Source organism: Myxocyprinus asiaticus, chromosome 44 (genome assembly GCF_019703515.2).
Source record: "Myxocyprinus asiaticus isolate MX2 ecotype Aquarium Trade chromosome 44, UBuf_Myxa_2, whole genome shotgun sequence".
Taxonomy (NCBI): Eukaryota; Metazoa; Chordata; class Actinopteri; order Cypriniformes; family Catostomidae; genus Myxocyprinus; species Myxocyprinus asiaticus.
In genome coordinates, this window is record NC_059387.1 from 24,622,951 (window position 1) to 24,679,474 (window position 56,524).

General features: G+C 37.2%; 3 protein-coding genes across 8 annotated transcripts in view; 1 reads left to right on the forward strand and 2 right to left on the reverse strand.

Annotated features, from left to right (window-relative positions):
- Positions 1 to 7,970: 7,970 nt before the first annotated feature.
- LOC127434357 (palmitoyltransferase ZDHHC20-B-like) lies at positions 7,971 to 22,293 on the reverse strand. The gene is made up of 13 exons (XM_051687041.1): positions 21,769 to 22,293; positions 21,052 to 21,078; positions 20,569 to 20,663; positions 20,193 to 20,313; positions 19,780 to 19,849; positions 19,657 to 19,689; positions 17,992 to 18,112; positions 15,469 to 15,601; positions 14,944 to 15,070; positions 11,308 to 11,400; positions 11,098 to 11,213; positions 10,963 to 11,010; positions 7,971 to 10,886 (listed from the first exon to the last, which is right to left on the reverse strand). The coding sequence occupies exons 1-12, from the start codon at positions 21,935 to 21,937 to the stop codon at positions 10,967 to 10,969; spliced, it is 1,149 nt and encodes a 382-aa protein (XP_051543001.1). The 5' UTR covers positions 21,938 to 22,293; the 3' UTR covers positions 7,971 to 10,886; positions 10,963 to 10,966.
- Positions 22,294 to 22,424: 131 nt separating this feature from the next.
- On the reverse strand, positions 22,425 to 40,521 carry LOC127434349 (nucleoporin p58/p45-like). 5 transcript variants are annotated; one of them, XM_051687017.1, is made up of 15 exons: positions 40,163 to 40,521; positions 39,673 to 39,830; positions 38,912 to 38,947; positions 38,521 to 38,796; positions 31,854 to 32,016; positions 31,700 to 31,765; positions 31,441 to 31,615; positions 31,007 to 31,086; positions 30,711 to 30,829; positions 30,539 to 30,621; positions 30,028 to 30,229; positions 26,347 to 26,430; positions 23,701 to 23,796; positions 22,993 to 23,202; positions 22,425 to 22,829 (listed from the first exon to the last, which is right to left on the reverse strand). In XM_051687017.1, the coding sequence occupies exons 1-14, from the start codon at positions 40,240 to 40,242 to the stop codon at positions 23,033 to 23,035; spliced, it is 1,788 nt and encodes a 595-aa protein (XP_051542977.1). In that variant the 5' UTR covers positions 40,243 to 40,521; the 3' UTR covers positions 22,425 to 22,829; positions 22,993 to 23,032. The 5 variants fall into 5 exon arrangements, with proteins under 5 accessions (XP_051542977.1, XP_051542976.1, XP_051542980.1 ...); XM_051687016.1 differs by having other exon boundaries at positions 22,425 to 23,202; XM_051687020.1 differs by lacking the exon at positions 40,163 to 40,521 and adding an exon at positions 39,107 to 39,143 and having other exon boundaries at positions 22,425 to 23,202; positions 39,673 to 39,802.
- Positions 40,522 to 53,263: 12,742 nt separating this feature from the next.
- Positions 53,264 to 56,524, forward strand: part of LOC127434347 (myotubularin-related protein 6-like) — a 19,421-nt gene continuing 16,160 nt past the window's right edge. The window contains exons 1-2 of one of the 2 annotated variants that reach the window (XM_051687011.1): positions 53,264 to 53,477; positions 55,181 to 55,300. In XM_051687011.1, coding sequence (XP_051542971.1) covers positions 53,454 to 53,477; positions 55,181 to 55,300 — 144 coding nt within the window. In that variant the 5' untranslated portion in view covers positions 53,264 to 53,453. Of the gene's footprint in view, positions 53,478 to 55,180; positions 55,301 to 56,067; positions 56,503 to 56,524 lie in introns of those variants that run through there. The other variant, XM_051687012.1, reaches the window with a different exon arrangement.

The following is a 56,524-nucleotide window of genomic DNA, read 5'->3' on the forward strand; positions in this document are numbered from 1 at the left end:
TTATTATGCATTCGGTCTCAGACATTTGGCTCATCGGTCGCTTCCACCTGAGAGAGCCCCTCCCTGGTTTTGTACTGAATAGGAAGTTCTTGCCCCATTTCGCCATTGCAAAGTTACTCTCCATTATCTCGCATTTACATGGACAAAAGTGTCCAGAGTGTTTAATTCAAACATTTATTTAAATGTTGCTTCGAGCATATGGCTGAACCCAAATTTATGTATTAATAAGTCCCCTTTCTGCTGGACAGAGTGGATTGTTAGGGAGGTTAATACGCTTGATGACCTATATGAGAGTGGAGTGTTGAGATCCTTTGAAAATATGGTTCAACATTTTGGGATTCCCAGGTCTCAATTCTTTGGGTATTTACAACTGCGCCACCTGTCCTGTACTATTTTTGGGAGTAGCATATACCCCCCTAAAGCGGCAGATACTCTGAGAGTGGTGATTACTGCTTTTGGAAAAGGTCATGAGGCATCAGTGTATTACTCCCTGCTAATTCAGAGTCTGGGGGACGGAGCTTTAATTTCTACCAAGAGATTATGGGAGAAAGATTTAAACTTGGTATTGGAGGAGGGAGTGTGGGCTAGGATTCTAAAAAATGTCAAGTCTACATCTAGAGATGCAAGGGTGCACCTTATGCAATTTAAGATTTTACATTGATTCTGTTGGACCCCCTCTAGATTGTATAGGCTTGGTCTTAAAGACACACTCACCTTCTGGCGATGCCAATCAGAAGATGGGGACACAACCCAGGTTTTTTGGTGGTGTGTTAAGATCCAAGAATTTTGGTTGAGGGTTCAGAGTTTTATGTGTGACATATTGGGCACTCAAATTTAATTTTGCCCCAGACTCTGTATTTTAGGCGATGGGGCGGTCATTAATATAGAGGATAAATGCATAAAAAATTGGGTCCTAGACAGTGTTATGATCGGCAGACAGCTCATCCTTAGGGGGTGGAAGTCGGTTGGAGCGCCCTCATTTCATGTCAGGGTGGGGTTGGGGATTAGGAGGGGGAAAGGGAATAATGGGGGTTAAAAGTTGATTCTGTGTATATATGATTTGCTTTTCTGTTTCATTTGTTAGAATCAATAAAAAGTGTTAATCAGGGGGAAAAAAAGGTTGGGAGGGGAAGGAGGACACAGGAAACTTAGGACTTCAACTCAAAGGTTTTTCATGATAACATTCTTTAGATCATAGTTCAACACAAGTCTCTTTCTGACTGGTAGATTTCTCTCCCCTCGTCTCTGGCGTGGTCCGTTTTTATCGCTCTCCCCAGTGCTTACTGCAATCAGAAACAGGTGTTAGACATTATAGCGCTCAGGTGTGTGCACCCTTACCGCTTTCTCTCTCTCCGGACGAACTCTCGACCACGCCCCCGCCACCACAACATGTTATGTTAGAATATGTTTATGTTATAAGCCCAGACAGAATCTGTGTGCGCAGAAAACTCAGCAGAATTTAGGGGTCTGCACGGGCCTTAAAATGAAACCCGTACCGGAGACTGTGTGGCCCGACTTACCCGGCCCGAATGATACTGTCAGATTTTAAGCCCGAACACGAAATCGCTTACTATCTAATTTCTTCTCCTAGCAAGTACTGTTGCAATAGGCTGTATTTTATGTAAGTATATAGGCAACATTTGTAACAGTACTGAAACAGTAAACATACACAGTTTTAACAAGGCACGGCAGCCCCTTAGTACACTAGAGCACAAGAGAAAAAAATTGCCTTATCGTTTATGTGCTGAAACTTCACCTGGTGCAGAACAATCTGGAATAATATGAAACAATGCAGCAATCCCCTCTATGCGGCCTGAACTTGTTTAGAATGTTGAATCTTTGTGACAACTGTGCTAAAAACAATCTAGACGCAGTGCAAAGAATAAAACAGCGCAGGTGTCTAAAAGTATTTTTTAACTTGACATGGTGTTTAAAATGTGCCGGTCCTGCACGAGACACTGAAGAAAAAGTGAGACGTGGTGCAAATGTCAAAGACATTCATCCAGCATGTGTTTAAACAATGGGGAAACAGAACAGACGCGTGCAAAAACACATTAGGTGTGAATGGCCCCTAACTCGTCCGTTCGCACGTGTCTGTGAGTGAGAGCGCGTGCGCGAAACAAGTTTGGTAAGCCTGTTTATTTTTTCATTAATTACAAACCCGAACCCGAAGTCCTACTTGAAAAACTGACCCGAACCCGGCCCGAAACCTGTCAGGTGTTTGGGCCGGGCCCGGGTCTGGTTTACATTTCTTAAATGTTCTACAAATTCCCCATCACTTGCATGTTGTTTATGAAATAGTTTGGCTAATTGTGTGATGCTTTTAGCAACCATTAAGAGTACAGTACTCTCAGGTTCATTTAACACATTTTACCATGTTTAAATCCCATCCACAAAATTCTCAAAATGTTTTCCCAAAAAATCTGCTGGGAAACAGCCAAAAATGTTTACAGATTCCGGGCCTAAGCTTTCCTATCTTTGGACTATTTTGAAGGTTACAAAATCTATGAATTTGGGTTGGGAACTGAAGGGTTTTCACAATGTTTACTTCGTGCACGTCCTGTGCTGCTGAGAGAAGATGCCTCAAGATTCTTCAGAACATGCAAATATGTGTGTGTGTGTGTGTGTGTGTGTTTGATATCATACTTTAATTCATATTATGTTAAGGCTAAAAGGCCATAGTATTTTTTTCAGGGGCAGAAAACAAAAGCTGTTGTTCCCAGAGCAAAAACTTTTTAGAGATTGGTTTGCCAGCTTTAAAAAATGATGAACCAGTGAAAAAAGCAACAAAAGTGTTGTGTGAAAAATATGCTTAAGCATTTAAAGCCATTGCTAATGAGTTCTTGTGATATGCTGAATAAAATAATTTGTATGTTGTTTTGTCTGTTGTTTTCCGAATAATACTAATAAAAAAGAATCAATGAGTGGTGGTGTATTTTTTAATTAGTATTGTAAACTATTTTCCAAAATGTTGCTACAGGCATACAGTTTTAATTTTATAGCATAACCTTTATGTAAGTTTTTTTGTTTGTTTGTTTTTTTGGGGCAACTGCTGCAAAAATTTCACTATTTCAGTGATTTTGAAGTATTATGCAGACAAATCTCAATAAGATAATTAGTTTTTTGCAGATTGTATTTTTTAAATGAAGAATGACACCATGCAAAATACAGTTAACTTACATTTAAAGAAAGAACATTTTGACTGTTTATTAATGTATTTGAAGAAAAAAACAGAAAAATTGACAGATTTTTTTGCAACACTTCTGACAGTTCACACAATGTAAACCTGGGCTTTTGCTAAGTAAAATGTAATGTTTTTTTGTTTGTTTTTTTTTTATTTTTTAATATATTTACAGTATCTTAGATATACAGTTTTTTTTTTTTTTGTAATAACAATAGTAATTATCTGTAATTAAGCTTTTCTTTGTCATTCTTTTAATGATAATTATTCTGTTTTAGAGGTGAATGACTCTATTATAAAAAATCATAGATGTTAAAAGTAAAAGATTTAATGGAATGATAAGGAGATTTCTTGTAGAATTACAGTAATAGATGTTAATTATGGTAAAGCTAATTACTGTTTATATATTTTACAGTTTATCTATGTTTTTAATCAGACAGTACTTTTCCGTTTTTCAACAGACATTTTCCGGCACTCCAGCTGCCAGAAAATTACAGTTTTTTTTTTTTTTTTTTTTTTTTACATTGAATTCTTCAGTTGTTTTGGCAATTTCAAGCATTGTATAGCCTTCATTACTCTAAAGAATGATTGACTGACGAGTTTCTAGGGAAAGCTGTTTCTTTTTTGCCCTTTTTGACCTAATATTGACCTTAAGACATGCCAGTCTATTGATGGCTGCAGGAAATGGGGCCCATCTAGATCTGATCAAAAATGATTTTTTTCAAATAGTGATGGTGCTGTTTTTTTACATCAGTAATGTCCTGACTATACTTTGTGATCAGCTGAATGCCACTTTGGTGAATTAAAGTACCAATTTCCTTCCGAAACAGCAAAATCTGTACATTATTCCAAACTTTTGGCTGCCAATATACTGTATATACAGGTGCATCTCAATAAATTAGAATGTCGTGGAAAAGTTCATTTATTTCAGTAATTCAACTCAAATTGTGAAACTCGTGTATTAAATAAATTCAGTGCACACAGACTGAAGTAGTTTAAGTCTTTGGTTCTTTTAATTGTGATGATTTTGGCTCACATTTAACAAAAACCCACCAATTCACTATCTCAAAAAATTAGAATACATCATAAGACCAATAAAAAAACCATTTTCAGTGAATTGTTGGCCTTCTGGAAAGTATGTTCATTTACTGTATATGTACTCAATACTTGGTAGGGGCTCCTTTTGCTTTAATTACTGCCTCAATTCGGTGTGGCATGGAGGTGATCAGTTTGTGGCACTGCTGAGGTGGTATGGAAGCCCAGGTTTCTTTGACAGTGGCCTTCAGCTCATCTGCATTTTTTGGTCTCTTGTTTCTCATTTTCCTCTTGACAATACCCCATAGATTCTCTATGGGGTTCAGGTCTGGTGAGTTTGCTGGCCAGTCAAGTACACCAACACCATGGTCATTTAACCAACTTTTGGTGCTTTTGGCAGTGTGGGCAGATGCTAAATCCTGCTGAAAAATGAAATCAGCATCTTTAAAAAGCTAGTCAGCAGAAGGAAGCCTGAAGTGCTCCAAAATGTCTTGGTAAACGGGTGCAGTGACTTTGGTTTTCAGAAAACACAATGGACCAACACCAGCAGATGACATTGCACCCCAAATCATCACAGACTGTGGAAACTTAACACTGGACTTCAAGCAACTTGGGCTATGAGCTTCTCCACCCTTCCTCCAGACTCTAGGACCTTGGTTTCCAAATGAAATACAAAACTTGCTCTCATCTGAAAAGAGGACTTTGGAACACTGGGCAACAGTCCAGTTTTTCTTCTCCTTAGCCCAGGTAAGACGCCTCTGACGTTGTCTGTGGTTCAGCAGTGGCTTAACAAGAGGAATACGACAACTGTAGCCAAATTCCTTGACACGTCTGTGTGTGATGGCTCTTGATGCCTTGACCCCAGCCTCAGTCCATTCCTTGTGAAGTTCACCCAAATTCTTGAATCGATTTTGCTTGACAATTCTCATAAGGCTGTGGTTCTCTCGGTTGGTTGTGCATCTTTTTCTTCCACACTTTTTCCTTCCACTCAGCTTTCTGTTAACATGCTTGGATACAGCACTCTGTGAACAGCCAGCTTCTTTGGCAATGAATGTTTGTGGCTTACCCTCCTTGTGAAGGGTGTCAATGATTGTCTTCTGGACAACTGTCAGATCAGCAGTCTTCCCTATGATTGTGTAGCCTAGTGAACCAAACTGAGAGACCATTTTGAAGGCTCAGGAAACCTTTGCAGGTGTTTTGAGTTGATTAGCTGATTGTCATGTCACAATATTCTAATTTTTTGAGATAGTGAATTGGTGGGTTTTTGTTAAATGTGAGCCAAAATCATCACAATTAAAAGAACCAAAGACTTAAACTACTTCAGTCTGTGTGCACTGAATTTATTTAATACACGAGTTTCACAATTTGAGTTGAATTACTGAAATAAATGAACTTTTCCACGACATTCTAATTTATTGAGATGCACCTGTATATATATATATATATATATATATATATATATATATATATATATATATATATATATATATATATATATATATATACAGTATAAATTCAGTACTGTGCAAAGGCACTTGTGAAAAGTGTTGCATAGTGAGGATGTCTTCAAACATAATGGCATAAATAGTTTTCATATATCAATTAACATCATACAAAGTCCAGTAAACATAAAAAAGCTAAATCAGTATTTGCTGTGACCACCTTTGCCTTTAAAACAGCACAAATTCTTCTAGGTACACCTGGACACAGTTTTTCTTAGTTGTTGGCAGATAGGATGTTCCAAGCTTCTTGGAGAATTCACCACCGGTCTTCTATCTATTTAGGCTGTCTCAATTGCTTCTGTCTCTGTAATCCTAGACTGACTCAATGTTCAGTGGTGGGCACTGTGGGGGCAATGCCATCTCATGCAGAGCACCCTGTTCTTCTATTCTAATCTTTTCTATTTGCAAAAGTAATGGTTGGGAGTCTAAAATGTATTTTTCCTGTTGACAAATGTTTTTGTGAAACATCTTAAGTGCCTAAAACTTTTGCACACTACTGTATATATATATATATATATATATATATATATATATATATATATATACACACACTACCGGTCAAAAGTTTTGAAACACTCAAAAAAGTTTTTTTTTTTTTTTTACATTTTAGAATAATAGTAAAGTCATTAAAACTATGGAATAACATAAATGGAACTATGGGAATTATGTTGTGACTAAACAAAATCCAAATTAAATCAAAACTGTGTTATTTTTTAGCATCTTCAAAGTAGTCACCCTTTACCTAGAATTTGCAGACATGTACTCTTGACATTTTCTCAACCAACTTATTGAGGTATCACCCTGGGATGCTTTTTAAACAGTATTGAAGGAGTTCCCATCTATGTTGGGCACTTATTGGCCGCTTTTCTTTATTATTTGGTCCAAGTCATCAATTTCCAAAACTTTTTATTTATTTATTTTTTTTATTACATTTTAGTTTTATAATGAAATAAATTAATATGGTGGCACAATTATATTTTTGTCTACAAAACTAATTTCAAACATTTAAGCATATGCCTTCAGATCAAAAGATTTTTAAGATCATGAGAAACAGTTTAGTCAAGTGTTTCAAAACATTTGACCGGTAGTGTATATATATATATAGTTTTATTTCTGTTTTGATGGGGTAGTTACCATTATTTTATTGTAGTACCTGTATTTTGGGGTGAAATAGGATGCCAAAAAGTCGTGTGGACATCCCACCTGTCCCCAGTTTAAATGATGTTATAAATGACATATAAATATGACGTTGTATATTCTGAAATAGTGGGAGAATACACTTGGACGGAAATGCCTTGTTGGTGAGAGAGGTCAACAGAGTGGTTCGAACTGAAAAGTCTACGGTAACTCAGATAACCACTCTGTTGGTTGGCACTGTTTTGGCGGCATGAGGGGGACCTACACAGTATTAGGCAGGTGGTTTTAATGTTGCGGCTGATCAATGTATATATTGAAGTTTTCGCATTTCAATTTCATAACAAAATTCCATTAAATTAAATTGAATCATCCAAAATATTTTAAGTTGTATTATTTTAATTTTGTTATGAAATTTAAGTGCATAAATCTAAAAAAAATAAATAAATAAAAAAAATTGTCAAAAATATTTTTTGAGTGCAGAAAGTTTCTTACACTGTTTGAAGACAGACAGACAGACAGATAGAGATGCTGATTAGTTAATTTGTCATTTCCCTTCCAGTGAAATGATTCATGTATCTTTTGGCTGGTGATCCTCATATTCAGCTTCCACAGAAGTTGATCTGCCTCATCCTGCTATTAGAGGGAGATCACTCTGGTAATGCCTACATTTCTTTCCACATACTTACCCATATTGTTGAAATCACCTGGGATATATCCAAGTTGGTGTTAAGACTTGAACTTAATTGCTCTAATTGTGAATTCACAAAATTAGAGGTCATATGTGAGTTTCTTGTTCCGTTTCTAGTTAATCTTACTACATGCACTCAGAAAAAATATTGTGATTTTAAGAAACAAATTTGAACTGTAACTGGGAGGGTTTGAGATGCAAACCCCTACAGATCAAAGTTCACCAAAGACTGACAATAAATGTATACATGTTTACAAAGTAATGTGAAAGGAGAGTATATTTAACATGGCAAACTTGTGATATGCAAGAGTTGAATGGCCTCAATGCTAATGAGCTGGACAGCTCTTGAAACTGTGTGCATGCATATACAATGTTGTATATGCAGAAAGACTGAAGAGTGGGCAGGACTTTATAAAAGGACATTTATTGTTACATGTTACATATAGGCATACATTATTCACAAAATATCCATGATAAAATTAAAAAATATGTCATTCTTTGTACATTATCTGTAACATACATATTTTAAAAGATGTAATTAAAAACAAAATGATATCCTCCAAGTTTGCACATCAGTAGATCAAACATGTAACTGTTCTTGACATGTATTTAAACACAAGTTCTTCAGTTTTTTTATTTGGATGGTAACCGAAAACTAAAAATAAGAAGGAAAAAATAAAATAAAAAGTCAGCAACAGTTCCTCTATAATAATTTAATTATGGCTTCATATGTACTTTTGCTTTATTAAAAATAAAAGACAAAAATTAATAAAAAGACTATAAATAAAAGAATGGTTTTAATGCTATGCTTTGAGGCAGAACAAAGATGCACCAATTTTCAATTCATATAAGAAGGCATTTCAAAAGAGCATTATGTATCACAGGGACCTTACCAAGACAAAAACCAGCTAGACTAGAAAAAGCTGTAACTTGCTGCAATCTTCGTAACCAGCAGCAAGAAGAGATTAGAGTGTGCTAACAAAGTTGATGTATTAAATACATGTTTTACAAACTCAAAGTAAATTCAATAATTAAGATTTTCTCAGCACTGAAACATCACAAATGTCTGCTTAAAGGGATAGGTCACTCAAAATAAAAATGTTGTCATCATTTATTCACCCTCATGTCATTCTAAATCCAACTGACTTTCATTCTTCCATGGAGCACAAAAAGAGAAGTTAGTCAAAATGTTAACCTCAGTCACCATTCACATAGTAGCAACTTTTTTCTCTGAACAATGAAAGTGAATAGTGATTGAGGCATTCAAGTCAAGTTGTCATTTTTATTTGTATAGCACCTTTTACAACACACATCATTTCAAAGCAGCTTTACAGAAAACCATGCATTAACAGAAAATTAAACTGTAATATCTATAATGTCTTAAGAGTCATCATTGTATAGTTTGATCAAATAAGATTGTGAATTGTGTTTAAAAATAAGTAATTAAATAATAATTGTATTTAGAATCCCTGTGAGCAAGCCGAAGGTGACTGTGGCAAGGAACACAAAACTCCATAAGATGTTGGTTAATGGAGAAAAATAATCTTGGGAGAAGCCAGGCTCACTGTGGGGCCAGTTCCCCTCTGGCTAACATCATGAATATAATGCTAATATTCTATATGTATGGTGCAAGTCATGGTATAAAATTATTAAACAAAGTGTTAAGGGTTTGACTCACATTGAGCATGAATTTTTATTATTGGATGAGGTATCACCCTCTCACTCCACTCTGGTAATACTTAAATCTTACCAGTTTCCCAGAAATCTTAATCCAGTTTCATGTGGGGAGATGTCATATCCTCTTTTTAATGTTGTATTTACCTGTTTTACAGGTAATTTGACACTTTACCAGTTGACACTGATTTTTATAAAGTTCAACAGCAAATCCATCAAACACTCTACAAAAGCAACACACTGGTGCCTGCTTGCATGCATCTCTTGATTTGTCAAGGCAGCTCTTCTATACTTCAGATAACAAACAAGCACACAAGGCAGCAATCACTGCGGTTCACTTCGTAACGCATAGATACACATCTGGATCTCCAAACATCATTTACACAAGCTCACGCAACAGTCACGGCTGACGGGCACAATTATTTAACACCGTGATCCAGGCTGGACCAAAAGTAATCACTTTTACTGCTTTACCAAAGCACTTGCTAAATAAAAAAAAAAATTAAAAAAAGGATATTCTGAATTTAAACAATCCAAAAACAGCTATAAACAACATTTATGTATAGAAATATAAAGACAAACACAATGCATTGAGAAATTAGATGAATATATAGTCTGATGATACAATACCAAAGATGACTGACTCTGCTGCGATACTGTATTTATACTGTCATGTAAGTGCCACCAGTTCTAATACTGCAGGAGGAACCTACAGAGATTAGTGGGCTTTACACCACAGCAGTTTCATTTGGTTTCCAAGGTAATACTTGCCACACTGTGACAGCAGAGAGGTATTACTAACATTTTGTAAACACAGAGCTATGGTATTAAGCCCTTTATTTGGCATATGTTAGGTGGCCAACATGTGCACAACATTTCACACCAGAATCATCTCAGAACAATGAAAAAATAATAAAAACATAAGTCACCATACAAGTGGAGCAGCTTAAGAATACACAAGGATTGTTTCAGTCTTCTGTGGGCGTCCAATGCCTTATCACACTCTGTTGCACTTTGCGAACTTGTCTGTTTATATCTTTAATAAAGAATTGAATGGAGTTTTAAAAAGGGAAACTCTTTAAAAAGTGTGAATGCACCATCTTGTGCTCTGCAATGTTCTTTAACCCTTTAACTGAACCTATCAACACTTATTCTGTGGCACAAAGGATTCCAGTCCAGCTCAGTTAGACCTTTCACTTTGTACAGATCCAGAACAGAGCCGGTGTTTTGTCTGTTTTTCCATTGCCCTCCACGTAAACAGCAGTTGGTGCAAGACCTTGGCAGCTGCATTGGGTTGACTGAGGAGCAGCACTGGTGCATTTCTTAAACACATAGGGGAGAGTTAAAAAAAAATTCTATCTGTCTCAATTTTCATGCATTGTTGAGAAGTCTTGTAGATCTGTGTAGACCTGAGCAATGAAACAGTTTGCTGTGCAAAAAATGGATGCAAGTACAGCTGCTACAGCTGAATGGGGACTGAGAGTAATTTTACAGACTGTAATGGAGTGATTTGGGTCTTTCCACAAGCAATTGACGTAGGAAAGTGTTAAGGAGCATTCCGAGAAAAGAGCTGTTTAAGGCATCAGTTTTGATGATTGTGATTCTCCTCAACAGTCCCCAGTACTGGGAGTCAAAGGCACGGAGGACTCACCCCTGCCCAGCTTGAGTCCTAGGGAAGGAAATGAGATCAGCAAGTGCATACATATTCCAATGCCAATCCACCAGTCAGGATAAAATGATCTTACCTGGCTATGACTCGCTCTCAATGGAGATAGTGATGGCCTCACTTTTATCTGAAAAGCAAGATGAAGGTTAATTCTTAGAGGTTTTTAACTTTCACCTGCTTTACTGGAGCACAGTGATGCAATTTCGAAGCATACCTGACTTTAAGACATCTATCTCTTTGTGATCTTCTTCACAGTGGTAATCGTTGCCGAGCAGATGGTTTTGTGATTCACTTAAAGGGTTGCATTCCTCATCAGAACTATCTACAGCACTGAAGGGATGAACCACACAGAGTTACAACTATGATAGAAGTTGGATTGTACAAACATTGCCCCCTAATGGTGATAGATGAAATGGCAGCTCACCCTTTAGCCAAGCCATCAGGCTGGAGACATTCAATAGGCTGCTCTGGATCACTAGTGACCAAAGGTGTAGAAAAAGAGAGACCATCTCCCTGACTTTAACAGATAAACAAAAATTAGTTTCCTTTCAATTTATTTTTTCTAAGGCTGTTGATTCAACGTGTTAATTCAGTGTGATTAAAAAAAAAAAAAAAAACTTTTTACCCAATTTATCAAGCCCCCTGACCGTACGTGAATTCCACAATGAGGGATTTTCCTACCAAAGGAGCCATTCTAGCTTGAATTACCACCTTCATGTTTTTGCGAGTACCAGTCAGCATGGGGCAGTCAGCGCAATTCCAGCTGTACAGGTAACACAATTTTGCAGGCAACAAACTAATGGTTTTAGGACTTGGAAAAAATATCGTAATTTGAACAATCTTGATATTGATTCTTAAATCCCAAGAACGATCTTTTATTCTATGCTCAACCCTCTACTACAATGAGAGAAAATCACTTGCATTTGCAACCAAATTTAGTGCCAAGTGACTAAAAATGTCTGATTCGCCACTGGCTGGTAAATCTTCAGATTTCACTCACCAGTGATTGTGTAGTATAGTGGTGAAGAAGTTCAGCACCATGCTGAGAGTGGTTAGACTCATTCCGTGTGTGCCCAAAGACGAGATCCAAAATAAGATGATGAATCCATTTATTGAATAATGTCTCTTTTAATACCCTTTCTGTTTTTTAGTCAGTTGTTGATCAAAAACAACAAAAATAAACATTTAATTCTAATCACGTATAGCACGGATGAGGTAAAGCCATTCGAGTCCTTCCTCGTTATTAGGCGGTCATTTACAGATGCTCTACAGAAATGCCGGTTTTCTTAAATAGCCTGTTTTTTATCATGTGTTCAACAAATGAATGTCAATACTTTTAAATAGTACAAATTATGCATATAAACAAACATGTAACAAAATATATGCAATATAATATATTTATTAGTGGAATACATGGATTTATTCATTTTAAAAAAGCTAAAATGTGACAAATTACGAAAAACTTTTATGAAAAATATTTTCATAATTTACCTAGATAGAATGTCCCTTGTATAATTAACAAGACAATTTCTTTAATACATAAGTAAATGTACTTTATAACTGAAATATACCTATATGAACTGATCTGGAACCAAAATCAAATCAAAAACTTGCGAATCGGAATCGAATCTGGAAATCTGTATCAATACCCAAATCTAGACAATTGTTCAAAAACAGCGGCATGGCATACAACAGAATGCAGGGGGCTCCAGACTAGGGCTGGGTGATGTGGGTACAAAAATATATCTTCATATTTTTCAGCCTGTTGACAATATTCGATATCTTGATAATTACGTATGTAATAACTTTTAAGCCATTTCAATATTGATACATGCAAAAATGCCATTAGTTTAATCAGCATGGCAGGTAATTAATTTGATTCAAAGTTTTAATCGATTGACGACCCTAATTTTTCCATTAACATTTTATCTTATTTCGACAAAGCAACATTTACAATAAATTTTAACCACTAAAGTGGTGCTGGCCCATGCAAAATCTGCCACCCAATGTTAGGTTGTTGCAAATGGTTGCCAGGGCATTGTTATGTGGCTGCTAGGGTGTTCACAGTAGTTGCTATGTTGTTGCCATGTTGTTACTAGGATGTTCTGGCTGGCTGCTAGGTGATTGCTTACTGTCCCAAGTCAAACAGGCCTATGCCAAGTCTCTGATATTCGCATCCATAGATATGACTGGGGTCCCTCCTTCAATGTGAGTCTATGGAATTGTTTTGCCCGTTGTATAGGCCTTTTTCACACTTCCACATTCCTCTCTTCCGAAGGTGTCCCTCGCAGGGTAAACTTCCTTCCGGTATCAACAACGGCCATTGAAACGTGACCAAGATCTGCTGAAATCAAAGTCTTCACACAAATTAAATAGTGTGTAAATGTTTGATTTGAGTATTTGCTTAGTTGCCGACACTACAGAGCTCTAATTAGCAGCTTGATTATGGTAAAATAACTTTATGACAACTCTGAGGAAGGCATAACGTGACTGAATCCAGCATATTCAGTGAGAAATTCAAGCTGCTACTTGCTGTAGACTACACCAGTTATAAATAACTTGTGAATTTGCTGTCATCTCATTTTCTGTGTCTGTTTGGGTTGGCTCTGCATTATCGCAAGTGAAAACAGCACGTTATGTGTGGAGAAAATCATCAGCAGCCTGCTCCCCTCGCTGTACAGCTCCAGAATGAGAAGCAGTGCATCTGATCACTCGCACCATAGACCTTTCATAAACAGGGACACTTCTGTCATCTCTCTCTCTGATATTTCATCTCATTCACATGCTTCTGACACCATCATAAAACTGAGTGTGATAAAGTTAATGTTCGAGTCGACATTCGGGATATTCATTAAACACTGTGCTTTTCAAATCATGAAGCCAAACCAACTCAGATATACAGGTACATCTGCCCTTTAATAACACATAGCTCAAATGTCAAAATAAGATTTTTTATTTTTTTTTATTGTAATTTTATCATCCTTATAAATAAAATAATGGAACCATGAAATGTTCTAGAAAAACATCCATTTCGTGACTGTTTCTTTGTGAGAAGTTTTTTTTATTCTTCTCATTTTTAATACTTTGTTGATATATATAGTTAATATTCTTACTCTCTTAAACTGTAATGGCTCTTATGGCTGCTCATCATCATCTTAAAGTCTGTAAACCTGCACTGTAATATTCTATGTAGTGCTCACTGCCCACGTTATGTACACATTATTGTTATAATTAGTATTCAATACATGGTTTATTGCACAGTTCCTAATTTCTGTCTGGTGATATTTTATTGGGATGGCGGGATTAATGTACATTGTATATAATTTATGAAAATATATAAATACATTTTAAATGGAACAAGATGACTTGGTTTCATTACTAAATTTGATTATTTAAACTTTTAAAAACTGCATTTAATATTTTTGGGAGTTTCATACGAGGTTCAGTTAGACATATTGAATTGTATTTGTATTTTTGCATCTGTGCTGGGAGTATATATAGTTTTTTATTATTTATTTTCCGTGATACGGTGATGAGAGGAGGGAAATGGTTGAATGAATATTCCTGTTGAGACTGGAGCTGGCAAAGAAACCATCGCAGCGCTGCATTTCGGCTCAAAACATAAACTCAAAAGAGACTGCGGTCTGAATAGCCGAATCAGTTGGGAAAAGATGAAAAATAATTTCTGTTTATATTATGTTTTGACATGTTGGAAAACAGACCACACAGAAAAGGTTAAGAAGCATAGAGGCAAATGTAAACTAAAGCAATAGCCGCAAACCCATAGTGGAAGTTGCTTTACCCTGCGGTGATGTAGTTTCCGATTCTTGTGAAAAAGGCTAATTGTCTGGCCGGTGGAAATCAGTTAGAACAGCAATAGCACATCCCTCCTTGACAAGCCTCGTGATGTGAGGTATCGTTCGTGCCCATAGCACAAACTGTGCAGGATGAGTTTCCACCACGATTCGTTCAAATCCCAGACCATAAACCAGTAATAATATTAGGGATGCTTGCCTAAGCAGGCACCACTAATACAAAACACTTTACTTTTCAGATTCACCTTGTAAAGACAGGAAGTAGCCAGTACTTTTTCTGGTCCCCAAACACCTGAGCAATGTTCTTGCAAAAGCCTAGGGAGAATCCATTTTTATCCGGGCCGTTTCTGAAGACCGGGGCTCTGAACGCTTCTGGATATAAAGGACAATACACAGATACATGACAAAACAAAGTATAAAATAATTGCACTCAGGAGCTGACTGTGTCCCAAAATGGATTACTCTCCAACAAAATCAGCATCCAGTCTGTTCTCCAAACTAAATTATAGAGGCTGATGGGAAAACAAGCAGGAAATTGCTTCAAAGACTTCTTCAACACATGGACATTTGAATAACCAGTCTGCCAAAATCTGAACAAGGTCTCTTGCACACAGCAAGCCCACTACTGTTGCTATGGTAACTACACTGAGCAAACTCTCTACAAGCATGACTGCTTTGCATTCACAAAGCTTTTGGCTATATTAGAAACATGTATCTATCTAGGCATGTGGAAAACAGTACAGAGAGGCGAGTATGGTCAGGTGTGTTACCTATGGTGGACCTGTTTTTTCCCACAAGCCACAAGTGGTAAGTGAAGAGTGAAAGAATGCTGATGCAGAACATGGCCGCCACGAAAAAGAGAAACAAGACATGGAATTTGGCGTGAGACTCTGGCAGGTCACTCTGAGAGGGGGGAGAGAGAAAGTAGAGCCGTAAGACAAGCATCAACAACGAGCAAGACATGGGCACAACCTGACAGGTACGATAGAGTCACGGGGGTTAAAACGACACAAAAAACAAACAAACAGTGATCTTAACCTAATGCAATAATTCTGACACGCTTACAGAACACAACACGAGAGGGATTACCTTTGGACAATTCTCTGCTGATTTCCTCCGACAAAGCTTAGTGCAAACAGAGACAGACAGTTAGACACAAGGAAAGAACAATGGGAGAGCAGAAGCTTAACAGACACAGAAAGACACAAGCAAGGAGGGACAACAAAGACCACATTTACACCTGGTATTAACATGCGTTTCGGGGGATCCGTTCACAAGTGGTAAGCCCTAAATACAGGTCTAAACGGGGTATAAAATGTTTTGTGATTGGATCACAAAAACCACATACGAAGGTAGACAAAAACGCATGTGACCGCAGAGCATTTGAGGTGTAAATACTAATCCTTCCCGAATGCATCCCAGACAGCAGCGAAGCGCCACCCCTCACCTATCAATCAACTGCTAAAACAAGAGTTTAAACTTTGCCGGTTGTGAGTCAAACTTCACAGATCTTCTTCAGTGTGTCTGATATCAACATGCAGGGACACAGATGAGAAGCACAAACATCTGCATCACAGGTTAATACAGGTAATTCACTAAAATAACATAAATCTGCTACAAATGTGGCATTTGCGCTTGAATTAAATTTCAGCTGCACGTGGGAGAAACAGCATGCCATTTTTTTTGCGCTTTCTTTGTGTTTTCTGACTTTGTTGTGCTTTAATGTCCTGCAGTAACACACTGACATATTGACTGATGTTGTCGTGAAATCAGAGATCCTCCACTCCAAATCCGATCACAAGAGGTCACAGGAGATGCATTTAGTGACCAGGTGCAAACAACGATGTGTCTTGCCTGACCATGTGATCGGATCACCTGATAAGCATCTTTATAACAGGTGTAAAAAGGGGCGATGAGTAAAATGGTGCAGAAGTGGGCTAAAACGAGGATAAAAATAACCATCCGACCAAAAACTTCAAAATAGTGCATTCATATACATGCACAAGACTTTACTGAACTTCTTTGGTATGCCTGATATAAACATGCAGCGACAGACCATGTGACACATGCATATCTGAAGTTCAGTTAAAGGAATAGTTCACCCAAAAATTCTCTCATCATTTACTCACCCTTATGCCATCCCGGATGTGTATGACTTTTTCACCTGCTGAACTCATATGAAGACTTTTTAGAAGAATTCCTCAGCTCTTTTGCTCCATACAATGCAAGTGCCAAAATTCAGCGTTAAAGTAATCCATAAGACAGTCGTTAAATCAATTTCTTCAGAAGCGATATTATAGGTGTGGTTGAGAAACAGGTCTATATTTAAGTCCTTTTTTACTATAAATTATCCTCCCTGCTCAGACAATCTCCACTTCATGTATATCGCCCCCTACTGGGCAGAGAGAAAAATTTCTAGCAAAAAAGGACTTCAATATTGGCCTGTTTCTCACCAACACCTATCATATCACTTCTGAAGATATGGATTAAAACATTGGAGTCATATGGATTACTTTTATGATGTCTTTATGTGCTTTTTGGAGCGTCAAAATGTTGGCACCTATTCACTTGCATTGTATGGACCTACATATTCTTCTAAAAATCATAAATTGTGTTCTGCAGAAAAAATAAAATCATACACACCTGGAATCGCATGAGGGTGTGTAAAAAAATTTGAGAATTTTAATTTTTAGGTGAACTATCCCTTTAATACAGGAACACCACAAAATAACTGAGCATTCTGCTCTAAACATCACATTTGTTATCAAAATTCAAGTATAATTGGGCGAAGTGGTGCACCAATTTTTGCACACTTTTTCTGTTTTGTGCTTTATCAAAATGCAGTAACACACTGACATAGTATGCAGTCATGAAAGCATAGACCCCCATTTTAAATGAATATTACAACCAGATGTACACAACGATGTGTCACGGATCTTAATACCAAGTGTAAACAAGTATTAGAGAATACTGGGCAGCTGAAAAATATAGAACAACATTAACAAAGTAATGAGGGCAGCAGAATGGATAGGTTGGAGTGAGCAGAGGCAGGTAGATGGGAAATACACTGACAGTTATGACACTGAAAGACAAATATGTTCTGTGCATCATTTAGTGCATGGAGGAAATGCAGACAGGAAATCCCTGATTTATAATGGGAGATCACACCTACACATATAACACATAATCACTTACCTTTATGTTACACAATATGGCAGTAAATAGGTTTATGTACAAGGAAGAACTATAAACAAATGAGTATGATGAAAAGGTGATTAGAGGGATCTACTCACTGTCCAGAACTTTATGAAGTATTGGAGGACAGAGGCTGCAATGAATAAGCAGTAAACAAGCGAATACGTCAGGAAAAGAATGAAGAACTTGTAATTGGAGAAACCCACACAGTTATTCACCCTGTAAAAAAGGAAGAAGATGTGAGCATGGTGTTCTATACAGTAAATAAAGTCTAATGTAGATTTTATAGTGTGTAAACCAACATCATAATCCTTATATATATATATATACACATACACTGTATAATCCTTTTTAATATATTATAGAACAGGGGTCTTCAACCTTTTTCAGGCCAAGACCCCTTGGTTGATAGAGAGATGGTGCCGGGAGTCTGGGACGCCATGTTATTAGCATGGCCTAATAATATGGGTATAGTACCACATGAAAGCATTTAAACCAGGGTTAGAAATTAAGGGAGGCTTGGGGCAAAAATGCCACTGAAAGTTACAAAACTGTCCCCATAATTTAAAATGTTGGGGCAAAAAAATACCCTCATAATGAATTCCTTTGTTTTTATGATCTGATACAGGTCTTCATATTCTATTCTGATATAGGTCTTAAAGGAATATTCCGCATTCAATACAAGTTAAGCTCTATCGACAGCATTAGTGGCATAATGTTGATTACCACAAAAATGTATATCGACTCATCCCTCCTTTTCTTTAAAAAAGCAAAAATCTAGGTTACAGTTAAACTCTTACAATGGAAGTGAATGGAGGCCAATTTTTTAACATTAAAATACTCACTTTTTCAAAAGTATTGCCACAAGACGTAAACAATATACGTGTTAACATGACTTCAGTGTGATAAAATCACTTACTAACCTTTTCTGTGTAAAGTTACAGCCAATTTTAAGACTTCGTTGCCATGACGATGTAATGCTGTAAACCCTAATATGACTGTAAAAATTATGATTTAACCAGCTTTACAGCTCAAATAATACATGGGTTTTAACAGAAGAATTAAATGTAAGTGCTTTTATAAAATTATAAGCTTTTCTGCACATTTCTGCCTTTAAATTTTTATTTTTTTTACCTCATTCACTTTCATTGTAAGTGGCTCACAGTAACCCAGATTTTTTATTTTTTTAAAGGAGGGAGGAGTCAAATATAATTTTTTGTTGTAATCAACATTATCCCACAAATGCTGTCGATTGAGCTCAACTTGTATTGAACCCAGAATATTCCTTTAATATTCTATTCTAGGCCTAGTTATCACTGTCATGACTGCCATGTTGCTCGGAACTGCACCCAAGACTTTCACCCACTGTTGCACTTGTGTATATGGTTGTGTGACAATAAAAGTGATTTGATTTGATAGTTATACATTTTATCTGTTGTCACGTTTTTTAATATAGTTAGAAAACAATTGCTCTCATAAAGGCCAAATATGCCCCGATTGCCCCATAATTGTAAAGTTAATTTGTGACACTGATTTACACATTTTGTTATGATGCTTAGACTCCAAAGCCATTAAAATTATTCTTACTGAAGTACAGAGTCATATACTTGTATATTTCAATTTTAGTTAATACTGAACTGAAACTTTCTTGGCTTTGGTTGAGGTTAAATTAATATTGTATTTTTGTTTAATGCATATTTTCATTTTATAACAAAAAATTGAACCTCTTAAACCTCCATGTCAATACCCCATTTTTCACTCACCATGGACAGTGATGATCCATCTTCAGAACACACCTGTTTGTAAGCAAGTAATGAAGTGTGAGATCTTAAGCAATACAATTGTGTAAAAAAAATATATATATATATATGTGGGGAGACACTCACATGTCACATGCAGAACAATGATGACATCTGTCTGGTTTGATCACTTGGCAGCGGTCACAGTAACGGATAGCTATAAAGTGAACATAGCAAAAAATCGAAATCAACTTTTGATTTGATATACATTTTAGAAACTATGAGTTTTTGGATGAGTATTGGGAAAAAAAAGGTCTCTTCATGTATTTCCAAAATGAGATTCATATTTAAAAAAACAATTATGTTTATTAGCACAGGACTAATGACCAGTTTTTTTAACAGGTCAAATTTAATGGACCGTAAACAGGAAATTTGTTCCGACAGATTAAACTTAATCCTGGTTAATAGTAACTCTGTGCATTATTCAAAATTTAAAAAACCTCTCAGTCAATACAGAGACTTAAAATGGCAATCCAGGCCATGAGGGGATGATCTCTAACCTCCAGCCGCAGTGTGGGTATAGAGGGGCAGACTGCTGGCCACTCTCTTCAAGATCTCCTGCTGAGTCTCTGGCCGTTGTTCCTTCTCATACTGCTCCTTCTCAGCTTTGGGTAGACAAAACTGAGAAACACAGTATACAAACTCAACTCCCCATGTGACATATCAGCAGTAGGAAAACAAACTTTTTCCATTCAATAACAATAGTGGGTGAAAATGTTATGCAAACAAATATTTATTCCATGAAAAAAGGACTGTTTTGTATATTTATTATAATGATAATATATCAGCTTTTATTGTATGCATATCACCACTGTGGCATGATACCATGGGCTGTATGCGCAAAACAAATACAAAACTGTTTTATACTTGCTGTACCTCTTTGGAAGGGTTGGCTGGTCTTGTAAAAATTGTTTTCCAGTAAGACCACACAAACATGATGAATGACAGGTGAAAGACAACCAGGTAGATGACTGCAAGGAACAGTGAGAGAGAGAGAGAGAGAGAGAGAGAGAGAGAGAGAGAGTATAGTCATTAAAGAGAAGATATCAAGTGCATAAGCTCACAGAGAAGTCTGCCAGAAACAGTCCAAGTATAAATCTGTCACTCCAAAGCTGTTTACTGAAGCAGTCCGACTGTGCGGGAGGGCCTGCAGTCAGCACAAATTCAGATGGTAAAAAGCCATAATAGCCTCAACTCTGACAACTGTGCCAGTGTTCCTTTTCAAACAAACTGCTATTATTTATCTGGGACCCTTGAAAGAAGAGTTCATTCTTCAAGGTATAATGTACATTAAAGACTTTTGTGGTGTGAGAATTCATGAAGATAAAATTACATAATATTTATAAGTAGTTTACTCACTTTTTTCACCAGTGCTGGGAATGGTGACTGCAGAGGTTGGAGAAACAGAAAAGAGAGATACTTGTGGCACTTCTGTATTGTTATTTGGCAAAATAAGTGTGACATACAAACACATCTCCGTTCAAACGTGCACAAAAACACCAACAGAAAAATGACTGTTTGTCTCACAGAGAGGTAAAGACTTAAATATTATGAAAGCAATTTTCCCCATATATAAAAGGTGCTTTATGCCATTATTTCTTAAATGAAATCAACAACAAAAACAAAATCTAAATATTTCAAAAATCCTAGAGAGTGAATTAAAAAGGGCGAAGCCCTTCTGGACACGACAAAAAACATTTAATAGGTTTCCTACTATAACTTTATAAAAATACTTTTCATAATATATATTTAAAAAATAAAATTAAAAAAAGCCATGTTTTATATCCTAAGTGGCTAAATGTAAACACTAACTTGCATACTGAACAGAAATGAACTGTATACTAAACAAATAGTATACAAATAGGGAATGAGCTTGATGGCAAGCTTTCCTCATTTTGGACATTGTATAACACAACATAAATTACGCACCAACATCACGGGCCTCGCCGTTTTGTTGTTGTTTTTCATATCTAAAATCAATAAGCTAGTTATCCAGATCATTCATTGCTATTTCAGTTCAATGACTTCCTGTCGGCACGTGCCGTACAGGTATTGATAATAATAAAGCGCACTTACATATACACAGCTCCACCACGTAAGCATAATAAGACCAGCACACCACTAAGGCAATAAATATAACCGGTATCCATGCCAGAGCCCTCTGGCAGCATCTCAGTACATTTGTAGGGGCCATCTTTCTTCTTCCTTGACTACAAAAAGACGGGGAGGGATGAAATCCGTCCATTCGTGCCACACCTCCCCGGTCGGCTAGGCCCCGCCTTTGTACAGCCTCTCATTTGCAGTGACAAGTCAGGCTTTGAATCCTACTGCTGCTGAGAGGTTGGCTCATGAATATTAATGACGTTACGTGATATTCTCTCAGGAGGCCTGATTTGCTGAATTGCAGACGTTGTTAACAGCCTGAAGTCTACTGACAAATCATCGAATCGTTTATTAATATCAATTATCTTTCCAGACTTTCATGGTACAATTCGTAATTTTGCACCTAGTTCAGTCCAGACAGCCATCCAGACAGGATTACATAATTGTGTATGGTTGACTTGCTTACAATAGGCTTAAACTACAAAACAAGTCTGACAGGAAACAAAAAAAAAAGAACCAAGGCTCCCAGCCACCCCCGATATTGAAAGGGCCATCTTTATCAAATGCATCTTTTATCAAACACCAATGCCCAAGATTATTTTGTTCAAATAAAAAGTCACAAGACACTATCATGGTCGCTTTCTTTTAATAATAAATGCCTCTTATGTCAAAAAATACTTGTTTGCACATTTTTTTGCTTGAGTATAGAAAAACATTTCACTATTTGGTAATGAAAACAAAAAGACAAACGAATGGGTTATACAAACTTAAGTTGTTTTCATACAGGTTGACATCTGTTTGGTGGAATTTACTTATATGAAACATTTACAATCACAAAGCATGTGAATGAAAATAAAGCTACAAACACACAGGTAAACTCAGTTCATGAATATCTTCAATACCAAGAGCGTCTACATTGACATACCTTCACGGGTTTTCAGTGCAGGACAACATACACTGCATTAGGTCTTATGCAATTCATCTGACACTGGTCGGGTTTTGCTAATACAATCTTTTGTTCTTCCAAGATATCACTGTAGTTGATGGTAAACAAATATAGAGAACATGGCACGGTCAGAAGGGTAAAAGGGAAAACCAAACAGAACATTCTCAAATATCCCTTAATGGCCAAAAAAAGAATATTTATATGTACAGACACACTCACACACACAGATCTGAGACACACATTGTCTTAACCTCGTGATATTTCCTTTTATCCTCATTCCAAAATGCCGTTTTATCTCTTGCCCCTCTTGTTGCCCACTGGGGGCTTTTTGAGCTGTAGCAGTGGCCCACCTGTCCCAAAACCAGGAGTCTGTGTGTTGGAGACACCAAAAGTCAGCCCAGCCGAAGCGTTGATGCCTGGGTTACTAAAGTTGAAGCCTGAAGTGTTGGAAGTTCCAAACCCTGAGAAGAAAAGAGATGTTAAAATGCAGGCGGTAAAAATCTCTTAGATTACCTCAACTTTTGCTGCTACCCAAAAGCATTATTGTGCATAACAATACACAAAACATGCAAATTAAACAATCAAAACGAGCATTTTAAACGCATATGCAGTCCTTGCCCTTAAAAATAAATAATAAATTCTGTCACTATTTACTCACCCTGATGTTGTTCCAAACCTGATGTTAGGTAGAATGTTTTCCTCAGTCACCCTTCACAAAAAGATGCAATGAAAGTGAATGGTGACTGAGGCTAACATTCTACTTAACATCTCCTTTTGTGTTCCAAGGAATTAATAAAATCATCCATGTGTGGAACGAAACGAGAGTGAGTAAATGATGACAGAAGCGCAGTTAAGATAAAATGGAAGAAAAGGGTGATTACAATAGAGGGGGAGGATGTTAGTAATGATTAGTGTTAATGAAAAGCAGGGAAAATGGAGGAGGGTGCTCAAGAACACACCTGCGCTCAGGCTCCCTCCAGATGGCTTGCTAGAGGAAAACCCGAACGACAAACCTCCTGTTGCCACGCCCCCAAACCCAGGGCCGCTACCAAACGCTGCCGAGAGACAGAGGTGGACTTTTAGCTGCTGCTACTAAATATACACCATAGTCAACCTCTCAGTCACAGGGCGGGGGAATGGGGGGCAGGAGTGAGTGATGAGTTACATTTAAGAGAGTCAAATTCATTAAAGAAATAGTTCACCCAAAAATGAAAATTCTCCTGCCATCCTACATGTGTATGTTTTTCTTCCACTGAGCACAAACAAAGATTTTTAGAAGAATATCTCAGCTCTGATGGTCCATACAATGCAAGTGAATAGTGACCAAAATTAAGCTCCAAAAAGCACATAAAGGCAGTATAAAAGTAATCCATAAGACTCCAGTGGTTTAATCCATGTCTTCAGAAGCAATATGATAGGTGTGGGTGAGAAACAGATCAATATTTAAGTTCTTTTTTTTATTTTACTATAAACAGGGTAGCTGCAGAGATTTTAAAATCAAATGTAAGACATTAAGACCTTTTTCAAGACCTGAACAAATAAAATTAATACTGTATTCCCATACCAAAACACAATCTCAAAATAAATAATGTATCACAGACTCTTACTTAAACAGGCAGGGGCACACATTCAACATGGCCATAACATTGCTTATCAGTAACACAGTGTAGTATATATGCAAGTTTAAAATACTCAAGACATGTTTTCCACACATTATATATATATGTCACATAAAAATTGGTTTATGTACCATTACATAAATAAATACAAATTAGAGGATGACCGATATCGATACTGGATGGTTGCTGATACGATAATGTGTTGAAAGGCAATTAATCTGCCAGTAGTTTTTAAAATTGGTAGCCTATATTTAATGTTCTTAGTCTTTCCTTCCTGTGATGGGGAGGGTCAGACAGAGGCTACAAGAGTCCATTTTGAATTAAATTTCAGATGCAGTTTATGGTGGAGCCAAAATACCAAACACCAGAAAAAAAAAAAAAAAAAAAAAAAAAAAAAGATCTGATTCATAGCAGGGAACTTTTATCTTTAAAGGCTGAAATACACTGAGGACTCTTATTTTGAAATGTTTGCGGTTCACTCTTCCAGCTGCTCATTCAAACAGATAAGGGAAATAAAATGTGCACTCCTACAATAATCTACAATGTATTTCAATATAAACAATTAAAAGTAAACATTGTCAAATTTCATCAAAACTATATCATCATCATCAACAGTTGATCATTAGTGATCGCTTAATAAATACATTTCCAATATGGCCTAACGATTGCGAACTGCTCCGCAACAGCTGGAAACACAAGCCTCCGTGTGCTTGGAGAAAATAAAAGTGTGACGTGTTTTCACACTGAAGGACGCAGCACATACATTTAATTTAATCGTATTGTTTTGAAGTTTGATAATCACATTAGGTCATATCACGATTCCTGTCTTTCCGCCCCCAAATTTAAGACCTCTTTAAATGATAATTAAGACTTCTGTTGTATCTTTTAAGACATTTAAGGCTTTTTATGACCTTATATTTTGGAAAACTGAATTTAAGAGATTTTAAGACTTTAAGGATCCGAGGGAACGCTGATAAAACTCTACTTTCAAACAGCCCTTCTAAGTGCTCTTCTGCGCTAAGAGTTCTTCTTTTATTTTTGGCGATCCACATTCTTTGTACATATCCCCACCTACTGGGCATGGAGGAGAATTTATAGTAAAAAAAGGACTTCAATATTGATCCGTTTCTCACCCACACCTATCATATCGCTTCTGAGGACATGGACCAAACCACTGGAGTCGTGGGGATTACTTTTATGCTGCCTTAATGTGCTTTTTGGAGCTGGCCAAAATTCACTTGCATTGTATGGACCTACAGAGTTGAGACATTCTTCTAAAAATCTTTGTGTTAAGCAGAAGAAAGTCATACACATCTGGGATGGCATGAGGGCAAGTAAATGAAAGAATTTTAATTTTTGGGTGACCTATCCCTTTAAGAATAATAATAAAAAAATAAAAAAACTGATCAGAAGAGGTAAAAAAAATTACAGGTTTTAAACAACCTAACCAATGAAAACACTGATCTCTGCATTATTATCTTGTTTTGCCTCATATCTCAGGCCACGGCCACAATAATACGTTTTAGGTTAAAAACCACATTGATTTTGCTATATTTACACCTCTCAACCGCACTGAAACTGAGTTTTCCTCCACCGATTTGACTTTTTCAGTCAGTCAAAAATGTATTAATGTGTACGTGGCCTCAGATGGAAAGTGAAACTGTGTAATTTCTGTGCCACTAGCATCTAGCATCATATTGGCAGTTTTCAAACAGGTTTCCCCAAACACCTGTCCCAAAAAGTCTTCTATTGGTTGGACAAAAAGATAGTCCCACCCCAAACTCATGCCACTGGTTGACCCAATGTTGCAGTGTCAGGTTGATTGGGATGCTCAAACAGAGTACTTTTGGTTTTCTTTATATATAAAGGAGATCAGAGAAAGTACTTTAACATTGAACAATTACACAAATCACCTCAATGATTTAAAGTAACAGCATTAGAGTGCAGAGATAGAAGAAAGAGTAAAGCTATAATCACAGTAAGTACCTCCATGGCTGGATGAGCCCATGCTACTGCCAATACCCGATGAAAATGTAGTGCCAAAACTGGCCCCCAGGGGCGCCTGTGGTCCTGGGATAAAGAAAGAGAGCAGAAGGTCTTACTCTCATGCACACTGTTTCTCACCGAGAACCTTTTCTTATATATTAGATCCACTTTTCAACATGCATTCACGAAAATTGATCTCATGAGAGAATCACATTTTTGAAAGCATATTTGGGACACAGTCCTCATTGACAGTGAGTGGCTTAGTGTATTCTGTTCTGGTTAAATCACCAAGTCTGCAGAAATGTTTTATCAGCATATTCTAAATTATTGCTCATTAGAATGTTGGATGTAGTCCAAAAGAGGAATGCATTATACTGCAATATTAGAAAATGTCACTTGCTGATGTGAATCCCGTGCACTTACATACCAAGGAGCTACACTAATGACTTGTATGTCTAATATCTAATAATGTCCTATGTTTTTCATCCTTGTGTTGGCATACTACGTCATTAAGAGACAAAAATTACCCATTTCCTAAGTTACATCTGCACCGATTAGACTGACCTGCTGCTACTGAATGCGTAAAATGTGCTCCTGTCTCGTTTCCTTTTAGCTGGATAATTTTTTTTATTTGATTAGAGATGTGATATGTAAAGAAATCAGCATCTCAAATATATTGTCTTTTAATCCAATTAATTAAATTCAATGACTTATCAGTCAAAAAGAAACAAAGACAAGGGCTTTTCTTTAAAAACAACTGATTTATTGTCAACGTAAAGCAATTCAAATAACATTAAACATGACAAACAGTATAGGACAACCCGATTCCTAGTAGGTATGGCATTAACACGTTTCAAAAAACGACTCAAAATTAAAGCCAACCTGTGCCAAAAATGCATTTCAAACAATGGTTAGGCTAAATGCTGTTTCTAGTTCAAAGGCACACCATTTTATATGAATCAACAAGCATCATCAAAACAAAAAAACAATCAAATTATAAGTTATATTATAGAATTTACTTATGTTACCATTTGTATATAACCAAAATAAGCCCAATATGTGTTGCAGGAATGGCAACATATACCAAGTTTCAGACATGTCTATCAACAGACATCCTGTACAAGAGCTTTAAGTAACAACACACACACACACACGTCACAACTTTCTAAAAGCGTTTTTTAAAAACTTGACATGCAGTAAGATAATTGTTTGTATAGAAGATTGTAGATTAAAATCAAAATGAAGACTGTGAAATCAGAAATTTGCAATGGTCTGATTATCTGAGAAATGCATGTTGCAGCAAGTGAAAGGCCTGTAATTTTCTCTGGCAAGTCAAAGCAATTTGAAAAAGTGTTACAAAAGGTATTACCACCTCTACAAGGACTCAGACCTTTAAGTTTTGATAGCCAAGAGAAAATGTGAGGAACTGAATCTAAACAGCCATGGCAGAGAAAGATGGATTCGAGGATGAATAGCAGCTTTGAGCGACCAAAAGGCCAAATGATAAAAAATAAAATAAAATAAAAATTGCACTTTTGAACACTGAAATTTGGCACAATACTTCACCGTGGACCCTTATCAGTTCAAGCAACATGTTCCCTCAAACTGACAACTTAAACACTGTAGCCCTTAAACAAACTGAGAATATGAATAACGGCATAATTTGTGTGCAGGATTTTCATCTCTAAGAGAGGTTACTGCAGTGTCTTGGGCTGATTCAAAGAGGAAAGCATTGCTTTAGCTGGACAATGCCTGGAATAATAATCGCACAACTGGTGAGTGTGTGCGAGCATACTGTGCAACTAAATAAGCCATGCCATTGGTTTAGCACACTACATATTTACAGTTAGTTTAATATGCAAAAGCACCCACTATAGCCTAGACATTCTTAGGCAAAAAGGCACAATCATTTTCCATTTAAAAAAAAAAAAAAAATATAGTACTGTAAAAATGATTAACTCCAGAAAACAACAAAATGCCAAACAAACAGAAGTCAATTTTTCAACTGTAATGATTTTGGCTAATGGTCCATTACATTGAAAAAGCCCTTTTGATGTTGACTTATTCCAACGTAAAATCACTAAATCAACAATTTCTGTAACTGATAGAAATATCTGAACATGATGCGTGATTATTAGTCGATGTAGACTGAGAACTCTAAACAAAACTCAAATCTTTATTTAATTCTGTGACAACTCCTGCCATTGGAAGCAGTACATCTAACACTATTTCCCACACCTCCAAACTGCTATTATTGCCAATGTGTCTCCATGGAAACCACGAATGCAACCATGGTTACAGACGGATGGAGGATGTCACCAAAGCAAGGAAACCTTAAATTAAGGACAAATACCCAAACACATATCGTATCATATTCACTGAGACGTGTCTTATGAAAAACAGTAAATAATGTAAACAGCCTCCAAGTCAGTAGCTTACACAATTCCTACAAACCTACACTCGTATCTACACATGCATATGCAAACCCCGTGGAAATCCTGTTATTTTGAATCATCGCAACCACAAAAAGGAAGAAAAAGTAAATGGATTTGGGGGAAAAAACAGTCAGCCATAGTCTTTCGATCCCCGAACCAAAAAGCACCTATGTTGATGGTATTTTTAATGTGAGGGAAAAGCCTGAAAATATCTAATTAATCTTTGCCACATTTCTTTTTCTTTCAAACTGCTGAGAAACAGCCTAAAAAGCTGATGTGCATCATGTTTTAAGACTAAGATGATAGACAATATTCTCAGTATCTTTTTTTTTTTGACTTACGAAAAACTAATAGCAGTTGTGGAGGTGCCCATGCAAAAATCTTAAAAACTCACAATTACACAAAAACAAGCGATGAGCATCCACGATACGGCATCAGTAATAAATGTAACATGTTTAACACGCAGCTTATGAAATTCATTAGCAGTGGGGTGCCAACGAACAAGAAAAATGTCAAAAAAAAAAAAAACACGTTTGTTTGGCACTTAGTCAATCTTAAAAGAAAAATGGGTCACAAAATTGAATCTACTCTACAGAGTGTTTGGCAACTATATGTAGTGATGGCTACATTAGAGCTGTGGAAATGTCAAGTCAAAAGCCAATACGTTCTTTGTGTTAAAACATGTTCCTCTCTTACAAGCCAATTAAAATGGGAGCCAAAATAGAAGGCCACTCCTTCAAAAAACAGCCTTCATCTCCTCCAGAAGACCTCAAGTTCCATCTAATGGAAACCTTGACCTGATTTGGAATGTTCCCTACAAAACTGTCCAGTTAAAAATTCAGCCAAATGCTGATGTTTTTTAATCTCAAGTGAGGAAAAGAGAAGACGCACGGAAGTTGGGAAGGACAGTCAGCATCAAAAACCTCACACTACACGCTATTTGGCAACACATAGTCACATGATTAAACGTTGAAGAACCCTGTTGCTCCATATTACCAAAAGTTAGATAAAGTAGATAGTTTAAAAACTTAAACTAAAAAAAACAAAAAAAACCCTAAAAATAAATAAATAAATAAATAAATAAATAAAGGCATGGCACTGACTGCATTTACGGTTTATTCTTGATTTGTTTGCTCTATCTGCCTCCCTCCATCATTCCCCCCTCCCTCGTTCTTTCTATTGTCACTCTCTTCATCTTTCTATCAGTCTACAGGTCAAGAGGTCTAGAACTTGAAGGCGGTCAGACCTGGAGCCGGTTGCTGCTGCTGTGTGAGAGTGGCAGCCATGGCAACGGCTGCTGCATTGGGAACACTGCCAAAGGGGGCGGGGCCTGTGGTGACGTGCAGAGAGCTCTGCCACTTCTTATTGGCAGCACGCTTCGACTCGAACACGTCAGTGGAGTCCTCCAGAAAGGCTCGTCTGTAGCTCAGGTACTGATGTTTTAGGGTCTACAGAAAAAGAGTGAGGAGGTTATTCTCTTACAAGAGTCATTCTGCTTTAAATAAAACATAAAAATCAAAATTGACACCATTTAATGTCTTAACTGATGCCCCTGGTCATATTGTATATGATTCATCAATGCATGTTTTCTCATACTCTTTCACTTAAAAATGTCACATTACGGAAATTAAATGAATTTCAAATGTCATTTTATGTCGTCTTCAACATGACAATAACAAAAGCTACAATTAAGTTTATAAACTAGTGTTTCTTTACAGATAAGAATGTTGCCCCCGTGAGAAATGTTCTAGACTTACCTTAACATTCTCATGAACTCCCTGCAACTGCGCAGCAAGAGCAACAAAAGTCTGGTAGAGTTTCTGCATGGCCAGGGACAAATCTACACAATAAACCAAATCATAGTCAAGAGAAAAGAAAAGCTAATAAAACATTTCCATTATATGAATGACTCAGGGGGCAAATCAAAACCTTGAGGGGTGATGTGGGAGCCATTGCTCTGGGTGGTCAGATGATTCTCCAGTTCTTCGATCTGCTGGCGGTACTGCTGTAACTGCACCTCAAACTGCTCCACCAGAGCCCGGAAATAACTGAAGTGAGGAGAGACAGTGCATCGAAAGAAAACAACTCACAGTAAGCAACATTTCCTTTTTAAATTGGAATCAAAGAGTAAGAACGCAGAGATTCTGTAACAATGTACATTTAAATCAGAGCTAATGAGTGAAAATGAGCAGGAGAGAGAAATGGGACAACTTAAGTACACTCACTCAGAAGGTGCTGTGTTCTCATGTTGGAGTCCAGGAGGGGTTTTCTGGGTTCGGAGTGCGATATCTGCGTTCTTCAATTCCTGCATGAAGAAAAGAATGGATTGAAAGATTATTGTTGAATAGCAACATACATCTTGGTCTGTTCCTCACACAAAGCTATAGCAAAGCTATAGTTATATGGACCACTTTTATGATATTTTCATGGTGCATTTGCATCTTTTTTTAAGCTTGAAAGCTCCAGCCCCACTGAATTTGCATGGAAAAGAGCAACCAGTGCATTCTTAAAATTTTCTCCTTTTGTGTTCCAAGGAAGAAGGAAAGTCATACGGGTTTGGAACAACTTTAGGTAAGTAAATTAATTTTCATTTTTGGGTGGAATTTAGGCATGTTCAACAGAACTGTTTGTCTGTTGGAATGACCTGACTTTTTCTAACCTGAGAAGTTTCCATCTTCAGTTTGTCTATGGAGAGTGAATTTCTCTGCAGTCCACTGGCAGAGACAGACAGGAGCTGTCTGAGGGTTTTGATGTCCTCCTGCACTTTGAGAATGGCTTTAGAGGACATCCGGCTGATCTCCTCTTGCACTTGCTTCTGTTCCTTGACAAACTTCCTGTGGACAGACAGAAAGACAGACGTTAAGCACAAAATCAACTTCAAATAGTCATTTTTAATTCACAAAGAGCATAGTACTTACTGAAAGTAGTCCACATCTTGACATATTGGACCTGGTAAGTTTTCATCTTTGAGAGCTTTACTATCCCTGCAGACAAAAAGGTAAAACGCAAAATAAGAACATCTATGATAAACTCTGATGATTCTGAAAAGTAATACTATGGTGCTGTTCTTACTCAGGTCTGGTGCTGGATAATTTGTCATTACTCTTTTCAGAGGAAGTACTGAAGTCGACTCCACCCAGGCCGAGACTGGGTGCCGGGGCAGAGGTGGTAGCAACAGAGGTAGAGACCAAACTGCCTAGATTCAAACCTCCACCTAAAATGGACTGTCCCAAACCTGAAAAACAAAATATGTGTTACAAAGGAAGATACCAAAAAATGTCTTTTCTAAACTAGTCTGATTTGACAATATGTTCACATCCAAGATCTTAACACCCATGTATTCGTCGTGAACTTGTAAGGTCACGCGAATGCCATCCAATTGGTCATAAAAGATTTGAACAAAACCCAACTGACACATTTTTTTCCCATTACTCTGATTTTGCTTGGCACGTAGGGCTGGGCGATATGTAAAACATATGAGAGATAATTGCCTTAAATATTGCGATATACTATTATATCGTCAACCCCCCTGCTGAGGGTCCGTGAATATTTTTGCTTTGATTTTGCTTTAAAAATTAAATTAATTTATTGAAAGATGAAAAACAAAAAGACGTTTCTAAATTCAAATTGCACTTTAAACTAAATGAAAAAAGCAATAAAGTGATCAAAAAAATCTTATTTAACCCCATCCCCAAATCTAAACATTTCCAACCGCTCCATTTGCCATCACGCAAGCATCCGTCAATGACAACAGGTGGAAAATTACTAACAGTCTACAGATTAAGAACTAAAGACAATTATAAATGTAAAGAAAATAATAATTGTAATAATACATTTTCATAAATTCCCGTGTGTTTCCAATATACTGCTGCCAAATGTGTTCTTATTCTGTTCTTAAAAATATAATAAAGTGTGTTTCTTTAAGTGTGTCATTGTGAATAACAGCATTTCTTGTCATGCGTCACTCCGAGATGCCTTACAAGTCACCCACCTGTTGTGGGTAGATGAGCAAAATTACCCCTGCATGAAATACATTTGGACAAGGAGCTTGCGATCTAGATTCAGCCTCGTCGCATTTGGCAGGTGCTAGTTTCACACCCTGGGCTACTGTTTAATATATTTACTGACTTCTCAGATCCATGGTTTTGCCATTTCCTGATATTATCGATCATCATCTGTCAACTGAGTGTTGCAATCGGCATCAGGACCTTTGTAAGACAACGTCGATATCCGATAACATCGTCCTATCGCCCAACCCTATTGGCACGTATAGTAAACACCTTTGTTGGCATTCTGTCAGCTTATTAAAAGCATGTCTGTCTCTTTCACTGATTTTAAGACCAGAGATAAACCTGATGATTTCAAAATCTCATGTAAATGAGATGTAATCATATAAAAACTTCAATCCTTTGCTGTTATAGGTCAGGAAGTGCCAACAAAAATGATCAAAATATCAAAATCAACATGTATGTTAGACCCAATACCAGCTAAACTCCTTAAAGACAAGTTTCCTTTAATCTCAGAACTTCTTAATATTATTAACTCCTAATTATCCTTAGGGTATGTCCCAAGAAACTTTAAACTGGCAGTAATCAAACCACTTATCAAGAAACCACAGCTTGATCCAGGAAAACTGGCTGATTATAGAAGGATTTCAAATTTCCCATGCATGTCAAAAATACTTGAAAAGGTAGTGTCCTCCCAACTGTTCATTTTTACAGAGAAATGGTATATATGAAGAATTCCAGTCAGGATATAGGCCCCATCATAGTACAGAGATTGCACTTAAGAGTTACAAATGACTTGCTCTTATCATCTGATCGCGGCTGCATTTCTCTTCTAGTGCTCTTAGATCTTAGTGCTGCCTTCGACACCACAGACCATGACATTTTCTTGTATAGGCTTGAGAATTATGTTGGCATTTGAGGACAGGCATTAGCTTGGTTTAGGTCCTCTCTCTCTGACCGCTACTGCTTTGTCTGTGTAAATGAGGAACTGTCAGATCAAATTAAAGTTAAGTATGGAGTGCCACAGGGATCAGTTTTAGGGCCTCTGCTTTTCACCCTATATATGCTCCCCCTGGGAGATATTATCAGGAACCATGGAATTAGTTTTCACTGTTATGCCGACGATACCCAACTTTATATTTCTTCAAAACCTGACGACATTTCACAATTTTACTAATTAATGTATGATTAATAATTAGTGTACAAATGATATCAAAGAGTGGATGGCTAGAAATTTCCTTCCACTCAATTCCGATAAAACAGAAGTACTAATTATTGGAACAAAAACCTCAAAAAATGACTCTTGATGGATGTACTGTAATGTCAACTTCTACAGCAAAAAAGTAGGTGTTATATTTGATAGCAATCTAATCTTTGAAAAACTAATTTCCAACATTTATATATTTCATATATATTATATACAAATCGCGATTCTCGAGCTGTAAAAAAATGTCGTAAAAAAAAATACATGTTTATCTTAATGCTACAATAATCAATAAATAATAAATATAGGATATATAAATATAGTTCCATACTAACAGGTTTTCTCTGAGAAGTTTTGTCTCTTTAATGTACTGCTGCTACAGCTATCAAAGTGCCGTTTGTTTACGGTCGGACGTCAAAATCCTCGAGGAACTTGAGGAAACACACCTGATTATATTTTGAAGAACAGATGAAAGAAATGGCAGCAATGCGCATGTTTGATTTACTTTTTTGTTCAGAAGTTAATTTGCTCTTTGGCGACATCGTGCGCAGCACTACCGTCTCGCGGAACACGCGCAAATGGTGAGTTCTCACTTTTTTCCCCTCTGTCAGCCATCTGGGAGCAATTTGTAAGAATAGTGCTGTCTATGAGAACACTACATAGGCTCTCAGACTAAGGATGCATATGCAAATAACATGCAATGACACTGGGACTACAGGTGAATTGTCATGTGTGTCAATTCAGTACAGCCCCAGAAATGGTTCTTGAACAAGTTTACTCTTTAGCCTCCATTTGTATGTTGCAAAATTATCATTATGATAATAGTAATAAGCCTATGGTAATACGTTATATTTTATATTCTAAAATAACAATTAGTTTGATAAGTTACAATGATACATTGTATATACTTATTTGTTGAAAACAATGGACATAATGCAGCCTCATGGGTTCCTTTGCACTAACTAGTCGCCTAGCTCAGACAACGCACTGACTGGTCGATTGGTAGTTTTAAATTGGTAGTTTTGCACATCCCTACCTTTACCTGCAAATTATATATTACAGAGTGAAAACAAATGTCAATTCAGATAAAACTGTTCTTCAATAGACATTTCTTTCTGAGAAAAAAAGGAGTTCTTTTTAAGAACTTTTTATATCAAATCATAAAATTGCAATACTTAACAGAATCGCAATATTGCAATAAATATTGAATCGGCTAGGAAATATCACTGTAATATCGAATCGGGAGGTCTGTGGCAATTCCCAGCCCTAATATTTGTAGAACTGCATTCTTCCACCTCAGAATTATTGCTAAGTTACAACACATGCTATCTGTTTCTGATGCCGAAAAACTAATTCATGTGTTCTTGTAGGGCTGGGCGATTTCAATTACAATTTTGGATTTCAACGATTATGAAAACAAGATATTCGAGATAAAACGATTTTTGTGCAGCATTCCGTTTCACAATGAAACACCCTGGCATTATATCTTTAAAGCATCCTTTATTAAAGTTAAAATATTAAGGAAGCGGGTTATGAAAATAAACTCCAAAACTGGCATTTCTCTGTGCGGTCAGCGCCAAGTCTATGAGTTGCGGGAAGTAACCGGGGATGAGATTGAATCTTCTCCCGGCTGATGCACACTCTGGGGACACATGTCACTCTCACGCATTTGCTGCAGCTAGATTATAACGTGATGGCTCATGACGTAGTGAATAATAATATGTCACATTCACTGTGTATCTTATGAAGAAAATCGGCGATTCAAGCTCTATTAAGAAGAGAAAATTTGTTCTTTTGAGTTAAAGATGGATCGAAGTAAACAAAGGTGAGAGAGCGTAGTCTTAGCCCATTATACACTGGAACAAAATACGTTTTTGATTAGTCTTTTTTGGCTTGTTTTCCAAAATAATATCTAAAACTCCTTTAAAACAATGTACATTTACTTTAGGAGCTATAATGCAGGGGAAAAAATTGTTATCGGAGAATGTTGAATACAATATTTAATCAGGGCTTGACTTTAACGCTTGTCTGGGACAAGTAGATTTTTGAGGGGGCAAGAGACAGAGAATTTTACCCGACCGAACAAGCAGACTAATTAAAACGTCAAAAAAAAAAAAATAAAAAAAATAAAAACACAAAATAAAAAAACCCCGGCTATATTTGTGATAGCCTAGGGCTGTGTCACTTACTAGAAAGTTCATATTCTTATTCTGCTGTTGAAAGTAATCCAGAGCACGTAATTTTATAATTCGCTAGCGATCTAGTAACAGCTGTGTTCTGTTTAATTCACAGGTGGCGTATGTGTGTGTGCTTAAATGCGCTTGTTCCAAAAATGCTGAACGGTCAAATACATTTCATAATTCCACCAAAATACCCATCTTGGTGAGGTATTCTTTTAACCCAGTGAGTGATGTCTAAGTGAATGTAAACAGCGGAGGAGAGAAAAAAAAAAAAGCGGATTTGTATTAAAATGTCGGACTTTTAAGTATAAATCTAAGCTAATACATCTGCTGCCATCTAGTGTCATTATAATAATCAAACAACCATAACAAGAAAATGAGAAAACACTCACTGCTCATGACTGGGTAACTTTAGTAGCTTTAAAAAGTATTAATGTATTATAATCATACAGTGAAGACCAGTAGTAGTTTTATGTTGCATTTCATTCTGAAAGTTTACTTGAATGCTTGATAGCCTACTGCTGTTAAAAACTTTTAAAGCTGTTAAAAAGAGTACTGAATTTTCTTAATTTGTATTTTTTTGTTCTATTATTTTTAATCTATTTCTATTCTTTGCTCTTTTTTATTGTTATTTTATTACTGACTGTTTACTAGTCTTGAATAATTACTTAAGAACTTGAAACCATTCTTCCATAATTAACATATTAGTTAGTGTTATGGTTTTGAAGCTGGTATTGAGAATCATCAAATTTCACTACAGACTACTGAAATTTTGGTATTGTGATAATGTATAGCCTTTAAAGTACATGGTAGATCTTGCTGCAACAAAATGATGAAAAAGTAGATCTCATTCCATAGAAGTGTGAGCACCCCTGCTGTTAATGATGGCAATGGAGGCTTTCCTTTATTTGACTACCATACGTAACAAAATAATTATCATATGACAATAGCCTCCTCCCCTACCCAGTGCAGTTTACATTTCAAGTTCAAGGAAATCCACTGATAAAGACAATTTTTTTTTAAATATTCAATAAATGCATGATGTTTCCAAAGACAGTGGGTAATCGTGTTAAATAATCGTGATTTCAATATTGAACAAAATAATCGTGATTATGATTTTTGCCATAATCAAGCAGCCCTATGTTCATAACCTCAAGACTAGATTATTGTAATGCATTACTAGGTGGATGTCCTGCAGGTTTAATAAATTAATTTCAGTTGGTTCAAAATGCAGCAGCTAGAGTGCTTACTAGAACCAAGAAATATGATCATATCAGCCCCATTTTATCATCGTTACATTGGCTACCTGTTAAGTTTCGTATTCATTTTAAAATTCTGTTTATTACTTAAAGCTTTGAATAGTCTAGCTCCAAAGTACTTAAGTGACCTATCACGCTGTAATCCATCAAGCTCACTACGATCGCAAAACTCCGGCCTGTTAACAAGACAGAGACTATCAAAATCCACAAAAGGAGGGAGATCATTTTCATATTTGGCTCCTAAACTATGGAATAGTCTTCCTAGCAGTGTTCAGAACTCAGACACACTCTCTCAGTTTAAGTCTAGACTAAAAACTTAACTTTTCACCCATGCATACACCTAATTTATCCCTCAATTCATAGTTATGCTGCTTTAGTTAGGTATGCCGGAACTAAAAACTATTCTCTTATTCTTTAACCTTGCTGTAAAGTGAATGGCATCTACGCTAATTGTATTCTATTTCTTTCTCTGTCTAAACCACAGGATCCGTCTCCGGTCCTGCCTGATGTCCGACTCCCACTGTGTCGCTGAGTGATGATGACCAACTGTAGCATGTGACAGCCAGACTTCATTTCAGTCTACTAAGATGGACTTTACAGAGGATGAACTGATGCAAACTCAAAGGCATGGGATTCTTCATGAGCCACTACCTGAAGCATGGAGTTCACCAAAATTAACTGCCATTAGCTTCCAGCCTGATTGCAATGCTCCTCAAAGAATGATACCTATTTCAACTTGGTCAAAGGAGGGACAACACTCTCTTTAAAAAAACTAAAAAAAAAAACAAAAATCAAAGGATAATACATCTACGTGTATTTCCTCAGTTAATCCGGGATGACTTCAAGGACTTTAACACTAAAATTTATAGTTCATACAAAATCATTTTGTTTAACCATTGACCCACAACACTTAGTTTATTAATTTTAACCACTAATAGTTATAAACATAAATAACTAATATTGGCATTATATTCATTATAATTTCACGTACAGCTGCTTTGAAACAACGCCTGTTGTGAAAAGCGCAATACAATTAAATTTGACTTGACATGTAAATGCACTCATAGTAGCATGATCACAGTGGCAGACCTGTTGAGGCGGTGTTGGAGAAGAGACCAGAACCAAAGGAAAAACCAGAGGCGGGAGCAGAGGAAGTGGTGGCTGCTCCTCCCAAGTTGAGGGAGAAGCCAGTGGAGCTGGTCTGAGGAGCTGTGGAGGTGAGGACTGATCCTAGGGTCAGGCCTGTGCCTGCTGGTGCAGCCGTTGTGGTCGTCAGTGAAAAAGGTGCAGCTGAGGCAGATGGCTTTCCAAAGCCCAGGCTGAACCCAGTTGAAACATTGGAAGCCATAGAGGTTGTAAGACTCCCTAAAACAGGCAAAACACACAATAATCAAATCAATGCCACAGAAATCAAAACATCACATATGAGACTAAAGAGACTAAATAAAAATTGAAAAATCTCATTTTTTTGCCAGCTTACCTAATGTAAGGCCAGTAGATGATGCAGCAGCAGCACCTACAGGAGGTACATAGATTAATTAGCAATGATAATTAACCATAAATCACTGCTATTTACAAATAAGGTAAGGAAATGCATTGATGTGAAACAAAGTAGCCAATTAAGATTAAAGGAATAGTTCACCCAAAAATGAAAATTATCACATAATTTACTCACCCTCATGAAATTCCAGATGTGTATGACTTTCGTTCTTCTGCAGAACAAAAACGAAGACTTTTAGAAGAATATCTCAGCTCTGTAGGTCCATACAATGCAAGTGAATGGTAGCTAGTACTTTGAAGGTCCAAAAAGCATATAAAAGGCATCGTAAAAGTAATCCACACAACACCGGTGGTTTAAACCATGTCTTTTGAAGTGATATAAAATGTGTGGGTGAGAAGCAAATCCATATTTAAGTCTTTTTTTTTTTTATATATATATATATAAATCTCCTCTTTCACATTCTTCTTTTGTTTTTGGCAATTCACATTCTTTGTGCATATTGCCACCTACTTGGCACGGAGGAGAATTTATAGTAAAAAAGGACTTAAATATCCTTTTAAAAATCTTAATTTGTGTTTGTTCAGCAGAAGAAAAAGGTCATACACATAGGGAATGGCATGAGGGTGAGTAAATGATGAGAGAACTTTCATTTTTGGGTGAACTATCCCCTTAAGTTAAAATAAATCATATATATATATATATATATATATATATATATATATATATATGCTGCCAGGTACCTGAGGCAGGTGTGTTAAAGCTTAATCCAGTTGTAGGTTTCTGTGCAAATAAGCTGGACCCAAAGCCTATTGATGAGGTGGTACTAGTGGTGGCCGGTGTGGAAGCAGCTGTACCAAAACCTCCAAGCGTGAATCCACCTGTGCCTGCAGCAGGTGTGCTGGGGAAGAGATATTAGATCATTCATTAACAACTTCTATTACTTGTACATTACTAGAAATATCATCACCATAACGTAAAAAATGTCAGAGTAACCATTTAGGACATTTATTTCTGCTGGCTAATGAGAGGAACTCTGTGAGGTCTGATGAAATTTAAGTTTGTATTTCAAACTCACATTTTAGACATGGTTTATGACAAATATTGTTTTAGACAGCATATGGTGGTTTTAGCTTGTTTGTTTTTTTCAGCAGGGTAACATTACAGTTTGACACAATAACACTTGGAATTGAGCACATTCTTGAAAGCATGCCACGTTTTATTTCATTATACCTTGTCGCAGCTCCAAAAGAGAACCCCCCGCCGGTGTTGGAGGACCCGAGAGTGCTTGTGCCGAAGTTAAAGCTGGACATTCTGGACTTCAGTTCCCAAAACGTGACAATAAGAAGCTAGCAGGTCTGACCTCGTGGAGGCCCTTAAACACACACCGCTACGACATCAGCCTATAAATCATAACGGCCACAAAATTTGGAAGCTTTAGAGGATAAAAAATATTGATACAAATTTCTAAACAATATGACCAAAAGCTGGTTTTTAAAATGTGTGTGTGGTTTTCTGATTATATCGTTAAGCCTTGTTTTCGCGCACAATCTCTTCTTCGGTTTCGGCTCCTTCGATACATTGTTGCAACCTATTGCCATCTACCGGCTTGGAAAGTTCATGCAACTTTTTGTCTTTTCTTTTTTTGAGGCAGGTTTAACAGCTCGTTGGCACGTGCAGTGATCAGCCGTCATCGGTTGTCCAGACCTGAGCGCGTGTTTACGCTTTTCTGGCGATAGTTTAGTTACACTGTGCTTTGCTAAACATGGATCCCATCGTTTAAGTGAGCATTTGATCGCGTCTTTTTCAATCAAATGTATTTATATAAATTGCTTAGTCGTGTGGAGTGCGGTCAAATCTGCAGATAAAATTTATTACAGAAATGTTGTCAGCACATAGGCACATCTAGGCAACAAAAGTTTGCTTTTATTCACTATTTCTGAAGTGTCAAACAGGCGTGTCTCATCAGTTCAGGGTCGGTAGTGCTCGTAAAAACAGTAGTTTCCATCCACTTTTCGCGCTGTTATGTCAGTTGCCCTTCTGATAGGACTGTAATAGCCTATTGGTGCTGATGTTGCGCCTATCGCAGGTTGCCACTGGTTCCAACCTGAAAGCGAATCGCCATGGCCCTGTTCAAGCTGGCAACCTGCACCAAGTAGTGTGGGTAGCTTTATGTCTTAGTTTAAGGACCGTCCATCGATGTGCAAATGCTGTGTGCACAGCTATTAAAGGTGCAGTATGTATCAATTTTCATGTAATATTCGCCTTATTTTTCCCAATGTGTGAACGGCTTGTTACGCAACTTAAAAAATGAGCCCTTCCCGAACTTACTAAGTTGCCTATTAAAGCCTGTAGACTGATTTTCACGCGAAGGGAGCGGGTCAGTTTTGCCAGGAAAATCCAAAGGATGTGACGTTTATGCGCGCTCCCGAGAGCCTTGCCTCAGACAGTAATAGCTTCTCTTCCGCTATTCAACAGCGTCAACAGACAGTCTGCAACACTAGGTAATGTTATCTTGGAGATGGAATCCAGCAAACGTCTGGCTCCCAGCACAACATCGACTCCTACACAAATTCAGAGTAAGCCAAAAAAAAAAAAACAAACAAAAAATAATTATCTACTGAATCCCGTCTGGCTAAGCGGGAACGTGATCGTGGTCGAGCGAAAAATAGAGTGAACATCGGCAGGGCATTTGATTCCTGGAGGGACGTTCGGTTTTGGGGATCAAAACTGACCCTGAATTAGCATTCTTCTTTTTGGACAGGTAAGCTTACATAACTGCAAAGCATATGAAATATAATGCCATGAGGATTGATCTATGTAAAGGTAAACTACAATAACACATGAAATGAATGCTAGACAATGTTCAAGATAATGCAAAAAGCTCCATTCATTAGTGTAACGTAACTTGGTTATACAGAAAATATATACAATCTATAATTATAAAACAATAGCGCATCGATATATCGAAATGTCAGTTGTGATGGAATCACATCAATACTGAATTGTGTCAACATATAATGTACAGTCTATTTTATAAACAGCTACTGTCATCATCTACCAAATTTAGCTAACAGCTATTGATAAAGCTGGCTAGCTAGCTAACGCCGATATAGGCTATCGTATAAATGAAGTCATTGTATCATGCAAAGAAAAGTGATTACTTCAAACTACAGTCTTGCATAGACCTATATCCAAACATTGTTTTAGCCCTGTTCCAGCACTGGAGAGTCAAATATAATATGCAGTCTCAAAGTTTGTAGTAAAACGATCATAACTGTGTAATTTTAATTATGCTACCTCATCTGTCAACATGATGCCGGTGAATCACGTTCAGTCTCTTTGTACGTTATGTCATTGTTTTGGTCGATGCTCGCTCGCTCACATCCATATGGAGTGTGTGCACGAGCGCGAGCAATAGTTAGCTGGCTGCAGTTCACTTAACGGCCACAGGTGTCATTAATAACAAGGGTTTCTGAATCTTACATCCTGCACCTACTGAGAAATTGATGTGGTGTAATATCAGGGTTTACATATATGATACATTCCTGATATTCAGTAGACTATTTTGAACATCATCTAATCTACAGCATTGCCATCACAACTGCATTATGTCCCGCATATTTGTCCAGCAACTTTTAACAACCAAATGAATTTGATTGTCATCTAAAATGAATTTTAGCATCATAATGCAATTTACATTTTCTGAAGAAGCTCAGCAAATGCAAAGTTTTAAAATGTTCAAAAGCTAGTTTTCTGAAAGTGAACTCAACATTGGACAAATAGTTCTGATAGTTTCTAGTCTTGAAAAAAGTGTTATAAGAATTCTGAGAATGCCATTCAACCGACTTTTTCATCTACAGAACAGGGTAAGGTTAATTTAAGTTTGTGTAAAGAAAAGGCAATTGTATAGGCCTAACAATATTATTTTTTCATGTGGTAATTTTTTTAATTGAATACTTTTTTGTTTGGTAATTTAAATTAATACAGGGAATTTTGCTGGCATTTTTTTTTCAAAAGGAAGCTAAACAATAATTTTATAGAAATGGGCTATATATTAGTGTTCTAAAAAAGCACACTGATGCTTTAGTCCTAGTAGTCTATTGTGTATTTATTTTTAATTTAAAACATTGTGCATAGAAATGATACAGTATGTTTTTTGTATTGTTGGCTAATTCTGCCGTCTATTGTTTTGAATGGTGTGGAAATCAACTTTAATGAATAAACGGATGGCTACAACAATTAAATTAATCGCAGAGTGGCCATTCATTTGTTCTCCATGCACTTGTCGATGACAGGTGCAAGATACGAGATATTTGTGTTGGCACTCCCGGAAGTGTCATGACGCAGACATGTTTGCAGCATCGTATCTGTGCAGTTATGCGTTAATACCAATCCATAACAGTGCGAGTAATGCTTCACATACAATAAATTGGCTTTCAAGGATGTATACCTTGTCGTCATGATTAACACAGGCTAACGACTGGGGTAAATTCTGACATGTGACACTACATTTTTGCATTTATGCCAATGACAAAAGGTGTTTCGAAACCAGTTTTTCACGACATTTGAAGTATGACGTTTAGAGTTAAACGGACACTTGTGAAATTTTAGCGATAATTTGCATTTCCATCAGCTATATCTGTAAACGTTTTGATGCGCTACACCTTTTTGTCTCAAAAAAACCCTTGGATGGAAACTAAACCGAACCTGAAAATATCCTGATTATATTTGGTTCTATACAGTGTGAGTCAGCCCTCTCAATCATGAACAGTTTCTGGCTCCTGCACTGGCTATTGTTTGCAAATTCACAATATTTGCGAGACAGATTTTCTTCACTGAATAGGATGATACATTTTATCTCTTTTTTTCCAAAAATAAAATTGAAATTAAATGCATTCTTAAGTAAACATGACATTTCTGTATGACCATTGTTTTCATATGTTGGTTGATATTGTGAGAGGGCTTTAGCAGATGTTTCTCCTCTGTTTTCATAATTTGTAAACAATAGTGCTAAAATTGTTTTTTTTTTTTTTTTTTTTTCCAATGTAAAGTTGATCAAAAATTATTTGTTAGTTTAGAGTAAAAGTCATGTTTATTTTTCAACCAGATCTTATGAAGGAATTTATGGCCAGAACTTAAAAAAATATAATTCAATATACAATATACCCTGTGACTATTTTAATATGAATAAATGCACAGTATTAAAGGTGTTTTTTTTTTTTTTTTTTAAGTAACATGTTACTTGCAATGAAAGTGCTAGCTAAGATGAATACTGAAAAAAATGTTGGCCCCGCAAAGTTTTCCTCTGGATAATCTGGCCCCAGCAAGAAAGTAGTTGAAATGCCCTGCCATAGACCATTTTTTATTTATTTACACTGTTAGACCTTACCAGGCTTTTTTTACAATAACATACTGGCAACACTGTTGCCAGCTAGTTACTAGCCAGCTAGCTAGTAATTTGCTGTATTTAGTTTAGTTTGTTACTGTATTAATTAGTAAAAAAGTTATTGAGTGACATCACAGAAATTAACCATGATGCAATGCATTTTACAGTTAAATACTGTATGATTTTATATTATAGTAATTTACTGGTCATTTTACAGTTATTTACCCTATAAACTACAGTAAGGGTTTATAGGGTAAATAACTGTGTAGTCACACTGTGCATTAAACAAATATTTATGTTCTCTGTTGTCTGTGTGTTCTTGTTTCTGTCATTGACTTTCTCTTAAAGGGATATATCACCAAAGAAAGAAAATTCCTTCAGAAACATTACTTTGTTCTTTTGAACAATGTTAATGCTGCTCATTGCTATTAAGTTATTCCATTTTAAATCAACTTTGATTTATCACCATTTAGTCTCTCACAAAATACAACACAAAATATACATTATATGATATTATCTTACCACATATGGATTATCAAACTGGTTATGTGAAATTCTAAACCAATTGCAAGGTCAAGTAAGTAAGTAAGTAAGTAACCTTTATTTACCCAGAGTAAAATCTCATTGAGATTAAATCTCTTTTACAAGAGTGCCCTGGGCAAGAAGGCAGCAAAAACACTATGACAAATAGCATGAAACAAAGAATAAAAAAATAAATAAAAATAAACAATAACAATATCAATAAAAAAGTTAAATATATTAAACGGAGAATAAAACAAAATATAGCCCAGATGTCAAATATTGCAATTTTTCAGTCTGACTACAATCCAATGGAGGGAGCGTAGTAAGTTTTAAGTTTCCCTGTAAGTTGTTCCAAGTTTTTGGGGCGTTAAACTTAAAACCTTTTTTACCCAGCTCAGATGGGAAACAGCAAGTTCTAAAATGTTCTTTGAGTGAATATTGTAATGTTTTTTTTTGTTTGTTTTTTTTGTTTTTTTTTACAAAGATATTAGATGAAAAATAGATGGGTGACAGGCCAACATTTCGATTTGTAAATTAAACAATACTATTGTGAGCGCCTTCGTATGTCCAGAGGCGCAAGCTCAACTTTGGCATATAAGTGCTGTAATGTGTTTGATATCACAAGTCAATGTTGCCAATCACAAGTGAGTTTCATGAGTCGAAACAACCCTTACGTAATAGGCCGTCAGTCAGACAGTCTAATCAACGTGGCTCCGTTTATTTCTACAGAGTTGCTTTAAACAATGCTCATTTATTCACGTTTTTTATCGGCATTGATGTTGTTCTAAATTAATAATCTAGAGATGAGGAACACACAAATAAGAGTTATTTATCAGCACATCGTTCTTGATTGGCCATATTATGTGAAATGCACTGCAGAAACAAAGGACAGTCCATCATTTAAGGACACATTGTAAGTGGAGTTTAAATCAGTGCCTGAGTCTTTATAAAGTTATGCTTTTTACATTGGCTGCGTCTGAAACCGGGAAAATGCTGCCTCCGTGGGCTGTATACGGAGGTAGGAAGGGATCAAATCCAATGTTTGCGTCACATCCTGTCTACTGAGATGCCTTCATCTGATCGATTTTTGAAGGCAGTATAGATGTATCCTTCACTGCCTATGAAATCCCAGAATCCTTATCCACGGCGATTGAGCTGAAGAAAAAAAAAATGCTGGCTGAAGAGGCAGTTGATAGCCAATTTGTGTATAAATGTAATTTTTTATTCACTTTTTCCAACTTTTGATTCCATTTGTAGCAAGAAAGTAGTATTGTAGTGTGACGAGGAGGATGGCATGGCTGGGCCATGAGGCTGCATGGCCGGCGCTAAATCAGCTGATCAGCGGGAAAGCGAGATAAAGGGGAGCTGGAGACGCCAGTTCAAGAGAGAGAGAGAGACGCACGTGGCCGCGTTACATGTGTGTCTTTTCGTTTATGTTTTATGTTGTTTTAAGTTCATTTATATCATTAAACCATTATGTTGACTGTTCAGCAGGTTCCCGCCGCCTCCTTGCCCATCCTAATGCTGTTACAGTGGTGCCGAAACATGGGAGGGAGGAGGGCTTGGCCGGGCCGTGAGGCTGCACGGCCAGTGCTGAATCAGCTGATAAGCAGGAGAGCGAGTTAAAGGGGAGCTGGAGATGCCAGTTCGAGAGAGAGAGAGACGCACGCGGCCGTGATGCATGTGTGTCTGTTCGTTTGTGTTTTATGTTGTTTTAAGTTCATTTATATCATTAAACCTTTATGTTGACTGTTCAGCTGGTTCCTGCCGCCTCCTTGCCTGTCCTTATGTACATGTAGTTATTAAATCTACACTTGGTTATCTCCAAAACTCTCTTGATTTTGTTCTAGATTATTAGAGCATTGCAGTTCGGTTGGATGATTGAAGCAGATGTGTTACCTTTAGTGGACACCAGATGCCGTTAATCAGTTGCTGGTATCCTAGCAACGATGTGAAATTATGCCGCCTCAGTAGCCTGTCCAAAACCAGTTCCTGGAGGTACCTTCATATGCAAACGCTGTCTGTTGAATCACTGACTGATAGGGCAGAGAGGCAACAAGACAGCTACCTTTGGTTTCGGATGCAGCCATTATGTTTGTGAGGTAATAGTTTGGTTGTTTTTGCCAATTTAAGCAGATTACTAGATCTGTGTTAAATATGTAAAGCTATTTTTAATATCAGCTCCTGTTTTTTACCTCTATGTTGGTGTGCAGTCAACAAACTGTTGGAAAATAGATAGATCTGCTGTGTTCTTAGAACACTCAGGCATTGTACTGAAGTGAATAGATATGTAGACACGCATTTTTATACATGAAAACATACGGACGTTATTGAAACTCATAATTATTCTAAGACTATTGTTGTCTTTTGATAAAAGTCATGCTCAGCATCTCACAAACTGTAGGGAAATTATAGATTTTCTTTGTTCTTATAATGCTTAAAACCTCAGTCTCTTTGTAGGTCTGTAGACACACATTTTAAAGGATTTACCCCCCCCCCCAATTTGGCATGCCCAATTCCCAATGCGCTCTTAAGTCCTCGTGGTGGCGTAGTGACTCGCCTCAATCTGGGTGGCAGAGGACGAATCTCAGTTGCCTCCGAATCTGAGACAGTCAATCTGTGCATGTTATCACTTGGCTTGTTGAGCGCATTACCGCGGAGACCTTGCGCATGTGGAGGCTCACGCTATTCACCATGGCATCCACGCACAACTCGCCACGCGCCCCACTGAGAGCAAAAACCACATTATAGCGACCACGAGGAGGTTAACCCAGCATGACTCTATCCACCCTAGCAACCGGGCCAATTGGTTGCTTAGGAAGCCTGACTGGAGTCACTCAGCACGCCCTGGATTCGAACTTGCGACTCTAGGCATGGTAGTCAGCGTCTTTGCTTGCACATTTTAAAGGATTAAATTTTTCTTTTGATCATTGATTCAGTCACTAACACACACAAGACGCTCATTTGTCACCACCTTCTGGCATCACCGGAAATGGTCACTGAATCCTTAAATAGATCTGAACTAATTTTGGTGAATGTAGTCAAAACATTTGAGCCACTTGGATACATTTAAATCCCACAATACACAAGCACAGAGTAAAAAATAAAATTGTGCACATACACAATTGTCATTATTGTGATTGATTAAATAATGTATTCAGGGTCAGCTTGTGCTCAGTCTTTTATTGTCATGTGTGAAACAGAAGCAGGTGCTCCACAAGATGCCCTTTATTTTTGCAGCTAATTTTGCAAAATTTTGCAATTATTTTGCAATACTTAAATCTTTAAAATATTACAAATATTAAAAGTAAATAATATGTATATACAGTTGAAGTCAGAAGATTGCATACACTTTAGCCAAATACATTTAAACTAATTTTTTCACATTTCCTGTCTTAGGTCAGTTAGGATCACTATTTTAAGAATGTGAAATGTCAGAATAATAGTAGAGAGAATGAATATTTCAGCTTTTATTTTTTTCATCACATTCCCAGTGGATCAGAAGTTTACATACATTTTGTTACTATTTGGTAGCATTGCCTTTAAATGGTTTAACTTGGGTCAAAGGTTTTGGGTAGCCTTCTTCAAGCTTCTCACAATAAGCTGCTGGAATTCCTCCAGATAGAACTGGTATAACTGAGTCAGGTTTGTAGGCCTCCTTGCTCGCAAACACTTTTTCAGTTCCGCCCACAAATTTTCTATCAGATTGAGGTCAGGGCTTTGTGATGGCCACTCCAATACCTTGACTTTGTTGTCCTGAAGCCATTTTGCCACAACTTTGGAGGTATGCTTGGGGTCATTGTCCATTTGGAAGACCCATTTGCGACCGAGCTTTAACTTCCTGGCTGATGTCTTGAAATGTTGCTTCAATATATCCACATAATTTTCCTTCCTCATGATGCCATCTATTTTGTGAAGTGCACCAGTCCTCCTGCAGCAAAGCACCCCCACAACATGATGCTGCCACCCCCATGCTTCATGGTTGGGATGGTGTTCTTCGGCTTGCAAGTCTCACCCTTTTTCCTCCAAACATAACGATGGTCAATATGGCCAAACAGTTCTATTTTTGTTTAATTTGACCAGAGGAAATTTCTCCAAAAAGTAAGATCTTTGTCTGCACTTGCAAACTGTACTCTGGCTTTTTTTATGGTGGTTTTGGAGCAGTGACTTCTTCCTTGCTGAGCGACCTTTCAGGTTATGTTGATATATGTCGATATAGGACTCGTTTTACTTGTCTACCTGTTTCCTCCAGCATCTTCACAAGGTCCTTTGCTGTTGTTCTGTGATTGATTTGCACTTTTTGCACCAAACTACGTTCATCTCTAGGAGACAGAATGCGTATTCTTCCTGAGCGGTATGATGACTGTGTGGTCCCATGGTGTTTATACTTGCGTACTATTGTTTGTACAGATGAATATGGTACCTTCAGGCGTTTGAAAATTGCTCCCAAGGATGAACCAGACTTGTGGAGGTCTGCAATTTTTCTGAGGTCTTGGCTGATTTCTTTTGATTTTCCCATGATATAAAGCAAAGAGGCACGGAGTTTGAAGGTAGGCCTTAAAATGCCTCCAAAGGTACACCTCCAAATCCTTACACCTCCTGTCAGAAGCTAACTGGCTAATTGTCTAAAGATTTGATGTCATTTTCTGGAATTTTCCATGCTGCTTTCCTTGCTGTCTGTAAACAATTGTTGGAAAAATGACTCATGTCATGCACAAAGTAGATGTCCTAAATGACTTGCCAAAACTATAGTTTGCTAATATTAAATCTGTGGAGTGGTTCAAAAATGAGTTTTAATGACTTCAACCTAAGTGTATGTAAACTTCTGACTTCAACTCTATTAATATGATACTTATATCATACTTATTAATGTATACTGTAATGTATTAATACTGTATTGTAAGTGTTGGGTCTGTGCGAGCCACCTACTGACAGCTGTGTCCCCCCCTCCCCCCCTTTTAAAATGACTGCTACACTCCTGGCCATATCCACTAATACTTTTTCATTTCAACATTAATTTTGCTATAAGTTGATGCCTCTCATCCACATTAGAACAGCGTTTTCCTCAAACACTCTCCAGAACAGCATACTTTGGAAAACTGTGACATCTGGAAACTGAAAAAGAAGATTTCAAACATAAACGGGTTAGTGTTGACATGGCTTTAAGGAATTCTGTGTTCAATATAAGTTAAGCTCAATCAACAGCATTTGTGGCACTATTGATTTTATATATATATATATATATATATATATATATATATATATATATATATATATATATATATATATATATATATATACAGGTGCATCTCAATAAATTAGAATGTCGTGGAAAAGTTCATTTATTTCAGTAATTCAACTCAAATTGTGAAACTCGTGTATTAAATAAATTCAGTGCACACAGACTGAAGTAGTTTAAGTCTTTGGTTCTTTTAATTGTGATGATTTTGGCTCATATTTAACAAAAACCCACCAATTCACTATCTCAAAAAATTAGAATACATCATAAGACCAATAAAAAAAACATTTATAGTGAATTGTTGGCCTTCTGGAAAGTATGTTCATTTACTGTATATGTACTCAATACTTGGTAGGGGCTCCTTTTGCTTTAATTACTGCCTCAATTCGGCGTGGCATGGAGGTGATCAGTTTGTGGCACTGCTGAGGTGGTATGGAAGCCCAGGTTTCTTTGACAGTGGCCTTCAGCTCATCTGCATTTTTTGGTCTCTTGTTTCTCATTTTCCTCTTAACAATACCCCATAGATTCTCTATGGGGTTCAGGTCTGGTGTGTTTGCTGGCCAGTCAAGCACACCAACACCATGGTCATTTAACCAACTTTTGGTGCTTTTGGCAGTGTGGGCAGGTGCCAAATCCTGCTGGAAAATGAAATCAGCATCTTTAAAAAGCTGGTCAGCAGAAGGAAGCATGAAGTGCTCCAAAATTTCTTGGTAAACGGGTGCAGTGACTTTGGTTTTCAAAAAACACAATGGACCAACACCAGCAGATGACATTGCACCCCAAATCATCACAGACTGTGGAAACTTAACACTGGACTTCAAGCAACTTGGGCTATGAGCTTCTCCACCCTTCCTCCAGACTCTAGGACCTTGGTTTCCAAATGAAATACAAAACTTGCTCTCATCTGAAAAGAGGACTTTGGACCACTGGGCAACAGTCCAGTTCTTCTTCTCCTTAGCCCAGGTAAGACGCCTCTGACGTTGTCTGTGGTTCAGGAGTGGCTTAACAAGAGGAATACGACAACTGTAGCCAAATCCCTTGACACGTCTGTGTGTGGTGGCTCTTGATGCCTTGACCCCAGCCTCAGTCCATTCCTTGTGAAGTTCACCCAAATTCTTGAATCGATTTTGCTTGACAATCCTCATAAGGCTGCGGTTCTCTCGGTTGGTTGTGCATCTTTTTCTTCCACACTTTTTCCTTCCACTCAACTTTCTGTTAACATGCTTGGATACAGCACTCTGTGAACAGCCAGCTTCTTTGGCAATGAATGTTTGTGGCTTACCCTGCTTGTGAAGGGTGTCAATGATTGTCTTCTGGACAACTGTCAGATCAGCAGTCTTCCCCATGATTGTGTAGCCTAGTGAACCAAACTGAGAGACCATTTTGAAGGCTCAGGAAACCTTTGCAGGTGTTTTGAGTTGATTAGCTGATTGGCATGTCACCATATTCTAATTTTTTGAGATAGTGAATTGGTGGGTTTTTGTTAAATGTGAGCCAAAATCATCACAATTAAAAGAACCAAAGACTTAAACTACTTCAGTCTGTGTGCATTGAATTTATTTAATACACGAGTTTCACAATTTGAGTTGAATTACTGAAATAAATGAACTTTTCCACGACATTCTAATTTATTGAGATGCACCTGTATATGCAGTAGAAAATATGTGATTTGTAATGTTTACCTTTTGCAATCATGGTGCTAATGTGCTATATACGTGGCCATAATATGCGCAGATTACAATTTGTTATTTTATTTTATGATGACACTGATACTACTGCAAAGATGTGCATAAAAGAGTGTTAATGGGTAGAATACAGATAAATGATGATAAGAGAGGAATATCTTACTTTGGGCAGATGTGTAAATGGCTTTCAGCTGCAGATGGCACATGAGTGAATGGGCACTTAAGAGTATTTGAGTAGATTGGAATCCTTTTTTAGACTAATTAAAAATTTTTTAAAAAAATGCATGACTTGTTCTTGGAAAATGTCTCTACATGAACCATCGTACAGATGTAGGTAAGTTTGCACCTGCTCGCTAATATCTCTGTTTGCTGATGTGACCATGTTGACTGATCTTAACTGACTGAAAGGCAAATTGCTGTTGGCCTCAAAGTAGGTGGAGCTTCAGGTCACACCTACTGATGACATGGACCAATGGCAGTAAGAAGGTGTTTTCCTGAAAGTTCGCTCTGGCGAACTGTTACAAACCACCGAAACAAACTCAAAAACAAATTTTTGGTCAGATTTCTTCTAAATGACATCACACCCAGATGTTCTTTGATTTTGTTGGAAGTGTGCAGGGACCTTAAAGCCTGTTTATACCAAAAGCGAAACGAAAAAGCCAGACGAATCGCAGACAAATGGTGTGGGATGGAATGTTCGAAGACACCAGCTTTAACAGTCCCTCCTTTGGAGTTTAATGTCAGTTGCACCACCAAATGCACTGGGTGTGTATGCTTACAGAGACACGACAATAGTCACAAGTTTGTAATCACAAGACAAAGGGGATAAAAAAAATGTACACATTGACCGTAATTTATTGAGATGCACCTGTATATATATATATATATATATATATATATATATAAATCGAAATTATTTTGACTCATTCTGCCTTTTCTTTATAAAAAAAAAAAAAAAAGAAAAAGAAAAGAAAATCAAGGCTACAGAGAGGCACTTACAATGGAAGTAAATGGGGCCAGTTTTTGGAGATTCAGATATGTGAAACTTATAATTTTATAAAAGCATGTAATTCTTCTTTTAAAACTTGTGTATTATTTGAGCTGCAAAGTTATTTAAATCGTAATTTTCACAGCCATCACAGCAACGAAATTGTAAAATTTGACAATTTTATTACACACAAATGACAAATCACATTAACACACACATTACATCTTGTGGTTATACTTATGAAATAGTATTTGAACGTTTACTGATTGGCTCATTCACTCCCATTGTAAGTGCCTCACTGTAACCCAGATTCTTTTTTTAAAGGAGGAATGAGTCAAAATGAATTTGTGTAATAATCAACATTTTGCCACAAATGCTGCTGATTGAGCCAAACTTGTATTGAACCCGGAATATTCCTTTAAATAGTAGCGAAAAGCCAGGGAAACCGAAAAGAAATAAAACTACATTTCCCAGAATGCACTGATCTGTTTTTTTCCCCCCCTCACCACACAGACACGCCACAAGTAGTAAGTGCAGACAGCAGCAGAAACTGTTAGCGGCTAATGGAAGAGATAATGTTTTGAACGTGGCTTCAAACAGAGACGAATTTATTCTTCATTTATTCATCCGATGTGTAAACGCATCTGTTTAGGATACTGTCATCTGTTATTTGTGCTGACCACGCCAAAAACAGCGGCATCATGGAGCATATCCGCACACCAAAGGTACAAACTGAGCAAATGCAGCAATCCTGCTCGATCTGTCCTGGTATGGCAGTATCAGTCATGGCTTAAAAGACACAAACACTCTTAAAATCTAACGCAAATTTACTATGATCATTGCTTGTTGATTTACCTCAATATATTAAGTGCTTTTTTATATTAAGTATTAATCGGGCGAAGTTTTTATCGGTGTCTGTATTCATCTAGTCTGGTCTATATGAGTCGATTGGACTTTAACTGGGTCTAAATATCTAAACTCAATTATCTGAATTGAAATATGGAGGTTTTCTAGCCATTTTTAAAGAGTTTTAAGATGGATAAACGGTGCAGAACTGGACAGCCCTTGAAATATTGGGCCTCACGCCAGTCTTGATGTAATGAAAAAAGCCGTTAAGCTGCCATATTTCTGTTTGTATATGTGGTCTTATTTGTTGTGTCATAATGAAGCCTGGCACGTATCGCATTTCTCTGGTCCTCATGCTGATATTTAAATCTATTTTGTTTATATGAAATCCAGACTATTGAATAGTTTGAGGTGACTTTGCTCTTAGAAAACATGAACACTATTAAGTTGTTATGCACTGTTGCTGTTGTCACCACACAATGCTAAATTTCCTCATAGCATCGTACAATTTGTTTCGTAATGTCTGCAGACTTAATTGTGGTGACAGGAAGTGTGTTGTTTAGCTGCAGGCCTGTTGCTGGGAAACAGCCAGACCTAATTGTAATGTACAGTAGTTTTAGCTAATATGATGATTGGATGTCTCTATGATGTCTGTGTTTGGTGTCTTAGCCATTTTTACAGAACTGAACCTTTAATCATATTTCCCTTTTTGTCAAAACAAGTGGTTGGACCTCATTGGTGATGAGGCATGTGAAAATGTAAACAAATATGATTTATCACTAATATATATATAAAAAATCAGTACTGTGCAAAAGTCTTAGGCACAAAAGATGTTTCACAAAAGCATTTGTCTTAAGATGGTTATTTATATATTCAGCTTTAATGTGTCAAAGGAAATATACATTTTAGACTCCCAAACATTACTTTTGCAAATATAATATAATAGAAGAACAGGGAGCCCTGCAACAGATGACATGGCCCCCACAGTGACCCCCACTGAGCATCGTGTCAGTCTGAGATTACATGAAGAGACAGAAGCAATTGAGACAGCATAAACAGATAGAAGAACTGTGGCGAATTCTCCAGGAAGCTTGGCACATCCTATCTCCCAACAAACTAAAACTGTGTCTAGGTGTACCTAGGAGTATTGATGCTGTTTTGAAGGCAGAGGTGGTCACACCAAATATTGATTTAGATTTTATTTTAATTTTTTTATGTTTACTGGACTTTGTATGATGTTAATTGATAAATGAAAACTATTTGTGACATTATCTTTGAAGAAATCCTCATTATACAACATTTTCACAACTGTCTAAAACTTTAGCACAGTACTGTGTGTGTATATGTATGTGTGTATATATATATATATAACTTAACCTCAGAATTGTGAAAGTAAGCCAGCATATGCATGTAACACCCATATAAACCCTAATTTTATTGTGGGTTATGTCCAAATTCCTTATGATTAACTTAATCTCAATACATGAGAAAAGTGATTTGTTTAAATGACAATGTAACCTAATTTGAGCTGTGTTTTCTTGGTCATATAATTGTTCACTTTGACTGGTGCTCTCCTCCACAGGTAGAACAAGTGAAGCTCTTGGATCGCTTTAGCAACAAGTCCACCACAGGAACCCTGCACCTGACGGCCACACATCTTATCTTTGTGGAGAGTAATTCAGCCAGTGCCCAGGAGATATGGGTATGAATAAACAACCCATTAGAAACCCCTTTAAAATGATCTGTCACCAACATGGTGGCGTTGACGTACCCATCCATTTTGTTTACAAGATTATTGTGAATTAGATCATGGGAATGAGGTTACTGGTTCCTCACACTGGCAGTAGACATTGTTGCTGTGGAAACCTGTCGGCTGAGTTCACCCTGGAGGCCGAGTTCATACGAAAGTGTAGGGGAGGCCAGGAGAGGACATGAATACCAATGACCCACATAGCACAAGGCATGATCTGCCACGTTTAGAGTCCACCGATCTGTCCGTCTGAGTATGTGAGTGTGTTGCAGATAATTAATCTTATCACACCATCTTCCCAACATAGGAAGTAGTTTGGAGGTCAGGCGATGCTTACTAGCACTGGTAAACAGAGTTTATCATTATATACTCCTGTTAGTGGTCCTTGTTGAGGCAAGTTGGTCTTACTTAAGGTTAGAGAACAAACATCTATTAAACTATGGTGCGTAACTTGTCCTTCACTGTTTGTGCTTTGGACAATGATAGCTCAAATCTTGTGGCTTGGGTATGCTATTACTTTTCTGAGCAATCAAATTTATGACTTTAATCTGGCAGACAATAAAACAGGTGAAAAAATCCCATGGACATATATTGAAGGAGGTACTTCAGCCATATTTAGGTACCAGAATATCTTATAGCCCTTTTCCACCGACATGGTTCGGGTGCGGTTTCCTGGGCCTGCACATTTCCACTGCAGAAAATGCCGTTCCGTGGCCGAAAACCTGGTTCCCCACTGACCCCAAAAGCTTGCAGGTCACTACGCAGGAACCGATTACGTCAGGGGACGGAGGGCGGGATAATGTTTCATCACCATGGTAAAGTTTTCCCAAACAACAACAGTAGCTACCGTCTGCAGCAAGGAGTACTTCTTCGCTCTATAACAACAAAAAAAATCCACAAAATTATCAGACATCAAAAGCGTTCAGGAAACACGACGAAACGAGTGACCCGTTACGTCACCCTTCGGCTCTCAGGTCAGTGGAAAAGCACGGCAGTTTACGATAGGCTCCAGATTGCCCCGGCCGTGAACCAGCAGAGCACAGGCTCAGCACGAGAACCATCACCTGGGGTGAGCTCTTTTGACTTGGGTCAGTAAGCAACCAGCTTACAACCACCCAGAATACTTTAGCAACCACATGCCAATGCCCTGGCAGGTAAACTGCAACACCTTTTTAC

Bases quoted from the DNA above. Each gene is read 5' to 3' on its own strand.
- LOC127434357 (XM_051687041.1), bottom strand. From the start codon at position 21,937: ATGGACGGATTTCATCCCTCCCCGTCTTTTTGTAGTCAAGGAAGAAGA. The intron at 20,314-20,568 runs GTACAGCAAGTA...TGTGTTTCTCAG, and splicing joins CAGCCAACCCTTCCAAAGAG to TTTTGTCTACCCAAAGCTGA. The intron at 18,113-19,656 runs GTGAGTGAAAAA...CCTTTTTTACAG, and splicing joins ATGGATCATCACTGTCCATG to GGTGAATAACTGTGTGGGTT.
- LOC127434349 (XM_051687017.1), bottom strand. From the start codon at position 40,242: ATGTCCAGCTTTAACTTCGGCACAAGCACTCTCGGGTCCTCCAACACC. The intron at 38,797-38,911 runs GTAAGCTGGCAA...TGCCTGTTTTAG, and splicing joins ATCTACTGGCCTTACATTAG to GGAGTCTTACAACCTCTATG. The intron at 31,766-31,853 runs GTAAGAACAGCA...TTTTGTCTGCAG, and splicing joins TTATCCAGCACCAGACCTGA to GGATAGTAAAGCTCTCAAAG.